The 72089-nt window shown below is 53.9% G+C and overlaps 1 protein-coding gene across 1 annotated transcript; it reads left to right on the top strand.

The window, feature by feature from the left end:
- Positions 1–18651: 18651 nt before the first annotated feature.
- Positions 18652–67653, top strand: CCDC172 (coiled-coil domain containing 172). Its single transcript, XM_073681612.1, has 8 exons — positions 18652–18956; positions 25131–25216; positions 26130–26246; positions 29995–30160; positions 30707–30808; positions 31415–31517; positions 58985–59072; positions 67507–67653. Exons 1-8 carry the CDS (start codon positions 18878–18880, stop codon positions 67651–67653), a joined length of 888 nt encoding a protein of 295 aa, XP_073537713.1. The 5' UTR covers positions 18652–18877.
- The last annotated feature ends 4436 nt before the right edge of the window (positions 67654–72089 follow it).

The raw sequence follows: 72089 nt of genomic DNA, 5'->3' as shown, positions 1-72089 counted from the left end.
ACTCAAGCATTGGGCTTAATAAGTGAATATATTGCTCCTAGGTAAGAATAACACATGTAATATATGTATAAGGGGTTTAATTCAATAATATAAAAGAAGTAGCTTGAAAATTCAAAAAATATGCATTATATTTTGGGCTATTTACTCAGTAATAATTGAGGGCTAATGTGAAATCATTTGTAGCATAGTATTCACATATTGCATTCTTTTAAGAAAAAAATTAGGAAAAAAGAGAGAGGATTATATAAATTGTAGAGGGAGGAGGGAAGGAATCTATGTTGTATCTATGGAGATCCCTATAGAAGATAGGCACATCAATAATGGTCACACATCAGAAATGAACGAGCAATAGAAAAGAAACATAACGGAGCATACCTGGAAGATGGGGATATGTTCTTGACTAATGTAGCGGTGGGACGCCGTGCAGTGTGGCAAGAGTGAGTACCCATCCTTCTTATACCCGGTACTGCGATCAATGCCGTGCAAGTAGTGATGCCGCTAATGAATATCCGGTCATGCGCAGTGCAAATAGGTGGACTTCCGGTGCGCGTGCTGGAACGCAGAAGAGAGCAGTGAAACGCATGGAAGTTCCTGTCTTGCGCAGTGAACATAGGAAAACATGCAAATGATGTATTAAAGGTGTAGCGGTCTCAATGTGCCTCATAATAGGGAAAGAAATATTGACAAGAAAGTACTAATATGTATAATGGGGGGAAAAAAACTGCAAAATTACATATTGGTAGTTCAGCTCTGGATAAACAGTACACTCTAATTAGAGACCTAAAAGATAAATAAAGAAGAGAAAATAAGTGGCATATAATCACATGGTTCCATAAAACATTACATGACAATTAGTAGTGTACCTCATATTCTCTATTAAGTCCCTTTGGAGTCAGGGTCTGTAAAGTGTGTATCCAGTATAGCTCACGTTTTTTGAGTTGGTGGATCCGATTGCCCCCCCGTCGATGTGGAGGAATGTGGTCTATAACCTGGTATCTCAATTGTGAGATACCATGTGACATCGCCAAAAAATGTGCTGGTATAGGAAGCATCCTGCGTTTACATCGGATCGTAGATTTATGTTGTGAGATGCGGTCTCAGATATGTTGGGTGGTTTCACCAACATATCCGAGACCGCAGGGACATTTAGTGAGGTACACTACATAAGAGGAGTCACAAGAGAAATATTCTTTTATAGAAAAACGTTTACCAGAAAGAGGGTGTGTGAATGTGTCTCCCTTGGTAATGTTGGAGCACTGTAAACACCCGAGGCAGGGAAAGGTTCCCTTGCAGGGGGTGGCCAAAGTGCGATGAACGGGACCTACATGTGTAGACCCTACATCCGCCCTGATAAGGTGATCACGGATATTTCGTGGTCTTTTATGGCACAATAATGGAACAACACCAAACTCCTGTATTTTAGGATAAGACTGGCCTAATAAGGGCCAATGTTTCTTAATGCATTCGAATATCGGTCCACCAAAGGGATGATACGTATTTATGAAGGCCAATCGTGGATCATCTTTCCTTTTGATGTCAGTTCGAGTGGATTGATTTAAAATGTGAGATGGATAACCTCTCTGTCGGAATCTAACATTCATCTCCTCATGTCTAATTTTCCTGATGTCTACATTAGAAACTATGCGGTCTACCCTATTGTGTTGTGACTGGGGTAGTGCCCTCTTAACATGACGTGGATGGCAACTGGAATATAACAGTAAACTGGTTTTGTCCGTTGGTTTAATAAATAAATCACTTGTAAGACACGGGGGGGCAATCGGATCCACCAACTCAAAAAACGTGAGCTATACTGGATACACACTTTACAGACCCTGACTCCAAAGGGACTTAATAGAGAATATGAGGTACACTACTAATTGTCATGTAATGTTTTATGGAACCATGTGATTATATGCCACTTATTTTCTCTTCTTTATTTATCTTTTAGGTCTCTAATTAGAGTGTACTGTTTATCCAGAGCTGAACTACCAATATGTAATTTTGCAGTTTTTTTCCCCCCATTATACATATTAGTACTTTCTTGTCAATATTTCTTTCCCTATTATGAGGCACATTGAGACCGCTACACCTTTAATACATCACTTGCCTGCTTTCCTATGTTCACTGCGCAAGACAGGAACTTCGATGCGTTTCACTGCTCTCTTCTGCGTTCCAGCACGCGCACCGGAAGTCCACCTATTTGCATTGCGCATGACCGGATATTCATTAGCGGCATCACTACTTGCACGGCATTGATCGCAGTACCGGGTATAAGAAGGATGGGTACTCACTCTTGCCACACTGCACGGCGTCCCACCGCTACATTAGTCAAGAACATATCCCCATCTTCCAGGTATGCTCCGTTATGTTTCTTTTGTATTGCTCGTTCATTTCTGATGTGTGACCATTATTGATGTGCCTATCTTCTATAGGGATCTCCATAGATACAACATAGATTCCTTCCCTCCTCCCTCTACAATTTATATAATCCGCTCTCTTTTTTCCTTATTTTTTTCTTAAAAGAATGCAATATGTGAATACTATGCTACAAATGATTTCACATTAGCCCTCAATTATTACTGAGTAAATAGCCCACAATATAATGCATATTTTTTTGAATTTTCAAGCTACTTCTTTTATATTATTGAATTAAACCCCTTATACATATATTACATGTGTTATTCTTACCTAGGAGCAATATATTCACTTATTAAGCCCAATGCTTGAGTATAAAGCGAACTTGTTTACGTACTGGTTTGGTACATACAGACTGTGATTATTTTTATTATTTATATTTTTGATTTACAACTGTATTTCTTATGTTTATCATTTTGTTTAGGTTTAAGAAAAGGCCCTGAAAAAGACCATGTAGGTCGAAACGTTGGCCTGTGTATCATCTATGGGGTTTCTGTTTCAACAAAGAATAAATTCTTTTGTATCTACATTGGAGTTCTTTTAATTATTCAGTAACGTATTACTTCAGAGCACCTGAATTATTTCCAGTAGAGCGACCCCTCTTTTTTCTACACTGCCCAGATAGATCAGCAAAGGGAGCAGGTAAGTTTTGATCAGGTTTACCCTTTCCCTTAGGGTCAAAGACCAACCCTTCCATTGGTTCACCTTCTGAGTGGCGACCTCTAGCCTGCTGTCCCAATTTTCTTTGGGGTAATCCCCCTGGTCAAATTCGATGCCAAGAACTTTTGCAGAGACTTTGGGTCCTGGAAGGGTGTCCGGGAGATCAAAACCAGGATCTCCTCCTCCCAACCAGAGACTCTCACACTTATCCCGGTTGATCTTAGACCCGGATGCCCCCGAATAGCGATTTACCTCTGACATCAGCCACTCTGCCTCCCCATCAGAGGAAACAAATACGGTGACGTCATCGGCATACGCCACCACTCTCAGAGTGGCTTCCGGTGCTGCCCGGTCCATCCCGATCCCAGCCAACGATCCACGCTCCACCCTCCTAAGAAGTGGGTCAATCGCAAACACGTACAGTAGCGGGCTCAAGGGACAACCCTGGCGAACACCACACCCAAACCCAAAAGAGCTGCCAATCCAACCGTTCACAAGCGGGAAACTCTCTGCCCCAGCGTACAAGGTCTTAAGCCAATCAACAAACCCCCCCCGGAAGCCATACCTCAGAAGGACAGACCAGAGGTACTCATGATTAACCCGATCAAACGCTTTTGCCTGGTCCAATGGCAGCATGTACCCCATCCAGTGGCCAGCCCTACCCTGCTCCACCGCCTCTCGGACACAGAGTACAGCACTAATTGTACTGCGGCCCGGAACAGAGCAATGCTGGGCCCCCGAAAGGAGCTGGGGTGCAAATTTCACCAGCCGATTAAACAGCACCTTTGCCATAACCTTCCTGTCTGCATTGAGAAGCGCTATGTGACGCCAATTCTCAATGCAAGATGGGTCCTTACCCTTTGACAAGATGATCAGGGCAGACCTCCTCATTGACTTTGGCAGAGTGCTCGAGGAAAGACACTCATTGAATACCTCAGTCAAGAGGGGAACCAAGGCGTCCTTAACCACTTTGCACCTTGTGATGTCTTAGTACGTCACAGGGCACCTCCCCCTGTTCAGTGAGGGCTCCGGCGGTGAGCCCGCACTGAACCGAGCACGTGTCAGCTGATTATTACAGCTGACATGTGCCTGCAACAGCCGCGGGTGGAATCGCGATCCACCCGCGGCTGTTAACGTGCTAAATGCCGCTGTCAATCTCCGACAGCGGCATTTAACACGCGCTTCCTGGAAGCGCGATCTAAGCCCCGCCCATTGGTGACCCCGTCACGTGATCGTGGGTCGCCGATGGGCGGGCATGACAACCCAGGGTCTGCAGCAAACGCCTGCGGTTGTCATGAGCTGGTCGCTATGAGCGCCACCTAGTGGTCGGCGCTCATAGCACAGGACCATTTCTGCTGCATGCAGGGGATCTGCTCGTCCCCTGTATGTAGCAGAGCCGATAGGACAGTTGCTGCTTCTAGTCTCCTATGGAGACTATTGAAGCATGCAAAAAGTGAAAAAAAAAGAGTTTTTAAAAATATAAAAAAAAAGTTTAAATCACCCTCCTTTCACCCCATTGAAAATAAAATAATAATAAAAAAACCCTACATAGACATATTTGGTATCGCCGCGTTCAGAATCGCCCGATCTATCAATATAAAAAAAGAATTAATCCGATCGGTAAACGGCATAACGAGAAAAAAATTCTAAACGCCAGAATTACGTTTTTGGTCGCAGCAAAATTGCAATAAAATGCAATAACGGGCGATCAAAACATCGGATCTACCCCAAAATGGGATCAATAAAAACGTCAGCTCGGCGTGCAAAAAATAAGCCCTCACCCAGCCCCAGATCCCGAAAAATGGAGACGCCACGGGTCTTAGAAAATGGCGCTATTTTTTCTTTTTACCAAATTTTGGAATTTTTTTAACCACTTAAATAAAAAATAACCTATACATGTTTGGTGTCTATGAACTCGTAATGACCCGTAGAATGAGAAGGGCAGGTCAGTTTGAGCATTCAGTGAACGTGGTAAAAAAAATAAATAAAAAACAACTGTGGTATTGCACTTTTTTGGCAATTTCACCGCACTTGGAATTTTTTTCCCCGTTCTACCGTACACGATATGGTAAAACTAGTAACGGCGTTGAAAAGTACAACTCGTCCCGCAAAAAATAAGCCCTCACATGGCCATATTGTCCAAAAAATAAAAACGCTATGGCTCTGGGAACAAGGGGAGCAAAAAAGGAAAATGCAAAAACGAAAAATCCCAAGGTTGCGAAGGGGTCTAAGGTCTTATAGAATTCAGATGTTAAGCCATCTGGACCGGGAGATTTCTTTAGGGCAAGCCCTTCAATCGCCAACTTAACATCCTCTTCCCTGATCATCTCTGTCAAAACGCCAAGAGAGGGGTCTACCCCTGGTTCGGGGACGGCTTCAGCCAGAAAAGCCGACATCTCATCCTAATCCAGATCCTTCTTCTCCAAGAGGTGCGAGTAGAAGGATCTGACGACCTCCAGGATCCCTGATCTGGATCTTTTCAGGGACCCCGCAGTGTCAACCAGTCCTGTAACAACTTTACTATTCACTGACATCTTGCAGTTTCTGTAAGGGTCAGGCGAGCGGTACTTCCCGTAATCCCTCTAAAAAACCAAAGATGCGGGTCTATCATACTGACACCTCATTAGCAAAGATTTCACTCTGGAGATCTCCTCGCGGCTACCTCCAGTTGAGACAAGATGCTCGAGTTTCCTCCTCAGTCCCTGATACAGGCGGTACCTGTCCAGGCTCCTGAGGCTCGAGAGCTGGCGGAAGAATCTCATCACCCTTTTCTTGAACATCTCCCACCACTCTGACTTACTCCGGCTTCCTCCTTTAAATAAAACCTGTCTATCCTGGACCTACAGTTACCTCTATGATAGGTGAACCCCTCGTGGCCTGGGGTGTGCCGGGTGTGGACATCCACCAGGCGAGCCTCACTAGCTATACTATTAAGGGCGACGCTATCATAAGTCAGCTTGTCTCTGGAACTCCTATCCCGGGGCCTCGTGACAGTGTTGAAGTCCCCTCCAAAGACGACCTGCCGACTCGTAAAAAGGTAGGGCTTGATCCTCATAAAGAGACACTTCCGGTCCCACTTACAACCCCTGGCAAAAATTATGGAATCACCGGGCTCGAATGATGTTCATTCAGTTGTTTAATGTTGTTGAAAAAAAGCAGATCACAGACATGGCACAAAACTAAAGTCATTTCAAATGGCAACTTTATGGCTTTAAGAAACACTAAAAGAAATGTAGATAAAAAATGTGGTACTCGGTAAGGATAATTTTTTTCAGACCAAGCAGAGGGAAAAAATTATGTCTGTGATCTGCTTTTTTTCAACTTTAGACCTTGGAGGACATGCATCACTGCCACTGGCATAACTCTGGACAGGCTTTGCCACCACCGGGGGGGCAACCGGACCAGTGACTACATCAGTCCCAGCAGCATCACCATTACCCACCTCCATCTCACCCTCCACCAAACCAGCAACCACACCACTAGACAATGAATTGGCCTCATTCACACCCACCACCACATTCATTCCTGCTGGACCAGTAACAATGGCAGATGACATTTTGACCTCAGCATCATCAGGCACAAGGGGCTTAGTCACCTCCATAGAACTGGAGGCGACCTCACCCCTGGTCTTGTGCGTGCCCTCCACATCATCAGTCGGTAATTTCTGTTTGGCATTCGGTATAATGCGCCGCTGATCTTTAGCTGCTGTGAGGCGCCGCTGATCTCTAGCATCAGGATCCTCCGGACCAGCGACGCCAACAGAATATAGCACTTTTGTGGGAGGACTGAAACTCTCAGCCCCGACAGCCCCCTCACACTGCCGTCGCTCCTCAACTAAGTGATCAGCGGCAACAGCATTCAGAGGTGCCGAGGCTACCGGAGCTGCCCACGACACCGGGCTGCTCCCTCCTCCCACTGAGGAGCGCACCACAGCATCGTGGCCTGACCGAACGCCCGCCGCCGGGCCGCCCTCACTGTCCAGCCTCTCGGCTGATGCACCTCCTACTACGTCCCCGCTACTACAAGCAGAGACGGAGCTCTGCACCTCACTACCTCGCTCTGTAATCTTCCCGCGCCTTTGCACTGGATCCACAGCAGAATCCGGGCTGGGCTGGGCAGCGGGGCTTATGCAGCGAGCTGAGCCTGCCGCCGACTCAGGGGGTACAGGGAGGTGGGCATAGACATAGCTTACCGCTTCCTGCAGCTTTGGCTTGGTCGTCTTAGCCTTTTTGTGGCCCCCAGGTGCCTCTTCTGGTTTTACCATTGATGTGTATTAAGTTTATTTTTTGCGGCGTCTTTTTCAGGCGAATTCTGCCTGAAAAAGGCGTTGTGTGCACATACCCTAAATCACCTGCCTCTATAAGCAGAATGCATGCAAATAGAGCGTTATGGGGGGGTTGGCGTTAGAAAATGTAATATTGTGCTGCTCCCATTTATCTAAAAAAGCGCTTTGCCTATGCGGGGAGTAACACTTTCCTGGTACTGAGAAGACGAGGTGTAGCGAGTCGTCACGCGAATTGGACGTCAGCCAAGGACACAGCGCAGAGGGTACCAGCGAGCGGTATGAGACAGACATGTGTAATCTCCTCTTTACTACACCCATCTGTTCTCCTTCCACCTCCATCTCCCGTTTCTATCTCCGCTCGGTGATTTCATAGACAGAATCAGGAAAGATTCTATGAAGCACGTACAACAATGCTGGCAGCCGACAGCGGTGCAGATAGCCAGCGCTGTGCAGATCGCCAGCGCCGCGCGTCCGGAGTCCACTCCAACATCTGTGCGAGTCCTGTGTTTACATCCACAGCAAAACACAAAAGGCAAAAAAATGTGGTGTTAAATACATCAGGACAACACACAAGAGAGGTGGGGCAGACAAATCTGATCTCTTCCATCTGTTCTGGGGGTTACGACAACAATGTAACATCTAAATCTAAGTAGAAATGGCGCTGCAATCAGACACGGAGGCTCGCCATCATTAACGATCACTCCCTCTAAAATGAAGCCATCAATCAGGACCTCGTCCTCCTCCGTCACACCAATAACTATCAATATAGAAGACAATACGCCATGCACAGGGGTTGTCACCCAGCTTTCCTGGAGTCAAGACTAACAATTCAGTCCAGAATGTAGCTGTACACCCACCATTCCCAAAATGTAAATAATGTCTATGGCATATCAATTAGAGCAACGCTTGATGAGTGAGGGCCCGTCCTCCGGGGCCCACATAATGACAAGTAGACCATGGTATCTTCTGTACAGATACTGAGCCTTGTGTCACTTCAGAAGCCTGGAGACATTTCTGGAGCCACAAAGATCATGGCAAGTTACATAGACCTGGAAAGGTCAATACGCTGGTCCATCAGAGTCATGGCACTTAAAGTTTTGAAGTTATCCGCTATCCCATGGATGAAGTCTAAACTTTTTGTTGGTGGGGATCTGTTGGCCGAGACCCCTCCATCGATTCTCAGTGTAAAACCCTGATGAACTCCATCTGAATGCAGACCGGGCCTCATTCTCTACAGGACTGTCGGAGGTAAGCGAGTACAGTCCTAACCTGTCCACGACACTACCACAAATGATGAATGGAGTGGAGCCATGCATGGTCGACAATCCTAGATTCTCATGGGGTTCTTTAGAGCCTTGATTTCTGGATTGGTATCACTGGCGTTCATTTATTATTTTTTGATATGCAAAACTGGACACAGTCACGTGTAGCCATAGCCAGGTCATGCAGGAGCAATACAGAAATACCACCATATTATGGCTTGGCTAGAACTGGATCTGTAGGCAACTCCTAAACGCCAAACCATCTAACACAAATAGTCACACCAAAATATACTGTGGCAAACTATCTGTAGCACTAGCCGCTGTTTAACAACACTATCTGGCACAGTTGGGTGAAACCCATCAATTGGGGCACCTCATCTAATGGGCCCGGGGCATGTTCGCTTTGGTTCCTCCTAGCGACTATGAAACGATGGTGCCCCGCTCCTCTTCCCAAGCCCCTGCTGTCCACCCTGACTATCCTTCATGGTCGCCCTCGTCCACTGAATTAGGGACCAAACATTATGCTTGTGTCCCACCACAGACAATCATGTGGTTATACTGCCGTGGCCCATAGCTACCACCTCCTCTGAGACGTGCCACAATCCGCCTTACAACAGAGGCCATCACATCATAATGAGAGCTGGGTGGGTGGCATCCCAGCTGTAGGGCTCGCTTGTACTATGGCAATGACACGCCGATCAAACTCCGATGAGAGAATCGTATCACAGGTGAGGAGAAGATGAAGAATGAGATTTCTTAATCTTCTCCATTGTGCGAGTCGATGGAAATCGGACTGCACTCAGATGTCAAGATGTTTTCCACGCAGCCATAGACTTGTCCGGATGCGTGAGATACGATTCTCAGATGCAGTCGCAACACTCTGCCGAATCAGCAAGAGAAAAAAACACGCGGATCACCACGGCCCCATAGAATAACACTTGTTCGAGTGCTATACGATAAAACATCAGCACTCGTCTGATGTATACGCTCCTGTGAGAGAGCCCTTAACCTGTATATAGGACCAAAATTAGCCTCCTATCTCGGACCTGCCTTTCCTTACGGCTGCGTTCACATTCAGCAGTCAAGCAGCAGCTTTTAACTGCACCAGCCCTATGCCGCCGCAGTCTTTCCACTGTTTCCCTCCTCCAGTCATAAGGCCAACTCCATTTTGCACCCATATACCTTTATCCCAAACTTTCCCTGCCTAATTATGTCAGTGTCCCCACTACTATCCATTTCTTTCTGGGGGCCACACGGTCCTTCTTGCTCACGTTGCCCGTTCTCCTCTCTATGTCATTGCTACCATTACAATTCCCAAACACTCAGACACCTAAACAGGGCCGCAGCCCTGGCATGCCCCTGGTGGTATCACTGCCCCGGCCATAACAGCGGGGTGACGGGAGGAAAGAGAGGACGTTACTGGTAAGTGCAGGATCTGCAAGCATCCATCACGCCAAGCCTCACACATCAGACTCAAATAGAAAGCAGAAGGTATAAGGAGATTCCTGCCGTACAATGAACGTCTAATGACCAGCGTCACTTTCATCATCTTCTATGGGGCAAGGGGTCTTCCCTTAATTTGGCCCTTTGAAGCCTAGTCTGCAGTCAGAGTCCCGCAGCGTATGGGGTCTTTGTCGTCTAGGACCCCCATTGCAGATGTGACCTCTCCTCACGGCGCGGACTGCAGAACGTTGATTACACATTCACCATCACGATAAAGCGTCGGCCCCGGGAGTGGAGTTTATAAAGTATGAGGCGATTTCATGGGCAGTTACAGCCCACAAATCCCATCTTAGCCTTCACTCTGAGAGGCAGTGAATCTAAAATAAATAGGTCTGCGCTTAATGTAGAAGTCAATAGTGTATCACAAAGCCATAAATCACCGGCAAAATGAATGAGCGCTTAAATCACATTCCGTCAAATATGTCAATACAGACAATTAGGAATTCTGTATGGAAGATGTGGAGCGATGATTTACTGCGCGGCCCCGTCTGTAACACAGAACGTCATTTATAGAACCAGGACACGGAAAAGGGATCTCCGCTCGCTCCATTTACCACAAGATGGGGTCAGCGTCAGCTTCCACTATGGCGAGTGAACATCGCAATCTCCTCTGCTGCTTCCCCAAAGATCTGCCATATCCACAACAAAATTAAGAACGAGGGCGGCCTGGTGTCCTATAGCAGGGATGGAGCTGTGCAGACCAGGTGCTGTGTGTTACTATTATGGGGGGTCTGTGCAGGATGCACTGCTGTGGGGGCGAGGTATCATTTCATCACTTACCATGGTAGGGGGGATCCAGAGGTGACGCACTATCGTGGGGGGGGGATCCAGAGGTGACGCACTGTCGTGGGGGGGATCCAGAGGTGACGCACTGTCGTGGGGGGGATCCAGAGGTGACGCACTGTCGTGGGGGGGGGGTCCAGAGGTGACGCACTGTCGTGGGGGGAGGGGGATCCAGATGTGACACACTGTCGTGGGGGGGGGGGGGAATCCAGAGGTGACGCACTGTCGTGGGGGGGAACCTGCAGATGATGCACTGTTGTCTCTATTATGGGGTTGCGGTATATGTCACCGTTACGGGGGCACTGGTGAATGTACACACCATATCCACAGCACTTTATGTGGCTGAAGGGGGATGTATGTGATTGACAGTGTGAATGGCCCTCTCCGTTATTCTACATCCATGTCCAGTAACTCTTATGAGCGGTGTTTTGTCTGCATGCTCAGTCAATGTAGCAGTCCCATGTAAAGCAGCAGAACGCTCTTTTTGCAGACAATTCTGGTAAGCAGTGTGCTCTGGTTATAATTATTATCCATAATACCGAGGCCCCGGACATAATGACAGGTATGGATGTGGCGCCAGGTAATCACACGTATAAATATTACATCCGCTGCTGATAACGAAACACAAAGTAATAAACACTTATGGCGCTGGAGTGGCACGCGGCTGTCACCATATTATCTATGTGAAGGCTCCTGACAGACGTCTGCTCCGCTCTCCTCCCTTCCCTCAAGTGGAAGATTGATGGCTCCAGGGCTCCACGGCCGCCGATCAGTCAATAGAACGTATCATGAATATGGATGAGGCACTCACCAGCTGCTGCACATGTATGTGTGTGTATATATTATATTATATATATGGCCCAAGAACTACACATCAACCATCACCTGCAGGATAATTCTCCACACACGGCTGAGGGCACAACCAGCGCCGACCCGAGTCCAGAACAAGATGCAGACGTACACTCCGGACAGTGTTTGCAGGTCAGTTTGCCTCATGCTTGGGAAGCTTCTAGCACAAATGTCAGACACCCACAACCCAATTCACCTGTCAATCAGTGAGAAAGCACTCTATGCACTGACACACTGTAGCAAGGTGGCATGAGGCTTTTGGATCAGGGTGGCCATCAGGGTATTTCCAGTATGACAAAAGAAAAAGAAATGACAAAGCTTACCCTGTACTTTGCAATGTTAACCACGTTCAGCAGACAGACGGCCCGCGGACTGTACTGACGCCATCCGTGCAGCGTGTTTTTAAGATTTGTATTGGACCTTGCTGTCGTTTGTGCTGCGGGTAAAAAACAGACACGTGAACAGCAGCAGAGATAATGGGGATGTGCTGTATCCATGAAAACAAGTCTAGCACACGCACTGGAGACACGACGTGTGAATGAGGCCTTATAGTGAGACGTCTGCCGTGCAGAGTGAAAGAGAGCGGCTGAGCGGCAAAAAAAAGAAGCATGATCATACACAGCGATCGCCATATACAATAATAGAAAGATGCAAAATGTATTAAATACACAACATGGAACAGCACAGAAATTATTGTTAAAACACAAGTAAGAAGCGCAGTAGTCCCCACACTGGGTGAGTGGCCATCCCACAGAAAAGGCCATAGTTAGTGTTGAGCGATACCTTCTGATATCAGGAAATATCGGATCGGACCGATACCCAAAAAGTATCGGATATCGCCGATTCCGATACCGGAAACCAATGCAAGTCAATGGGACACAAATATCAGAATGAAAATAAACCCTTTCTTTCCTTGTAGGTTAATTCTACATGAAGGAAAACAACTAAGAATAATGTAGAATGACATGAAAAGCCGGCCGGCAATTCAGCAGCGGCATACACCGGTACCCGACAATTTAGAACAGAAAGAATAGAGCTTCACACATAGATTAGATAGTTAGAAACATGTCAGTCACATATATAAGAAGTACAGTGATAGTGTTGGTTACTGTACTTGTCATTTAGTGTTAAAATAAAAAATTTATTAAAAAAAAAATTGGCGTGGGGTTCCCCGTAATTTTACTCTCTAGCGGAGGTTAAGCAGACGGCTGGGGCAGATGTTTGAAGTCTGGGAAGGGGGTAATACCCACGGAGCTTCCCAGGCTACTAATATCAGCCCCCAGCTGAATACCTAGCCTTTACTAGCTATTAAAATGGGGGACCCCCAAAAAAATGACGTGGGGTCCCCCCTATTTTAATAGCTAGCAAAGGCTAGGTAGACAGCTGGGGGCTGATATTAATAGCCAAGGAAGGGTGCCATGAATATTGGCCCCCTCCCAGGCCAGAAACACCAGCCGTCAGCCGCCCCAGATTTGGCACATCCTATTTGTGCGCCAAATCTGGCGCTTAGCCTCGCTCTTCCACGCTGCCCTGGTGCGGTGGCAGGGGGTAATAGTGGTGGGGTTCATGTCAGCGCCTGCTGCCATGAAGCCCAGGTTAGTAATGATGGGCGTCTATAAGACACCCCCATTACTAACCTACAAAGTGTTAAAAAGAAAAAACACACTACACCCAGAAAAAAACAAATTTATTTGAAATAAAACACACCATTTTATTTAATTCTTAGTTTATTTTTTTTTAGTAGTTACCTGTCCACATTCCTGCGCTGATCTCCCATGCACAGCTGTCACATCTGGAAATGTGACAGCTGTCATGGCTGCTGTAAGCTGACACTGCCGGGAACACGTCCGCTCCCGGCAGCCTGAGCCCCTGACTGAGGTCACCGGAGTGCATTCAGTCAGCGCAGCTCCGGTGACCTCCTTTACGGCCCTGCTGTACCATGGGAATTTCTCACGGTCAGCGGGGCCGTAAAGGAGGTCACCGGAGCAGCGCTGCCTGAACTCCGGCGAACCCGCTTATGCAATGACGGGGCTGCTTTACGGCACCGTCATTGTAGTGGCGGCAGCGGTTTAGAGCGGTCACATTTTATGTGGCTGCTCTAAACTGGAGATCTTCATGGGACACTCATGTACTACTACGGAGGGGTAAGGATAAGGTTGTGGTTTATTATTTTATATTTTATTACAGGAGATCGATGGCTTCGGGGAATTAGGTGTCTAGGTGAGTATAGGTGTATTTTTTTATTTTTTACTTTATTTTAGGTGGCGATCGGCGGGGACAGGTAATGTATAAACTAATTTATTTTAGGTAACCACTGGCCACCAATGAAATGTATTTAAAATTTATAGGGGACCAAAAACAAAAAAAATAAAAATATGGGGGCCTAAAAAAATAAAACATGTATAGGGTCAAAAATAACATATGGGGCACTTTATATAGCAGGATCAGGCTGATGGGAACTACTGCTCCCATCGAGCTGATCCTGCTGGCACGAGTGGACGGGGGACAGACATAGGCCGATGGGAGTAGTAGTGTCACATCGGCCTATGTCTGCCTTTAAGCAGACACCCGCGCGCACACCAATCATACCACATACATCAGGGAGCGGAGCACAGAACGGGAAAGCCGGCGGTGAAGTCTTTTCACTGCCGGCTTCCCCGCCCGGATCCTTCGCTCCAAACTCCTTGGTGCTGCGCTCCCCGCCCGGTCCTAACTTAGGATCGGGATGGGAGGCTGCGGGGAAGCAGTATGGGGCTGTGTGATTGTTTAAAAGCCTGCGGGCGGTAAAAAGCCGCCGGCTTTTAAACAATCAGGAGAATTCTCCCACGCTGGGATGGCACTCTGATGACAGGCTGGATCGCAGCTGAGCGCTGCCATCCAGCTTGTCATCCTTCAGAGACACTGCAGAGCGCAGGCATTATGGGAACTTCCGATTCCGGTATCCGATATTCTAAAAGTATCGGAACTCAGTATCGGAATGCTCAACACTAGTCATAGTGCAATCAGTGGAAAAAACATCAGAGTTAAGGCAGGACATGAGTATTCCTGATGATCCATGTCCAGTAAGCTCTATATTCCCGCTGTCAGAACACACCACACCCGCTGTCAGCCCAGCACAATATGAGAGCAGATGAAGAAAAACGCAAAGAACATTAATGAGGTAAATCCTGCACAAGGCAGAATAATAAATCAGCACCCAATGGTAAATGCCACAGAAGGAACAAACACCTAGAGGTGAAGGTCAGTGCACCGAGCCTGGAGAGTCCGAACCATGGGGTCAGCCGAGGAGAGAGCAGCTGGTAAGGGTATGTGCACACGATGCAGAAATGAAGCAGAAAATTTCTGCAGCATTTCTGCATCTCCCTGGCAGAAAAAACGCATGCAGATTGAGCATGCATTTTTCCTGCAGAATACATGCGGATTCACATGCGTTTCCGCATGCAGATTGACAAGCGCTTTCCAGGCGATAGCATCACTTGGAAAGTGCTTGACAACTAGGTCACACTGTATAAATCCATGCAACCGGCATGGATTTATACAGTGTGAACCGTAAAAATTAAAACAAATAAAGCTATACTCACCCCCGGTGTATGCTGCAGCGCTCGTTCCTGTCTGGTTCCCGGCTGCCGGCATATCGCGAGACAGAGCGGTGAAGGGCCTGGGGTCACATGACTGTGACGTCACCGCAGGTCCTCAAGAGATGCCGGCATTCAGAGAGAAGCCTTCGGAAAGGTGAATATAACTTTATTTGTTATTTTATTCTTTTTTTTTACAGGTACAATGGTACCCAGGTCTGGATGAGAGTCTCCTCTCCTCCAGAACTGGGTACCATCCGCACATAGAGACACATAGAAGCCGCTTGTACAAATGTACAGTCGCGGTTTCTATGCGTTTCAATGCAAGTCAATGGCGGGAGTTCTGCGGCGCTTCCGCAAAAGTAAATGACATGCTGCGGATTTTTGTACGCAGCATAAACGCTGCGGAAAAATCCGCAGCATGTGCATAGAACATGCGGAATCCCCTTGGGGACCATGGGGTGCGGATTACCTAGCGTTTCACAAGCGTTTACGGTGCGGAAATTCCGCAGCATCAACGCTTGAAAAACGCTATGTGGGCACCCAGCCTAACAGTGAGCCGGAGAGACCCCAAAATAGTCAGTGCACTGAGCCTGGAGAGTCCGAACCACGGGGTCAGCCGAGGAGAGAGCAGCAGGTAACAGTGAGCCGGAGAGACCCCGGGAGAGAACAAGGGGAAGAGGGGAGGGGGCCTCACGCCCCGCACTCAGCCCACCACCGACGCCCGCCTCACGCCCCGCACTCAGCCCACCACACAGGGGCCTCACGCCCCGCACTCAGCCCACCACACAGGGGCCTCACGCCCCACACTCAGCCCACCACCGACGCCCGCCTCACGCCCCGCACTCAGCCGCCCCCGACGCCCGCCTCACGCCCCCGACGCCCGCCTCACGCCCCCCACTCGGCCGCCCGCCTCACGCCCGGCACTCGGCCGCCACCGACGCCCGCCTCACGCCCGGCACTCGGCCGCCACCGACGCCCGCCTCACGCCCGGCACTCGGCCGCCACCGACGCCCGCCTCACGCCCGGCACTCGGCCGCCACCGACGCCCGCCTCACGCCCGGCACTCGGCCGCCACCGACGCCCGCCTCACGCCCGGCACTCGGCCGCCACCGACGCCCGCCTCACGCCCGGCACTCGGCCGCCACCGACGCCCGCCTCACGCCCCGCACTCGGCCGCCACCGACGCCCGCCTCACGCCCCGCACTCGGCCGCCACCGACGCCCGCCTCACGCCCCGCACTCGGCCGCCACCGACGCCCGCCTCACGCCCCGCACTCGGCCGCCACCGACGCCCGCCTCACGCCCCGCACTCGGCCGCCACCGACGCCCCGCACTCGGCCGCCACCGACGCCCGCCTCACGCCCCGCACTCGGCCGCCACCGACGCCCGCCTCACGCCCCGCACTCGGCCGCCACCGACGCCCGCCTCACGCCCCGCACTCGGCCGCCACCGACGCCCGCCTCACGCCCGGCACTCGGCCGCCACCGACGCCCCGCACTCGGCCGCCACCGACGCCCGCCTCACGCCCCGCACTCGGCCGCCACCGACGCCCGCCTCACGCCCCGCACTCGGCCGCCACCGACGCCCGCCTCACGCCCCGCACTCGGCCGCCACCGACGCCCGCCTCACGCCCCGCACTCGGCCGCCACCGACGCCCCGCACTCGGCCGCCACCGACGCCCGCCTCACGCCCCGCACTCGGCCGCCACCGACGCCCGCCTCACGCCCCGCACTCAGCCACCGACGCCCGCCTCACGCCCCGCACTCGGCCACCACCGACGCCCGCCTCACGCCCCGCACTCGGCCACCACCGACGCCCGCCTCACGCCCCGCACTCGGCCACCACCGACGCCCGCCTCACGCCCCGCACTCGGCCACCACCGACGCCCGCCTCACGCCCCGCACTCGGCCACCACCGACGCCCGCCTCACGCCCCGCACTCGGCCACCACCGACGCCCGCCTCACGCCCCGCACTCGGCCACCACCGACGCCCGCCTCACGCCCGGCACTCGGCCACCACCGACGCCCGCCTCACGCCCGGCACTCAGCCACCACCGACGCCCGCCTCACGCCCGGCACTCAGCCACCGACGCCCGCCTCACGCCCCGCACTCAGCCACCACCGACGCCCGCCTCACGCCCCGCACTCAGCCACCACCGACGCCCGCCTCACGCCCCGCACTCAGCCACCACCGACGCCCGCCTCACGCCCCGCACTCAGCCACCACCGACGCCCGCCTCACGCCCCGCACTCAGCCACCACCGACGCCCGCCTCACGCCCCGCACTCAGCCACCACCGACGCCCGCCTCACGCCCCGCACTCAGCCACCACCGACGCCCGCCTCACGCCCCGCACTCAGCCACCACCGACGCCCGCCTCACGCCCCGCACTCAGCCACCACCGACGCCCGCCTCACGCCCCGCACTCAGCCACCACCGACGCCCGCCTCACGCCCCGCACTCAGCCACCACCGATGCCCGCCTCACGCCCCGCACTCAGCCACCGACGCCCGCCTCACGCCCCGCACTCGGCCGCCACCGACGCCCGCCTCACGCCCGGCACTCGGCCACCACCGATGCCCGCCTCACGCCCGGCACTCGGCCACCGACGCCCGCCTCACGCCCGCACTCGGCCACCACCGACGCCCGCCTCACGCCCCGCACTCGGCCACCACCGACGCCCGCCTCACGCCCCGCACTCGGCCACCACCGACGCCCGCCTCACGCCCCGCACTCGGCCACCACCGACGCCCGCCTCACGCCCCGCACTCGGCCACCACCGACGCCCGCCTCACGCCCCGCACTCGGCCACCACCGACGCCCGCCTCACGCCCCGCACTCGGCCACCACCGACGCCCGCCTCACGCCCCGCACTCGGCCACCACCGACGCCCGCCTCACGCCCGGCACTCGGCCACCACCGAAACCCGCCTCACGCCCGGCACTCAGCCACCACCGACGCCCGCCTCACGCCCGGCACTCAGCCACCACCGAAACCCGCCTCACGCCCGGCACTCAGCCACCACCGACGCCCGCCTCACGCCCCGCACTCAGCCACCACCGACGCCCGCCTCACGCCCGGCACTCAGCCACCGACGCCCGCCTCACGCCCGGCACTCAGCCACCACCGACGCCCGCCTCACGCCCGGCACTCAGCCACCACCGACGCCCGCCTCACGCCCGGCACTCAGCCACCACCGACGCCCGCCTCACGCCCGGCACTCAGCCACCACCGACGCCCGCCTCACGCCCGGCACTCAGCCGCCACCGACGCCCGGCACTCGGCCACCGACACCCGCCTCACACCCGGCACTCGGCCACCGACACCCGCCTCACACCCGTCTAGGGCTCCGCACGGGTCGGCACTCACCTCCGGCCTCCCATGGAGAAACAGCGCAGGGGATTCTGGGACGTGGAATCCCGGAAACAGCGGAAATAAAGCGCGGGAAAAGCTCCGGCCACAGAGAGGAGAATCTGAGAGGAAACGGCGGGAACTTGGCGTCACCATAGAGACGGGGCCCCGCATCCTCGGCCACCCCCGGACATGAGTGTGGACGCTCTGTACCAGCACATCATCCTCAGCGAGAAGCGGGCGCAGGAGCAGCGCAAAGTCCTGCAGGAGGGTGAGTGTGACGTCATCTCCTGATAGCGGCCGGTGATGTCATCTCCTGATACCGGCCGGTGACGTCGTCTCCTGATAGCGGCCGGTGATGTCATCTCCTGATAGCGGCCGGTGATGTCGTCTCCTGATAGCGGCCGGTGATGTCATCTCCTGATAGCGGCCGGTGATGTCGTCTCCTGATAGCGGCCGGTGATGTCATCTCCTGATAGCGGCCGGTGATGTCATCTCCTGATAGCGGCCGGTGATGTCATCTCCTGATAGCGGCCGGTGATGTCGTCTCCTGATAGCGGCCGGTGATGTCATCTCCTGATAGCAGCCGGTGACGTCATCTCCTGATAGCGGCCGGCGATGTCGTCTCCTGATAGCGGCCGGTGACATCAGCTCCTGATAGCAGCCGGCGATGTCGTCTCCTGATAGCAGCCGGCGATGTCGTCTCCTGATAGCGGCCTGCGATGTCGTCTCCTGATAGCGGCCGGTGATGTCGTCTCCTGATAGCAGCCGGCGACGTCGTCTCCTGATAGCGGCCTGCGAAGTCGTCTCCTGATAGCGGCCTGCGAAGTCGTCTCCTGATAGCGGCCGGTGATGTCGTCTCCTGATAGCGGCCGGCGATGTCGTCTCCTGATAGCGGCCGGTGATGTCGTCTCCTGATAGCAGCCGGCGACGTCGTCTCCTGATAGCGGCCTGCGAAGTCGTCTCCTGATAGCGGCCTGCGAAGTCGTCTCCTGATAGCGGCCGGTGATGTCGTCTCCTGATAGCAGCCGGCGACGTCGTCTCCTGATAGCAGCCGGTGACGTCATCTCCTGATAGCAGCCGGTGACGTCATCTCCTGATAGCAGCCGGTGACGTCATCTCCTGATAGCAGCCGGTGACGTCATCTCCTGATAGCAGCCGGTGACGTCATCTCCTGATAGCAGCCGGTGACGTCATCTCCTGATAGCAGCCGGTGACGTCATCTCCTGATAGCAGCCGGCGATGTCGTCTCCTGATAGCGGCCGGTGACATCAGCTCCTGATAGCGGCCTGCGATGTCGTCTCCTGATAGCGGCCGGCGATGTCGTCTCCTGATAGCGGCCTGCGATGTCGTCTCCTGATAGCGGCCGGTGACGTCAGCTCCTGATAGCGGCCTGCGACGTCGTCTCCTGATAGCGGCCGGCGATGTCGTCTCCTGATAGCAGCCGGCGACGTTGTCTCCTGATAGCGGCCTGCGAAGTCGTCTCCTGATAGCGGCCGGTGATGTCGTCTCCTGATAGCAGCCGGCGAAGTCGTCTCCTGATAGCGGCCGGTGATGTCGTCTCCTGATAGCAGCCGGCGAAGTCGTCTCCTGATAGCGGCCGGTGATGTCGTCTCCTGATAGCAGCCGGCGACGTCGTCTCCTGATAGCAGCCGGTGACGTCATCTCCTGATAGCAGCCGGTGACGTCATCTCCTGATAGCGGCCGGCGATGTCGTCTCCTGATAGCAGCCGGCGATGTCGTCTCCTGATAGCGGCCGGCGATGTCGTCTCCTGATAGCAGCCGGCGATGTCGTCTCCTGATAGCAGCCGGCGACGTCGTCTCCTGATAGCAGCCGGTGATGTCATCTCCTGATAGCGGCCGGCGATGTCGTCTCCTGATAGCAGCCGGCGATGTCGTCTCCTGATAGCGGCCGGCGATGTCGTCTCCTGATAGCAGCCGGCGATGTCGTCTCCTGATAGCAGCCGGCGACGTCGTCTCCTGATAGCAGCCGGCGACGTCGTCTCCTGATAGCAGCCGGTGATGTCATCTCCTGATAGCATCCGGTGACGTCATCTCCTGATAGCGGCCGGCGATGTCGTCTCCTGATAGCGGCCGGCGATGTCGTCTCCTGATAGCGGCCGGTGATGTCGTCTCCTGATAGCGGCCTGCGATGTCGTCTCCTGATAGCGGCCGGCGATGTCGTCTCCTGATAGCGGCCGGCGATGTCGTCTCCTGATAGCGGCCTGCGAAGTCGTCTCCTGATAGCGGCCTGCGAAGTCGTCTCCTGATAGCGGCCGGTGATGTCGTCTCCTGATAGCGGCCGGTGATGTCGTCTCCTGATAGCGGCCGGTGACGTCAGCTCCTGATAGCGGCCTGCGATGTCGTCTCCTGATAGCGGCCGGCGATGTCGTCTCCTGATAGCGGCCGGCGACGTCGTCTCCTGATAGCGGCCTGCGATGTCGTCTCCTGATAGCGGCCTGCGAAGTCGTCTCCTGATAGCGGCCTGCGAAGTCGTCTCCTGATAGCGGCCTGCGAAGTCGTCTCCTGATAGCGGCCGGTGATGTCGTCTCCTGATAGCGGCCTGCGAAGTCGTCTCCTGATAGCGGCCTGCGAAGTCGTCTCCTGATAGCGGCCTGCGACGTCGTCTTCTGATAGCGGCCTGCGAAGTCGTCTCCTGATAGCGGCCGGTGACGTCAGCTCCTGATAGCGACCGGTGACGTCAGCGCCTGATAGCGACCGGTGACGTCAGCGCCTGATAGCGACCGGTGGTGACGTCAGCGCCTGATAGGGACCGGTGGTGACGTCAGCTCCTGATAGCGGCCGGTGACGTCAGCTCCTGATAGCGGCCGGTGACTTCATCTCCTGATAGCGACCGGTGACGTCTGCTCCTGATAGCGGCCGGCGAAGTCGTCTCCTGATAGCGGCCTGCGATGTCGTCTCCTGATAGCGGCCTGCGACGTCGTCTCCTGATAGCGGCCTGCGACGTCGTCTCCTGATAGCGGCCTGCGATGTCGTCTCCTGATAGCGGCCGGTGATGTTGTCTCCTGATAGCGGCCGGTGACGTCAGCGCCTGATAGGGACCGGTGGTGACGTCAGCTCCTGATAGGGACCGGTGGTGACGTCAGCTCCTGATAGCGGCCGGTGACGTCAGCTCCTGATAGCGGCCGGTGACTTCATCTCCTGATAGCGACCGGTGACGTCTGCTCCTGATAGCGGCCGGTGACGTTAGCTCCTGATAGGGACCGGTGGTGACGTCAGCTCCTGATAGCGGCCGGTGACGTCAGCGCCTGATAGCGGCCGGTGACGTCAGCTCCTGATAGCGGCCGGTGACGTCTGCTCCTGATAGCGGCCGGTGACGTTAGCGCCTAATAGGGACCGGTGGTGACGTCAGCTCCTGATAGCGACCGGTGACGTCAGCTCCTGATAGCAGCCGGTGACGTCAGCTCCTGATAGCAGCCGGTGACGTCATCTCCTGATAGCAGCCGGCGATGTCGTCTCCTGATAGCGGCCGGTGACATCAGCTCCTGATAGCGGCCTGCGATGTCGTCTCCTGATAGCGGCCGGTGACGTCGTCTCCTGATAGCAGCCGGTGACGTCATCTCCTGATAGCAGCCGGCGATGTCGTCTCCTGATAGCGGCCGGTGACATCAGCTCCTGATAGCGGCCTGCGATGTCGTCTCCTGATAGCGGCCGGCGATGTCGTCTCCTGATAGCGGCCGGTGACATCAGCTCCTGATAGCGGCCTGCGATGTCGTCTCCTGATAGCAGCCGGCGATGTCGTCTCCTGATAGCAGCCGGCGATGTCGTCTCCTGATAGCAGCCGGTGACGTCATCTCCTGATAGCAGCCGGTGACGTCATCTCCTGATAGCGGCCGGTGATGTCGTCTCCTGATAGCGGCCGGCGATGTCGTCTCCTGATAGCGGCCGGCGACGTCGTCTCCTGATAGCGGCCTGCGAAGTCGTCTCCTGATAGCGGCCGGTGATGTCGTCTCCTGATAGCGGCCGGTGATGTCGTCTCCTGATAGCGGCCGGTGACGTCAGCTCCTGATAGCGGCCTGCGATGTCGTCTCCTGATAGCGGCCGGCGATGTCGTCTCCTGATAGCGGCCGGCGATGTCGTCTCCTGATAGCAGCCGGCGATGTCGTCTCCTGATAGCGGCCTGCGAAGTCGTCTCCTGATAGCGGCCTGCGAAGTCGTCTCCTGATAGCGGCCTGCGAAGTCGTCTCCTGATAGCGGCCTGCGAAGTCGTCTCCTGATAGCGGCCTGCGAAGTCGTCTCCTGATAGCGGCCGGTGATGTCGTCTCCTGATAGCGGCCGGCGATGTCGTCTCCTGATAGCGGCCGGCGATGTCGTCTCCTGATAGCGGCCTGCGAAGTCGTCTCCTGATAGCGGCCTGCGAAGTCGTCTCCTGATAGCGGCCTGCGACGTCGTCTTCTGATAGCGGCCTGCGAAGTCGTCTCCTGATAGCGGCCGGTGACGTCAGCTCCTGATAGCGACCGGTGACGTCAGCGCCTGATAGCGACCGGTGACGTCAGCGCCTGATAGCGACCGGTGACGTCAGCGCCTGATAGCGACCGGTGGTGACGTCAGCGCCTGATAGGGACCGGTGGTGACGTCAGCTCCTGATAGCGGCCGGTGACGTCAGCTCCTGATAGCGGCCGGTGACTTCATCTCCTGATAGCGACCGGTGACGTCTGCTCCTGATAGCGGCCGGCGAAGTCGTCTCCTGATAGCGGCCTGCGATGTCGTCTCCTGATAGCGGCCTGCGACGTCGTCTCCTGATAGCGGCCTGCGACGTCGTCTCCTGATAGCGGCCTGCGATGTCGTCTCCTGATAGCGGCCTGCGACGTCGTCTCCTGATAGCGGCCGGTGATGTTGTCTCCTGATAGCGGCCGGTGACGTCAGCGCCTGATAGGGACCGGTGGTGACGTCAGCTCCTGATAGGGACCGGTGGTGACGTCAGCTCCTGATAGCGGCCGGTGACGTCAGCTCCTGATAGCGGCCGGTGACTTCATCTCCTGATAGCGACCGGTGACGTCTGCTCCTGATAGCGGCCGGTGACGTTAGCTCCTGATAGGGACCGGTGGTGACGTCAGCTCCTGATAGCGGCCGGTGACGTCAGCGCCTGATAGCGGCCGGTGACGTCTGCTCCTGATAGCGGCCGGTGACGTTAGCGCCTGATAGGGACCGGTGGTGACGTCAGCTCCTGATAGCGACCGGTGACGTCAGCTCCTGATAGCGACCAGTGACGTCAGCGCCTGATAGGGACCGGTGGTGACGTCAGCTCCTGATAGCGGCTGGTGACTTCATCTCCTGATAGTGACCTGTGACGTCAACGCCTGATAGGGACTGGTGGTGACTTCATCTCCTGATAGTGACCTGTGACATCAACGCCTGATAGGGACTGGTGGTGACGTCAGCTCCTGATAGCGGCCGGTGACGTCAGCGCCTGATAGGGAGCGGTGGTGACGTCCGCTCCTGATAGCGACCGGTGACGTCAGCGCCTGATAGGGACCGGTGACGTCAGCGCCTGATGGGGACCGGTGGTGACGTCAGCTCCTGATAGCAGCCGGTGACGTCATCTGATAGCGGCCGGTGACGTCATCTCCTGATAGCGGCCGGTGACGTCATCTCCTGATAGCGACCGGTGACGTCTGCTCCTGATAGCGACCGGTGACGTCTGCTCCTGATAGCGACCGGTGACGTCTGCTCCTGATAGCGACCGGTGACGTCATCTCCTGATAGCGGCCGGTGACGTCTGCTCCTGATAGCGGCCGGTGACGTCTGCTCCTGATAGCGACCGGTGACGTCTGCTCCTGATAGCGACCGGTGACGTCTGTTCCTGATAGCGACCGGTGACGTCTGCTCCTGATAGCGACCGGTGACGTCTGTTCCTGATAGCGACCGGTGACGTCTGCTCCTGATAGCGGCCGGCGACGTCTGCTCCTGATAGCGGCCGGCGACGTCATCTCCTGATAGGGACCGGTGGTGATGTCATCTCCTGATAGGGACCGGTGGTGACGTCATCTCCTGATAGGGACCGGTGGTGATGTCATCTCCTGATAGGGACCGGTGATGTCGTCTCCTGATAGGGACCGGTGACGTCATCTCCTGATAGCGACCGCTGACATCATCTCCTGATAGCGACCGCTGACGTCTGCTGCTGATAGTGGCCGGTGACGTCATCTCCTGATAGCGACTGGTGATGTCATCTCCTGATAGTGACTGTGAGGGGTCCGCGTGTATCAGTAAGGGGTCCGCGTGTATCAGTGAGGGGTCCGCATGTTTCAGTGAGGGTCTGCGAGTAATATTTACGTATATCAGTCGGGGTTGATGGCGCCCCCTGGTTTCCGCACATGTAGGCGGCGTTCACATAGGGCTGTCGTTACACCCGTCTCTGCACGTGGTGCACTCGTTCCCCCGTGTACAGGAGCCGACAACTTGATTCCTCCTCTCCTTATAGTGAAATGTGAAGTCAGCGAATGCCGGGAGAAAATCTTCCAGGTGAGAGGGAATCTGCGATCCGCGAGAGCAGCGCAGGAGATCCGGGTGAGCGGAGTGATCATCGTACAGTATAGAGATATATATATACAGTATATATACTATATATCCATCCAATGCACAGTGCTCAGCATAAATTAGTACACCCCTATAAAAAGTGGCCATTCCCCCAGACGAAGGCACGTAGCCGTGAGGTGCATCACCTATTAGTTTACTGGCTGCGTTGGTGGCGTTATTCTTGAGGAATCTCTGCTCGTCCTATGTTTGTGTGACTTTGTACCTTCTCGCCTGCGTTCTCATTGGTCTTTTCCTCGGGTGTGTTGTGGAGCCATTGTTTTGGATGTCTCACACAGTTTAATCCGCATTTCATTTGTTTTGTATTTTAGTAAAGTTTTGCTTTTACCGCACTCCTCGCTTCGTCTTGCACACTTTTCTTCCCTTTATTCCACATTTGTGGGGTATTCTGTAGTGCAAGATCCCATAGAAAATGTTGATTCTGAAAGTAAACTGAAAGTTTTCTGGTAAATCTGTTGGGGTGTACTTATTTATGCTGAGCACTGTATATGTATGCTTTAGGACATGTGCACATGTTGAATATTTTCAGCAGAAATTTCTGCACCAAAAACGCATCTATATGAAACTGCTCCAAATCTGCAAGGAAAAAATCTGCAGTGTGTGCATGAGATTTCAGAAGTGCCATCGTTTGCTGGTCCTGAGGTGACAGAAGGATCCGCACAAGCCTCATACACAGAGGATCTGGGGCAGGTCTCCCAAGATGTTTGGCACAACCTCCTGCACAGATCATTCCTGGTCAGCAGATAAAAATAAACTATTAACCCTTTTATTTTTGAAGTCTTCTTACTTAGCAGCATTTTTCCCACTTCCGCACATCAGTCTCCTGATAATTCCTCCTCCTGGGTAGTTGATGACTTGATTCTGAACCATTTCTTTACGCTCACAGGTCCCTCTTTTGCTGGAGAAAGGATTTCAGAGAGATCTGATGAAGAAACGTCAGGACGGTCTGGAGATCCAGAAGTGGAGGCTCCTCGGAGAGAATCGGGGTCTCCACTCTGAAGTTGTGGGTATAACCTGTGCGGAGGGTTTGTGTCGTGGCCATGGCTTTAGTGGTGGCAGAGACCATGGTACACGCTGCCGCCATCACAGTGCTGATTGTACGGTAGATCTGTAGTGACGGTGAAGCCCCTCCAGTTCTTGCTGAGTCAAAGCTTTTTCCATCTCTGCGTTCACGTCAGCTGCCGCAGATTGCGTTACCCCCAGCATCAGCGTCCCCTTCACTGTAACATAAGAATAATGCCGCAAAAGTGAAATGCCGCAGGGCCCAAACTGTCAAAAAGTGAGTGTGCGCTGCGTGTCACCAGGACACGACCACATGGTGCGGGCAGATCACTGCTATAAGATGGAGATCTGAACCAGCCTTCCGTCTGCTGAGAAATGTCTGCAGACCCGATCATTAGTGATCATGTGGTGGAGGCTGAAGCCGGCCTGACACAATAGATCAATGTCATATACACCCACCAGACAGCTTTGTACAGGCCTCCCGTATCCCCCAACACATGAACCAGGCCTCCTGTGTCCCCCAACGCATGGACCAGGCCTCCTGTGTCCCCCAACGCATGGTCCAGGCCTCCTGTGTCCCCCAACGCATGGTCCAGGCCCCCTGTGTCCCCCAACGCATGGTCCAGGCCCCCTATGTCCCCCAACGCATGGTCCAGGCCCCCTGTGTCCCCCAACGCATGGTGCAGGCCCCCTGTGTCCCCCAACGCATGGCCCAGGCCCCCTGTGTCCCCCAACGCATGGCCCAGGCCCCCTGTGTCCCCCAACGCATGGTCCAGGCCCCCTGTGTCCCCCAACGCATGGTCCAGGCCCCCTGTGTCCCCCAACGCATGTTCCAGGCCCCCTGTGTCCCCCAACGCATGTTCCAGGCCCCCTGTGTCCCCCAACGCATGGTCCAGGCCCCCTGTGTCCCCCAACGCATGGTCCAGGCCCCCTGTGTCCCCCAACGCATGTTCCAGGCCCCCTGTGTCCCCCAACGCATGGTCCAGGCCCCCTGTGTCCCCCAACGCATGGTCCAGGCCCCCTGTGTCCCCCAACGCATGGTCCAGGCCCCCTGTGTCCCCCGGCGCATGGTCCAGGCCCCCTGTGTCCCCCGGCGCATGGTCCAGGCCCCCTGTGTCCCCCGGCGCATGGTCCAGGCCCCCTGTGTCCCCCGGCGCATGGTCCAGGCCCCCTGTGTCCCCCGGCGCATGGTCCAGGCCCCCTGTGTCCCCCGGCGCATGGTCCAGGCCCCCTGTGTCCCCCGGCGCATGGTCCAGGCCCCCTGTGTCCCCCGGCGCATGGTCCAGGCCTCCTGTGTCCCCCGGCGCATGGTCCAGGCCTCCTGTGTCCCCCGGCGCATGGTCCAGGCCTCCTGTGTCCCCCGGCGCATGGTCCAGGCCTCCTGTGTCCCCCGGCGCATGGTCCAGGCCTCCTGTGTCCCCCGGCGCATGGTCCAGGCCTCCTGTGTCCCCCGGCGCATGGTCCAGGCCTCCTGTGTCCCCCGGCGCATGACTTCAGGGAATGTTTCTCATCTTCGTCTGTTTGTGTGCCAGAGAAGCCGAGCCATCTAGGAGGAGCAGAGAAGCCGAGCCATCTAGGAGGAGCAGAGAAGCCGAGCCATCTAGGAGGAGCAGAGAAGCAGGGCTTTATGGGAAAAGATTTAGTTTTACCTTGAATTTTTTTCATTCAACTATTTGTTCATTCTGGGTTCGGGAGTCCGGTGGGCGGTCCTGTATAACACAGATAGCTGTCAATCACAGATTTGGGCCGCCCCCTGGACTCCCAGAATAAGCAGAGATTTCCTTGGACAGAATATAAGTTCTCCTTATTTTGATGGCACAGGACTCTGTGTCCGTCTGCTCAGCTTCTCTCCTCTGTATTGTGATGCTGGCAGATCATCATGCCGCGTTGAGGCTGCCCGTGGCCTCCTGTGGCCTCAGCCTCCGTCTGTATTATGGCTGCAGTTTACCACTCAGTGCTGTAATTGCTAAAAGACCATAATAGAAATAAATCCGGTGTTTTTGCCGTTCAGCTGCTGAGCCCCAGTGGGGGAGGCTTTGGGTTTAGCTGTAAAATACAGATTTATTTGCACCATTCTTGAAAAGAACAGACTTGTGTGACTGCAGCTTGCAGGACCCCTGACCCCGCTCAGGCTGAGAGCCATTACCGACAGCGGGGAGACGCTTTTAACTCAGCTGGGGGCGATAACTGAATCCTGAGCATCACAAACACCTGCTCCTTCATCCCGGCTCCGAGCGCCGGCCCCAGGACTGAGGCTGGAGGTGAAGCAGGAGAATGGCACTGAGCCGGGGACAGATCGTCCGTGGACACTTCAGCCGGGGACACTTCGGCCACATACATATCGACGGGGACAGATCAGCCGGGGACACTTCGGCCGCAGACAGATCGGCCGCAGACACTTCAGCCGGGGACACTTCGGCCGCATACATATCGACGGGGACAGATCGGCCGCAGACACTTCAGCCGGGGACACTTCGGCCACATACATATCGACGGGGACAGATCAGCCGGGGACAGATCGGCCGCGGACAGATCGGCCGCAGACACTTCAGCCGGGGACACTTCGGCCGCATACATATCGACGGGGACAGATCAGCCGGGGACACTTCGGCCGCGGACAGATCGGCCGCAGACACTTCAGCCGGGGACACTTCGGCCGCATACATATCGACGGGGACAGATCGGCCGGGGACTTACTGGGCTTTTATTTCACCTGTCAGAGATTGTTCTCTTCTGTTTCTCCTCTTCCCATGGAATTCGTAATAATGTAGATAATTACTGGATGGGACTCAGATACCTCTGTGCTCGACTATATGTGCTCCGGGGCCGAGATGTAAGCGCGCTCCGGGCCCCGAGATGTAAGCGCGCTCCGGGCCCCGAGATGTAAGCGCGCCCCGGGCCCCGAGATGTAAGCGCGCTCCGGGGCCGAGATGTAAGCGCGCTCCGGGCCCCGAGATGTAAGCGCGCTCCGGGGCCGAGATGTAAGCGCGCTCCGGGCCCCGAGATGTAAGCGCGCTCCGGGGCCGAGATGTAAGCGCGCTCCGGGCCCCGAGATGTAAGCGCGCTCCGGGCCCCGAGATGTAAGCGCGCTCCGGGCCCCGAGATGTAAGCGCGCTCCGGGCCCCGAGATGTAAGCGCGCTCCGGGCCCCGAGATGTAAGCGCGCTCCGGGCCCCGAGATGTAAGCGCGCTCCAGGGCCCGAGATGTAAGCGCGCTCCGGGCCCCGAGATGTAAGCGCGCTCCGGGGCCCGAGATGTAAGCGCGCTCCGGGGCCCGAGATGTAAGCGCGCTCCGGGGCCCGAGATGTAAGCGCGCTCCGGGGCCCGAGATGTAAGCGCGCTCCGGGGCCCGAGATGTAAGCGCGCTCCGGGGCCCGAGATGTAAGCGCGCTCCGGGGCCCGAGATGTAAGCGCGCTCCGGGGCCCGAGATGTAAGCGCGCTCCAGGGCCCGAGATGTAAGCGCGCTCCAGGGCCCGAGATGTAAGCGCGCTCCGGGCCCCGAGATGTAAGCGCGCTCCGGGCCCTGAGATGTAAGCGCGCTCCGGGCCCCGAGATGTAAGCGCGCTCCGGGCCCCGAGATGTAAGCGCGCTCCGGGCCCCGAGATGTAAGCGCGCTCCGGGCCCCGAGATGTAAGCGCGCTCCGGGCCCCGAGATATAAGTGTGCGCGGGGGAGCAGTTATCCTGCAGTTTACAATAGCTCGTCCGCCCCCAGCACATTCTAGCAGCTGATCTGTTTTATTTTTCTTAGCAAGTGATGAAGGACAAGACGGCATCCGAGGAGGAGATGTTTATGATGGAAGTCATGGATTATAATAGAAATTATGGGCTAACGGTGAATAGAAAGGAGCTTCTTGGAGAACGCGCGGAGGCTGAGAGCCGGAGTCTGGAGGAGGAGGCCGAGGTGCTGGGACAGGGTAAGCGATCCTGGTACCGTGGTTTGGGATCAGCCTAAGCCGCGGAGGCGGACCGGGCCTAAGCCGTGGAGGTGAACCCGGCCTAAGCCGCGGAGGCGGACCGGAACTAAGCCGCGGAGGCAAACCCGGCCTAAGCCGCGGAGGCAAACCCGGGATAAGCCGCGGAGGCGGACCGGGCCTAAGCCGCAGAGGCAAACCAGGCCTAAGCCGCGGAGGGGAACCCGGCCTAAGCCGCGGAGGCGGACCAGGCCTAGAACTTCTGTTTGGGTTCCTGAACATTTATTTCCTGAGTTATATTTTTGAGGTCTCACAGTACATTCTGTATAAGCAGTGTGATGGGCCGGTACATTACTAGGACATTCTGCAGAATTTGTCGGGCCCCGGGGTCCTACCACGAGGCGTCACGTCACCATACACCGGTATCTATTCTTGTGGGTATTTATAAATGCTCTTTCCACTCCGCACATTACTCACCGCTAGTTTCACACATACCGCCTCGGGGGCTTGTCTGTCACTACCATCGTTCTACATTATTTTTCCCCCCAGAAATAGAAACCCTGAGAGGAGAAAACATCCATCTGAACGCTCTTTATCGTCAGAGGAACATGATCCAGAGAGAACTAAGTGACTTCCAGGAGACTCTGAGAGGTAAAGTGGCCCACAATCACTGAGCGCAGCTCTGAAGCTTTCTCCTCTCATACCCGCAATCACTGAGCGCAGCTCTGAAGCTTTCTCCTCTCGTCCCCACAATCACTGAGCGCAGCTCTGAAGCTTTCTCCTCTCATACCCGCAATCACTGAGCGCAGCTCTGAAGCTTTCTTCTCTCGTCCCCACAATCCCTGAGCGCAGCTCTGAAGCTTTCTCCTCTCGTATCCTGCAATCACTGAGCGCAGCTCTAAAGCTTTCTCCTCTCGTCCCCACAATCACTGAGCGCAGCTCTGAAGCTTTCTCCTCTCGTCCCCGCCATCTCTGAGCGCAGCTCTGAAGCTTTCTCCTCTCGTCCCCGCCATCCCTGAGCGCAGCTCTGAAGCTTTCTCCTCTCGTCCCTGCCATCCCTGAGCGCAGCTCTGAAGCTTTCTCCTCTCGTCCCCGCCATCCCTGAGCGCAGCTCTGAAGCTTTCTCCTCTCGTCCCCGCCATCCCTGAGCACAGCTCTGAAGCTTTCTCCTCTCGTCCCCGCCCTGAGCGCAGCTCTGAAGCTTTCCCCTCTCGTCCCCGCCATGCACAGCCTTATTTGCATCTGGTTATATCTCAGGTCTGGACAAGGCGATCAGTGCTGCCGCCGGGGTCACCAGGAAGCTGGAAGCGGAGAAGTTGTCCATCAGTCAGAAGCCGCAGAGCGACGCGGAGTGTCTGAGGTGCGGGATTTGCTCCGGATACGGTTATAGGGAGTGTCTGAGGTGCGGGATCGGCTCCGGATCCGGTTATAGGGAGTGTCTGAGGTGCGGGATCGGCTCCGGATCCGGTTATAGGGAGTGTCTGAGGTGCGGGATCGGCTCCGGATCCGGTTATAGGGAGTGTCTGAGGTGCGGAATTTGCTCCGGATACGGTTATAGGGAGTGTCTGAGGTGCGGGATCGGCTCCGGATACGGTTATAGGGAGTGTCTGAGGTGCGGGATCGGCTCCGGATACGGTTATAGGGAGTGTCTGAGGTGCGGGATCGGCTCCGGATACGGTTATAGGGAGTGTCTGAGGTGCGGGATCGGCTCCGGATACGGTTATAGGGAGTGTCTGAGGTGCGGGATCGGCTCCGGATCCGGTTATAGGGAGTGTCTGAGGTGCGGGATCGGCTCCGGATCCGGTTATAGGGAGTGTCTGAGGTGCGGGATCGGCTCCGGATACGGTTATAGGGAGCGTCTGAGGTGCGGGATCGGCTCCGGATACGGTTATAGGGAGCGTCTGAGGTGCGGGATCGGCTCCGGATACGGTTATAGGGAATGTCTGAGGTGCGGGATCGGCTCCGGATACGGTTATAGGGAGCGTCTGAGGTGCGGGATCGGCTCCGGTTATAGGGAGTGTCTGAGGTGCGGGATCGGCTCCGGATCCGGTTATAGGGAGTGTCTGAGGTGCGGGATCGGCTCCGGATACGGTTATAGGGAGTGTCTGAGGTGCGGGATTTGCTCCGGATACGGTTATAGGGAGTGTCTGAGGTGCGGGATCGGCTCCGGATACGGTTATAGGGAGTGTCTGAGGTGCGGGATCGCCTCCGGATACGGTTATAGGGAGTGTCTGAGGTGCGGGATCGGCTCCGGATACGGTTATAGGGAGCGTCTGAGGTGCGGGATCGCCTCCGGATACGGTTATAGCACAGATGTGCAGGACGAGCGCTGAATGTCATTTATGAGCTCCTAACCTGCCACATGACCCAGATCGAGGGCATCTAACGGCGGAGAAGAGAGGTCTTTACTGCGAAAATAGTGTAGAAAACGCTGAAAGGTAAAGTCCCGGAATCAGGCAAAAATGCCTGAGCCATCACCGCCTCCCGTGGGTTTGTTACCCAGCTTTCCCGGGCTCCTACACTCATTCAGGAGTCCTAGAAAGATGTGTTGAAAGGGAAGAAAAAATGGCCCAAGTGCGTCTGCTTCCACCCGTTATCCTGCAGTAATGTCCCTGGTAACAGCACTAGCGCTGAGCGTCGCTCTGCCCCCCGGGGTCCAGTCCCCGTCTTCAGTATCGCGCCCTCCGTCCAGGCTCACACAGCCCGGCCCGGCTCATTGTGGGCTCAGGTTTTGGGGACACCTAACACTGGCACGGACATTGTGAGCACCGGCCATAGCGCTGACGCCTCGGTATAGGGCACCGCTCATCCATTAGTGCTGGAGGGCGTCCATTCTGAAATGGAGAATACTCGTTCCCTATTGATTGGGAGCTCGGCCCTAAAGGCAGTGATGTAATGGGTCTGATCCTCGCGCCGTCCCCTGTGTATTCCCCGGCACTGTATAGACTCCACATCTGTAATAACAGTAATTGTGTTACCGCATTTCTCTCCCGATATCTCCGCTATCAGAGCCAATCGAAGACACAAATGTGCGGCTAAGTGACTTCTCCATTCTTCAATTACCGAGCTCATATACAAAGCAGACGATCGGGAGGTGCGAGATTAAGTGTCAGATATTGAATTAGAAGTTTATAGAAAGCTGCAATTTATATGGAGGCCGAGGAAAGAGCCGACTGGGAGCAAAGTGCTCAGAAGTGGCCGCTCGGCTTCCGGTCAGATGAGGGGTGAGGGCAGCAAGTTACAGGTTATAGCTGGATGTCGTCTGCAGATAAAGCCCCGGCACCGGGTACGTTCTCCACAACATCCCTACTTACATTCTAGCTCTACTGCAGTCACACCCAGAGCTGCCGTCACACCCAGAGCTGCCGTCACACCCAGAACTGCAGTCACACCCAGAGCTGCAGTCACATCCAGAGCTGCAGTCACACCCAGGCATCGGGTACGTTCGCCACAACATCCCTACTTACATTCTAGCTCTACTGCAGTCACACCCAGAGCTGCAGTCACACCCAGAGCTGCCGTCACACCCAGAGCTGCCGTCACACCCAGAGCTGCCGTCACACCCAGAGCTGCCGTCACACCCAGAGCTGCCGTCACACCCAGAGCTGCAGTCACATCCAGAGCTGCAGTCACACCCAGGCATCGGGTACGTTCGCCACAACATCCCTACTTACATTCTAGCTCTACTGCAGTCACGCCCAGAGCTGCAGTCACGCCCAGAGCTGCAGTCACACCCAGAGCTGCAGTCACACTCAGAGCTGCAGTCACACCCAGAGCTACAGTCACATCCAGAGCTGCAGTCACACCCAGGCATCGGGTACGTTCGCCACAACATCCCTACTTACATTCTAGCTCTACTGCAGTCACGCCCAGAGCTGCAGTCACACCCAGAGCTGCAGTCACACCCAGAGCTGCAGTCACACCCAGAGCTGCAGTCACACCCAGAGCTGCAGTCACATCCAGAGCTGCAGTCACACCCAGGCATCGGGTACGTTCGCCACAACATCCCTACTTACATTCTAGCTCTACTGCAGTCACGCCCAGAGCTGCAGTCACGCCCAGAGCTGCAGTCACGCCCAGAGCTGCAGTCACGCCCAGAGCTGCAGGCACGCCCAGAGTTGCAGGCACGCCCAGAGCTGCAGGCACACCCAGAGCTGCAGTCACACCCAGGCATCGGGTACGTTCTCCACAACATCCCTACTTGCATTCTAGCTCTACTGCAGTCACACCCAGAGCTGCAGGCACACCCAGAGCTGCAGGCACACCCAGAGCTGCAGGCACACCCAGAGCTGCAGGCACACCCAGAGCTGCAGTCACATCCAGAGCTGCAGTCACACCCAGGCATCGGGTATGTTCTCCACAACATCCCTACTTACATTCTAGCTCTACTGCAGTCACACCCAGAGCTGCAGTCACACCCAGAGCTGCAGTCACACCCAGAGCTGCAGTCACACCCAGAGCTGCAGTCACATCCAGAGCTGCAGTCACACCCAGGCATCGGGTACGTTCTCCACAACATCCCTACTTACATTCTAGCTCTACTGCAGTCACACCCAGAGCTGCAGTCACACCCAGGCACCGGGTACGTTCTCCACAACATCCCTACTTACATTCTAGCTCTACTGCAGGCACATCCAGAGCTGCAGTCACACACAGAGCTGCACTCACGTCCAGAGCTGCACTCACGTCCAGAGCTGCACTCACGTCCAGAGCTGCAGTCACATCCAGGCATCGAGTACGTTCTCCACAACATCCCTACTTACATTCTAGCTCTACTGCAGTCACGTCCAGAGCTGCAGTCACACCCAGAGCTGCAGTTACGTCCAGAGCTGCAGTCACGTCCAGAGCTGCAGTCACGTCCAGAGCTGCAGCCACGTCCAGAGCTGCAGTCACACCCAGAGCTGCAGTCACACCCCGGCACCGGGTACCTTCTCCACAATATCCCTACTTACATTCTAGCTCTACTGCAGGCACACCCAGAGCTGCAGTCACACCCAGAGCTGCAGTCACACCCGGAGCTGCCGTCACACCCGGAGCTGCCGTCACACCCGGAGCTGCCGTGACACCCAGAGCTGCCGTGACACCCAGAGCTGCCGTGACACCCAGAGCTGCCGTCACAGCCAGAGCTGCAATCACATCTAGAGCTGCAGTCACATCCAGAGCTGCAGTCACATCCAGAGCTGCAGTCACATCCAGAGCTGCAGTCACATTTCTGTAGCTATTATCACATCCAGAGCTGCAGTCACATCCAGAGCTGCAGTCACACCCAGAGCTGCAGTCACACCCAGAGCTGCAGTCACACCCAGAGCTGCAGTCACATTTCTGTAGCTATTGTGTCTTTAGACGCCCTTCACGTTAGAGGACGTCATCTGAACCTGACTATATTGGTGTAACTATAAGTCATGTCTGATGTGTTTTGTGTCGGACTCTTCTGGAAGATGACGAGTTGCTCTCCCAGCCCCTTTGCTTTCTGTACAGAGGGGTCTGCCAGCCACTCTCTCCCCTCTCCTTATTGAACACACTAAACCTGTTGCCAATTTCAGATTTTAGCAGGACCATCAGCCTCAGACATTGCTGGTGGATAGTGCAGGTTATACTTGGGAAATACAGCAACAAAAAGGAGCTAAAGAGCTCAAACAACACAAGCGCATCGGCCGTCCGCTAAGGATAGTCCCTTCCATAGCATAAGCCTGTAGCTGCTCTACCCTCCAACAACCCTTCCCTATAGCTCAGGCTCAGTCCATTAGGCCCGGCCTTCAGCCCAAAACATCTCTCTGCAGTCAGTGACTTTGCAAAAAGAGCCCTCATGACTTGTCTAAGTTCTCCCGTCGTCTTCAGCATTTCCTTTCCTATGATCCGAAACACTTTGTCTCAAGACCTTGTTCTCTTCATGCCTCTTGCTGTCCATCCACCAAGCTTCATCTCAGCTGTTTTATCTGTTCCCTCAGAAGTTTCATCCTCCTATAGTTCGCCCACCTGATTTTCCATTTTTATCCATTTTTTGGCTTCCCCTTCTGAGAGGTGAGATCCGTCTTCCCCAGATGTGGGCTCATATACACAGACTGTGCCTTGTATGAGGGACGTACAGGAGGTCTACCTTTGTTTTCTCTGGCTGGATGCCTCGGTTCTGTATCTAGGACCGGTTGTATCTGATCACTTGTTATTATGCCCGTCTGTGCAGAATTTCGCCTGTTCCTTCACTGTATTGAGAAGATATAAATGCTTAAGTCTTTTGGCATTATCTTCTATTTTTCAACTAGGATTGTACAGTTTTTGGCCGAGAATTATACAGTCAGTCCTATAGCTGTCATATGCTTTACTGATAACAGCCCTCCTTCTAGAGTGGGAATTTACAACACGTCCTTTACTGGTATGGTTGCATTCTGTGCTTTATTACTGGGGCACATGAGGACTCCATGTCTGAACCTTCTGTCTTTATTCTACTTCCATTAGTAAGATATATTGTGTCCTTGTTATATAAAGGGGTTGTCCGAAACGTGACCGCTCACCACACGCTGTCACGATTCCACAGGATTCCCGGTGCGAGCAGGCGGTCATGTGTACAAATGCAAGAGATTTGCTTAGTTGCAGTTACGTGCCCGACTAGATACGTTTGGCTTCTCTCTATGGAACCCAATTGAAAGAAGCAGATGAGTCAAGCCGGCACGTTACTGCTCACACATGAATAGTGACTGCAGCTCTGGAGGTGACTGGAGGATAAGACCTGATGTGACAGGATAGTGATTGCAGCTCTGGAAGATAAGACCTGATGTAGCGACAGGATAGTGACTGCAGCTCTGGAGGATAAAGCATGATGTAACAGCAGAATAGTGACTGTAGCTCTGGAGCTGACTGGAGGATAAGACCGGATGTAAGGATAGGATAGTGATTGCAGCTCTGGAGGATAAGACCTGATGTAACAACAGGATAGTGACTGCAGTTCTTGAAAATAAGACCTTATGTAACGACAGGATAGTGAGTGCAGCTCTGGAGGATAAAGCACGATGTAACAGCAGAATACTGACTGCAGCTCTGGAGGTGACTGGAGGATAAAGCATGATGCAACAGTTGAATACTGACTGCAGCTCTGGAGGTGACTGTAGGATAAAGCATGATGTAACAGTTGAATACTGACTGCAGCTCTGGAGGATAAGACCTGATGTAACGGCAGGATATAGTGACTGCAGCTCTGGAGGTGACTGGAGGATAAGACATGATGTAACAGCAGAATAGTGACTGCAGCTCTGGAGGATAAAGCACGATGTAACAGCAGAATACTGACTGCAGCTCTGGAGGTGACTGGAGGATAAGACATGATGTAACAGCAGAATAGTGACTGCAGCTCTGGAGGTGACTGGAGGATAAGACATGATGTAACGTCAGGATAGTGACTGCAGCATGAGACCTGATGTAACGGCAGATGTGTGTGCAGCTCTGGAGGTGACTGGAGGATAAGACCTGATGTAACGGCAGAATAGTGACTGCAGCATGAGACCTGATGTAACGGCAGATGTGTGTGCAGCTCTGGAGGTGACTGGAGGATAAGACCTGATGTAACGGCAGATGTGTGTGCAGCTTTTGCTGTGGCTCTTATAACTGCAGCTTTGGCTGTGAGCGGTCTCCCTCGGCATTATTTTATGCTTTGTGTAGGTCGCTCGGTCTCGGCGCAGTTTGTGGCTGCAGATAGTTTATTATCTTAAAATCAATTTCCGTTATAGGAGGACGGTCCCGTACAGGATGGCCGTTTTGTGGCCTCTGTCGGGCTCCTCGCCGCTGTCTTTAGTGCCTCACATTTTACAGGAGATTCGATTTGTCAGCGGATCTCCTCTGTGTCAGCAGCTTGATTTCAGCTCCGAGCGCTCACCCTGTCAGCTCATTATTATCTCCCGGGCTCCGGCTCTGACAAGTCCCATTTGCCGTTAACTCTCCAGAAATGAGTTTGTCTGGTGTGCGCAGGAGAAGGAGCACATTTCCATTCTGTGCTATATTTAATTGTAATATTTACATTTTAATCAAAGTGAGTATATTTAAGAATGAGCTCCCGCGCCGCTGACATTTACTTAAATCATTTTGTCTTCCTGTCGGGGAGAGAATGACTCGCGGCTGCAGGAGATGAAGTGCGCGGTGTGTGAAGGTTACAGCCGCTTACAGGGAGAGGAAAGGGGCCCTGATCGTGTGTCTGGTCATATCCAGGGGCAGGGGTCAGCCGAGGCAGGGGGGCATCTATAGGGGGGCATCCGGGGCCCGTCTGTAGGGAAACAGGGTCACCCGGGGCTCATCTATAGGGGGGCATCCGGGGCCCGTCTGTAGGGAAACAGGGTCACCCGGGGCTCATCTATAGGGGAGCATCCGGGGCCTGTCTGTAGGGAAACAGGGTCACCCGGGGCTCATCTATAGGGGGGCATCCCGGGCCCGTATATAGGGAAACAGGGTCACCCGGGGCTCATCTATAGGGGGGCATCCGGGGGTCCATCTATAGGGGACCAGGGGGGTCAGGTGAGGCCCAGCTATAGGGGAGCAGGGGGGGGTCAGGTGAGGCCCAGCTATAGAGGACCAGGGGGGTCAGGTGAGGCCCATCTATAGGGGAGCTGGGTGGTCGGGTGAGGCCCATCTATAGGGGAGCAGGGGGGGTCAGCTGAAGCCCATCTATAGGGGAGCAGGGGGGTCAGCTGAGGCCCATCGATAGGGGAACAGGAGGTCAGCCAGGGCACATCTATAGGGGAGCAGGGGGGGTCAGCTGAGGCCCATCGATAGGGGAACAGGAGGTCAGCTGGTGCCCATCTATAGGGGAGTCAGCTGGGGCCCATCTATAGGGGAGCAGGGGGGTCAGGTGAGGCCCATCTATAGGGGAGCAGGGGGTCAGCCAGGGCTCATCTATAGGGGAGCAGGGCATCAGCCAGGGCCCATCTACAGGGGAGCAGGTGGTCTGCTGGGGCCCATCTATAGGAAAACGGGGTCAGTCGGGGCCCATCTATAGGGAAACGGGGTCAGTCGGGCCCATCTATAGGGAAACAGGGTCAGCCGGGGCCCATCTATAGGGGAGCAGGGGGTCAGCCGGGTCCCATCTATAGAGGAGCAGTGGATCACTAGGGGCCCATCTACAGAGGAGCAGGGGATCAGCCAGGGCCCATCTACAGAGGAGCAGGGGGTCAGCCGGGGCCCATCTCCAGAGGAGCAGGGAGTCAGAAAGGGCCCAGCTGCAGGGGGTCTATCGGGGCCCATCTACATAGGAGCAGGGAGTCAGAAAGGGCCCAGCTGCAGGGGGTCTATCGGGGCCCATCTACATAGGAGCAGGGAGTCAGAAAGGGCCCAGCTGCAGGGGGTCTATCGGGGCCCATCTACATAGGAGCAGGGAGTCAGAAAGGGCCCAGCTGCAGGGGGTCTATCGGGGCCCATCTACATAGGAGCAGGGAGTCAGAAAGGGCCCAGCTGCAGGGGGTCTATCGGGGCCCATCTACATAGGAGCAGGGAGTCAGAAAGGGCCCAGCTGCAGGGGGTCTATCGGGGCCCATCTACATAGGAGCAGGGGGTCAGCCGGGGCCTAGCTACAGGGGATCAGCTGGAGTCCATTTGCAGGGGGCTGTCAGCCCTATCCTTCATGCCATATGGTTGAGCCCAGCTAGAGATATTACTCCGGGGTCTTAGGCTCAGATGAGACGTCAGGACCCCAGTGCTGTAAAGACAAGAGCTGACCATTTCATGTTTCACTAGGCAGAATGGGAAGACCCGACCCATTAAAGGCCGCAGCCCCACAACCGCTTTACTTTATTGTCCCAGTGACTCTAAAATTCAAAGAAAGCAACTCTGCAAATAGTATTGATTTAAAAAAAGTCTGCAGCTTCTATGCAGACCTATGTGTCTCCATGGCTCCTGTAGCCATCCTTACTTCCACCTGTACAATCATGGAAAACGTCCCATTAGGTGTTGAATATTGTAGTTGACAGGTATCACTGATTTTCAGCAGGTTTGCTGACTCCTGGACTCCAATTTTTGGACAAGTTGGTATTTTGTGATTTCAAAGTGTTTTTCATTTTTTAAAGGGAACCTGTCACTAGGCATGCTGCCAGAGCCTGACTGCACTATAGCAACCATGTATATGTTTTATTATGAAACAGAGAAAGCATAGATTAAAAAGTCAGAGATTGTACGGAGAGACCTGTCAATCACCTGGAGCAGGGATGGGAGAAGTTGCCCAGGGACTGTATGGAGAAACCTGTTAATTACCCTGAGTGGGGAGGGGACGAGCCGGCTGGGAACTGTATGGACAGACCTGTTTTATCACCTGAGTGGGATGGTGAGAAGCCGGCCGGGGACTGTAGGAAGAGACTTGTTAATTACCCTAAGTAGGGAGGGGAAGAGCTGGTCGGGGACTGTAGAAAGAGACCTGTCAATTACCCTAAGCGGGGAGGGGAGGAGCTGGCCGGGGACTGTAGGAAGAGACCTGTCAATTACGCTAAGTGGGGAGGGGAGAAGTTGGCCGGGGACTTTAGAGAGAGACCTGTCAATCACCTGGAGCAGGATGTGGAAAAGCCAGCCGTGGACTGTAGGGAGAGACCTGTTAATCACCTGGAGTAGGGAGGAGAGGAGTCGGCTGGGGACTGTAGGGAGAGACCTGTCAATCACCTGGATCGGGGAAGAGTTGGCTGGGAACTGTAGGGAGAGGCCTGTCAATCACCTGGATCGGGGAGGAGTCGGTTGGGGACTGTAGGAAGAGACCTTACAATCACCTGGATGGGGGAGGGGAGGAGTCGGCTGGGGACTGTAGGGAGAGACCTGTCAATCACCTGGATCGGGGAGAGGAGGAGTCGGCTGGGGACTGTAGGGAGAGACCTGTCAATCACCTGGATCGGGGAGGAGTTGGCTGGGGACTGTAGGGAGAGACCTGTCAATCACCTGGAGTAGGGAGGAGAGGAGTCGGCTGGGGACTGTAGGGAGAGACCTGTCAATCACCTGGATCGGGAAGGAGTCGGCTGGGGACTGTAGGGAGAGACCTTTCAATCACCTGGATGGGGGAGGGGAGGAGTCGGCTGGGGACTGTAGGGAGAGACCTGTCAATCACTTGGATCGAGGAGGAGTCGGCTGGGGACTGTAGGGAGAGACCTGTGAATCACCTGGAACGGGGAGGAGTCGGCTGGGGACTGTAGGGAGAGACCTTTCAATCACCTGGATGGGGGAGGGGAGGAGTCGGCTGGGGACTGTAGGGAGAGACCTGTCAATCACCTGGATCGGGGAGAGGAGGAGTCGGCTGGGGACTGTAGGGAGAGACATGTCAATCACCTGGATCGGGGAGGGTAGAAGTTGGCTGGGGACTGTAGGGAGAGACCTATCGATCACCTAACGCAAGAAGGGGAGAAGCTGGCCGGGGACTGTAGGGAGAGACCTGTAAGTTACCCTGAGCTGGGAGGGGAGAAGCCGGCTGGGATCTATAAGGAAAAATATTACATTCTGGTGATAGATATGGTTTGCTTCTTTTATAAGCCACCCTACCTTCAGTAGACCTCAAAAAACAAGCGGAAAAACCCAACTAAGCTTGTATAGAGGCAATAATTTGACTTTTTCAAGAATATCGGCCTCTGAGCCGCACATTTCCCGGGGTTTTGGGGGCCCCGCTTGACATTCCAACGTGACCGAAGCAGCCACAAAAAACAAACAGACTCATGAGTGAAAGCCGAGAATGAAATGAATGCGCTCTCCTTATAAATCATATCTGGAAGCCGGGCCACCAGACCTGAACCAATGCTTTATATCTGTGATGGATTGCCGTGGGGCCACAGTTCTAGCACTTTTGAGGAATATTTGCAATTTAATTTTATGTTAAGTTTCATAAGCCGAAAATATCAATCTTCAGAGCCGTATATTTCATGGCAAATGAGTTTCTGTAATGGCAATCTGTTTACTGTTCCCTCTAACTGTGAAAGTGATCCTGCTCCTCCTGGAGGACGGCGGACACAGCCCTGGTCTCCGCAGGTTCATGGCCTGACGTCGAAAGGATCAATGATCCCGGACACATATAGAGACCGCCACCTCTGTAAGGAGACCTCATCAGGTCCTGACACCAGAAGCCGCCAGAGATACAGATAAAACCGCAGAATGGATCTGTCATACATGGTGCTGCCAGACGCCGTCTCCGCATGGGCTGAGCCCGAACTGTCCCGTGATTTACCGACCTCACCGAATGCCGATCTTATCTCATATGTGACCTCACATAATAGCTCTCCTCATACCGGACCTCACATAATAGCTCTCCTCATACCGGACCTCACATAATAGCTCCCCTCATACCGGACCTCACATAACAGCTCTCCTCATACCGGACCTCACATAACGGCTCCCCTCATACCGGACCTCACATAATAGCTCTCCTCATACCGGACCTCACATAATGGCTCCCCTCATACTGGACCTCACATAATAGCTCTCCTCATACCGGACCTCACATAATGGCTCCCCTCATACCGGACCTCACATAATGGCTCTCCTCATACCGGACCTCACATAATGGCTCCCCTCATACCGGACCTCACATAATGGCTCTCCTCATACCGGACCTCACATAATGGCTCCCCTCATACTGGACCTCACATAATAGCTCCCCTCATACCGGACCTCACATAATAGCTCTCCTCATACCGGACCTCACATAATGGCTCCCCTCATACCGGACCTCACATAATGGCTCTCCTCATACCGGACCTCACATAATGGCTCCCCTCATACCGGACCTCACATAATGGCTCTCCTCATACCGGACCTCACATAATGGCTCCCCTCATACCGGACCTCACATAATAGCTCCCCTCATACCGGACCTCACATAACAGCTCCCCTCATACCGGACCTCACATAATAGCTCCCCTCATACCGGACCTCACATAATAGCTCCCCTCATACCGAACCTCACATAATAGCTCCCCTCATACCGGACCTCACATAATAGCTCTCCTCATACCGGACCTCACATAATGGCTCCCCTCATACCGGACCTCACATAATAGCTCCCCTCATACCGGACCTCACATAATGGCTCCCCTCATACCGGACCTCACATAATGGCTCCCCTCATACCGGACCTCACATAATGGCTCCCCTCATACCGGACCTCACATAATAGCTCCCCTCATACCGGACCTCACATAATAGCTCCCCTCATACCGGACCTCACATAATGGCTCCCCTCATACCGGACCTCACATAATAGCTCCCCTCATACCGGACCTCACATAATAGCTCCCCTCATACCGGACCTCACATAATGGCTCCCCTCATACCGGACCTCACATAATAGCTCCCCTCATACCGGACCTCACATAATGGCTCCCCTCATACCGGACCTCACATAATAGCTCTCCTCATACCGGACCTCACATAATAGCTCCCCTCATACCGGACCTCACATAATGGCTCCCCTCATACCGGACCTCACATAATAGCTCTCCTCATACCGGACCTCACATAATAGCTCCCCTCATACCGGACCTCACATAATGGCTCCCCTCATACCGGACCTCACATAATAGCTCCCCTCATACCGGACCTCACATAATAGCTCCCCTCATACCGGACCTCACATAATAGCTCCCCTCATACCGGACCTCACATAATAGCTCCCCTCATACCGGACCTCACATAATGGCTCCCCTCATACCGGACCTCACATAATAGCTCTCCTCATACCGGACCTCACATAACAGCTCTCCTCATACCGGACCTCACATAATAGCTCTCCTCATACCGGACCTCACATAACAGCTCTCCTCATACCGGACCTCACATAATAGCTCTCCTCATACTGGACCTCACATAATAGCTCTCCTCATACCGGACCTCACATAATGGCTCCCCTCATACCAGACCTCACATAATAGCTCCCCTCATACCGGACCTCACATAATAGCTCCCCTCATACCGGACCTCACATAATGGCTCTCCTCATACCGGACCTCACATAATAGCTCTCCTCATACCGGACCTCACATAATAGCTCCCCTCATACCGGACCTCACATAATAGCTCTCCTCATACCGGACCTCACATAATAGCTCCCCTCATACCGGACCTCACATAATGGCTCCCCTCATACCGGACCTCACATAATAGCTCCCCTCATACCGGACCTCACATAATAGCTCCCCTCATACCGGACCTCACATAATAGCTCCCCTCATACCGGACCTCACATAATGGCTCCCCTCATACCGGACCTCACATAATAGCTCTCCTCATACTGGACCTCACATAATAGCTCTCCTCATACCGGACCTCACATAATGGCTCTCCTCATACCGGACCTCACATAATGGCTCTCCTCATACCGGACCTCACATAATAGCTCTCCTCATACCGGACCTCACATAATAGCTCCCCTCATACCGGACCTCACATAATAGCTCTCCTCATACCGGACCTCACATAATAGCTCCCCTCATACCGGACCTCACATAATGGCTCCCCTCATACCGGACCTCACATAATAGCTCCCCTCATACCGGACCTCACATAATAGCTCCCCTCATACCGGACCTCACATAATAGCTCTCCTCATACTGGACCTCACATAATAGCTCCCCTCATACCGGACCTCACATAATGGCTCTCCTCATACCGGGCCTCACATAATGGCTCTCCTCATACCGGACCTCACATAATGGCTCTCCTCATACCGGACCTCACATAATGGCTCTCCTCATACCGGACCTCACATAATAGCTCCCCTCATACCGGACCTCACATAATAGCTCCCCTCATACCGGACCTCACATAATAGCTCCCCTCATACCGGACCTCACATAATGGCTCTCCTCATACCGGGCCTCACATAATGGCTCTCCTCATACCGGACCTCACATAATGGCTCTCCTCATACCGGACCTCACATAATAGCTCCCCTCATACCGGACCTCACATAATAGCTCCCCTCATACCGGACCTCACATAATAGCTCCCCTCATACCGGACCTCACATAATAGCTCCCCTCATACCGGACCTCACATAATGGCTCCCCTCATACCGGACCTCACATAATGGCTCTCCTCATACCGGACCTCACATAATAGCTCTCCTCATACCGGACCTCACATAACAGCTCTCCTCATACCGGACCTCACATAATGGCTCTCCTCATACCGGACCTCACATAATAGCTCCCCTCATACCGGACCTCACATAATAGCTCCCCTCATACCGGACCTCACATAATGGCTCCCCTCATACCGGACCTCACATAATAGCTCCCCTCATACCGGACCTCACATAATAGCTCCCCTCATACCGGACCTCACATAATGGCTCCCCTCATATCGGACCTCACATAATAGCTCTCCTCATACCGGACCTCACATAATAGCTCCCCTCATACCGGACCTCACATAATGGCTCCCCTCATACCGGACCTCACATAATGGCTCCCCTCATACCGGACCTCACATAATGGCTCTCCTCATACCGGACCTCACATAATAGCTCCCCTCATACCGGACCTCACATAACAGCTCTCCTCATACCGGACCTCACATAATAGCTCCCCTCATACCGGACCTCACATAATAGCTCCCCTCATACCGGACCTCACATAATGGCTCTCCTCATACCGGACCTCACATAATAGCTCCCCTCATACCGGACCTCACATAATAGCTCCCCTCATACCGGACCTCACATAATAGCTCCCCTCATACCGGACCTCACATAATAGCTCCCCTCATACCGGACCTCACATAATGGCTCCCCTCATACCGGACCTCACATAATGGCTCCCCTCATACCGGACCTCACATAATGGCTCCCCTCATACCGGACCTCACATAATAGCTCCCCTCATACCGGACCTCACATAATAGCTCCCCTCATACCGGACCTCACATAATAGCTCCCCTCATACCGGACCTCACATAATAGCTCCCCTCATACCGGACCTCACATAATAGCTCCCCTCATACCGGACCTCACATAATAGCTCCCCTCATACCGGACCTCACATAATAGCTCCCCTCATACCGGACCTCACATAATAGCTCCCCTCATACCGAACCTCACATAATAGCTCCCCTCATACCGGACCTCACATAATAGCTCTCCTCATACCGGACCTCACATAATGGCTCCCCTCATACCGGACCTCACATAATAGCTCCCCTCATACCGGACCTCACATAATGGCTCCCCTCATACCGGACCTCACATAATAGCTCCCCTCATACCGGACCTCACATAATAGCTCTCCTCATACCGGACCTCACATAATGGCTCCCCTCATACCGGACCTCACATAATAGCTCCCCTCATACCGGACCTCACATAATGGCTCTCCTCATACCGGACCTCACATAATAGCTCCCCTCATACCGGACCTCACATAATAGCTCTCCTCATACCGGACCTCACATAATAGCTCTCCTCATACCGGACCTCACATAATAGCTCCCCTCATACCGGACCTCACATAATAGCTCTCCTCATACCGGACCTCACATAATAGCTCCCCTCATACCGGACCTCACATAATAGCTCTCCTCATACCGGACCTCACATAATAGCTCTCCTCATACCGGACCTCACATAATAGCTCCCCTCATACCGGACCTCACATAATGGCTCTCCTCATACCGGACCTCACATAACGGCTCTCCTCATACCGGACCTCACATAACGGCTCTCCTCATACCGGACCTCACATAATAGCTCTCCTCATACCGGACCTCACATAATGGCTCCCCTCATACCGGACCTCACATAATAGCTCTCCTCATACCGGACCTCACATAATAGCTCTCCTCATACCGGACCTCACATAATAGCTCCCCTCATACCGGACCTCACATAATAGCTCCCCTCATACCGGACCTCACATAATGGCTCTCCTCATACCGGACCTCACATAATAGCTCTCCTCATACCGGACCTCACATAATAGCTCCCCTCATACCGGACCTCACATAATGGCTCTCCTCATACCGGACCTCACATAATGGCTCCCCTCATACCGGACCTCACATAATGGCTCTCCTCATACCGGACCTCACATACAGTTATATGAAAAAGTTTGGGCACCCCTATTAATCTTAAGCTTAATGTTTTCTTATAATTGGTGTTTTTGCAGCAGCTATTTCAGTTTGATCTATGTAATAACTGTTGGACACAGTAATGTTTCTGCCTTGAAATGAGGTTTATTGTACTAACAGAAAATGTGCAATATGCATTTAAACAAAATTTGACAGGTGCATAAGTATGGGCACCCTTATCATTTTCTTGTTTTAAATACTCCTACCTACTTTTTACTGACTTACTAAAGCACTTTTTTTGGTTTTGTAACCTCATTGAGCTTTGAACTTCATAGCCAGGTGTATGAAATCATGAGAAAAGTTACTTAAAGTGGCCACTTGCAAGTTGTTCTCCTGTTTGAATCTCCTCTGAAGAGTGGCATCATGGGCTCCTCAAAACAACTGTCAAATGATCTGAAAACAAAGATTATTCAACATAGTTGTTCAGGGGAAGGATACAAAAGCTGTCTCAGAGATTTAACCTGTCAGTTTCCACTGTGAGGAACATAGCAAGGAAATGGAAGAACACAGGGACAGTTCTTGTTAAGGCCAGAAGTGGCAGGCCAAGAAAAACATCAGAAAGGCAGAGAAGAAGAATGGTGAGATCAGTCAAGGACAATCCTCAGACCACCTCCAGAGAGCTGCAGCATCAACTTGCTGCAGATGGTGTCACTGTGCATCGGTCAACTATACAACGCACTTTGCACAAGGAGAAGCTGTATGGGAGAGTGATGCGAAAGAAGTCGTTTCTGCAAGCACGCCACAAACCGAGTCGGCTGAGGTATGCAAAAGCACATTTGCAGAAGCCAACTTATTTTTGGAAGAAGGTCCTGTGGACTGATGAAACCAGGATTGAGTTGTTTGGTCATACAAAAAGGCGTTATGCATGGCGGCAAAAAAACACAGCATTCCAAGAAAAACACTTGCTACCCACAGTAAAATTTGGTGGAGGTTCCATCATTCTTTGGGGCTGTGTGGCCAATGCCGGCACCGGGAATCTTGTTAAAGTTGAGGGACGCATGGATTCCACTCAGTATCAGCAGATTCTTGACAATAATGTTCAAGAATCAGTGATAAAGTTGAAGTTACGCAGGGGATGGATCTTTCAGCAAGACAATGATCCAAAACACCGCTCCAAATCTACTCAGGCATTCATGCAGAGGAACAATTACAATGTTCTGGAATGGCCATCCCAGTCCCCAGACCTGAATATCATTGAACATCTGTGGGATCATTTGAAGAGGGCTGTCCATGCTCGGGGGCGACCATCAAACTTAACTGAACTGGAATTGTTTTGTAAAGAGGAATGGTCAAAAATACCTTCATCCAGGATCCAGGAACTCATTAAAAGCTACAGGAAGCGACTAGAGGCAAAAGGAGGATCTACTAAATATTAATGTCACTTTTCTGGTGAGGTGCCCATACTTATGCACCTGTCAAATGTTGTTTGAATGCAGATTGCACATTTTCTGTTAGTACAATAAACCTAATTTCAAGGCAGAAACATTACTGTGTCCAACAGTTATTACATAGATCAAACTGAAAGAGCTGCTGCAAAAACACCAATTACAAGAAAACATTAAGCTTAAGATTAATAGGGGTGCCCAAACTTTTTCATATAACTGTAATAGCTCTCCTCATACCTCTCCTCATACCGGACCTCACATAATGGCTCCCCTCATACCGGACCTCACATAATAGCTCCCCTCATACCGGACCTCACATAATAGCTCTCCTCATACCGGACCTCACATAATAGCTCCCCTCATACCGGACCTCACATAATAGCTCCCCTCATACCGGACCTCACATAATAGCTCCCCTCATACCGGACCTCACATAATGGCTCCCCTCATACCGGACCTCACATAATAGCTCCCCTCATACCGGACCTCACATAATAGCTCCCCTCATACCGGACCTCACATAATAGCTCTCCTCATACCGGACCTCACATAATAGCTCCCCTCATACCGGACCTCACATAATAGCTCTCCTCATACCGGACCTCACATAATAGCTCTCCTCATACCGGACCTCACATAATGGCTCCCCTCATACCGGACCTCACATAATGGCTCTCCTCATACCGGACCTCACATAACGGCTCTCCTCATACCGGACCTCACATAATGGCTCCCCTCATACCGGACCTCACATAATAGCTCTCCTCATACCGGACCTCACATAATAGCTCTCCTCATACCGGACCTCACATAATAGCTCTCCTCATACCGGGCCTCACATAATGGCTCCCCTCATACCGGACCTCACATAATAGCTCCCCTCATACCGAACCTCACATAATAGCTCCCCTCATACCGGACCTCACATAATAGCTCCCCTCATACCGGACCTCACATAATAGCTCCCCTCATACCGGGCCTCACATAATAGCTCCCCTCATACCGGACCTCACATAATAGCTCCCCTCATACCGGACCTCACATAATAGCTCCCCTCATACCGAACCTCACATAATAGCTCCCCTCATACCGGACCTCACATAATAGCTCCCCTCATACCGGACCTCACATAATAGCTCCCCTCATACCGGGCCTCACATAATGGCTCCCCTCATACCGGACCTCACATAATAGCTCCCCTCATACCGGACCTCACATAATAGCTCCCCTCATACCGGACCTCACATAATAGCTCCCCTCATACCGGACCTCACATAATAGCTCCCCTCATACCGGACCTCACATAATAGCTCCCCTCTTACCGGACCTCACATAATAGCTCCCCTCATACCGGACCTCACATAATAGCTCCCCTCATACCGGACCTCACATAATGGCTCCCCTCATACCGGACCTCACATAATAGCTCCCCTCATACCGGACCTCACATAATAGCTCCCCTCATACCGGACCTCACATAATAGCTCTCCTCATACCGGACCTCACATAATAGCTCCCCTCATACCGGACCTCACATAATAGCTCCCCTCATACCGGACCTCACATAATAGCTCCCCTCATACCGGACCTCACATAATAGCTCCCCTCATACCGGACCTCACATAATAGCTCCCCTCATACCGGACCTCACATAACAGCTCTCCTCATACCGGACCTCACAAATAGCTCTCCTCATACCGGACCTCACATAATGGCTCCCCTCATACCGGACCTCACATAATAGCTCCCCTCATACCGGACCTCACATAATAGCTCCCCTCATACCGGACCTCACATAATAGCTCTCCTCATACCGGACCTCACATAATAGCTCCCCTCATACCGGACCTCACATAATGGCTCCCCTCATACCGGACCTCACATAATAGCTCCCCTCATACCGGACCTCACATAATAGCTCCCCTCATACCGGACCTCACATAATAGCTCCCCTCATACCGGACCTCACATAATAGCTCCCCTCATACCGGACCTCACATAATAGCTCCCCTCATACCGGACCTCACATAATAGCTCCCCTCATACCGGACCTCACATAATAGCTCCCCTCATACCGGACCTCACATAATAGCTCCCCTCATACCGGACCTCACATAATAGCTCCCCTCATACCGGACCTCACATAATAGCTCTCCTCATACCGGACCTCACATAATAGCTCCCCTCATACCGGACCTCACATAATAGCTCTCCTCATACCGGACCTCACATAATGGCTCCCCTCATACCGGACCTCACATAATGGCTCCCCTCATACCGGACCTCACATAATGGCTCCCCTCATACCGGACCTCACATAATAGCTCCCCTCATACCGGACCTCACATAATAGCTCTCCTCATACCGGACCTCACATAATAGCTCCCCTCATACCGGACCTCACATAATAGCTCTCCTCATACCGGACCTCACATAATGGCTCCCCTCATACCGGACCTCACATAATGGCTCCCCTCATACCGGACCTCACATAATGGCTCCCCTCATACCGGACCTCACATAATGGCTCCCCTCATACCGGACCTCACATAATAGCTCCCCTCATACCGGACCTCACATAATGGCTCTCCTCATACCGGACCTCACATAATAGCTCCCCTCATACCGGACCTCACATAATAGCTCCCCTCATACCGGACCTCACATAATAGCTCCCCTCATACCGGACCTCACATAATAGCTCCCCTCATACCGGACCTCACATAATGGCTCTCCTCATACCGGACCTCACATAATAGCTCCCCTCATACCGGACCTCACATAATAGCTCCCCTCATACCGGACCTCACATAATAGCTCCCCTCATACCGGACCTCACATAATAGCTCCCCTCATACCGGACCTCACATAACGGCTCTCCTCATACCGGACCTCACATAACGGCTCCCCTCATACCGGACCTCACATAACGGCTCCCCTCATACCGGACCTCACATAATAGCTCCCCTCATGCCGGACCTCACATAATGGCTCCCCTCATGCCGGACCTCACATAATAGCTCCCCTCATACCGGACCTCACATAATAGCTCTCCTCATACCGGACCTCACATAATGGCTCCCCTCATACCGGACCTCACATAATAGCTCTCCTCATACCGGACCTCACATAATGGCTCCCCTCATACCGGACCTCACATAATGGCTCCCCTCATACCGGACCTCACATAATAGCTCCCCTCATACCGGACCTCACATAATAGCTCCCCTCATACCGGACCTCACATAATGGCTCCCCTCATACCGGACCTCACATAATGGCTCCCCTCATACCGGACCTCACATAATGGCTCCCCTCATACCGGACCTCACATAATAGCTCCCCTCATACCGGACCTCACATAATAGCTCCCCTCATACCGGACCTCACATAATAGCTCCCCTCATACCGGACCTCACATAATAGCTCCCCTCATACCGGACCTCACATAATAGCTCCCCTCATACCGGACCTCACATAATAGCTCCCCTCATACCGGACCTCACATAATAGCTCCCCTCATACCGGACCTCACATAATAGCTCCCCTCATACCTCCCCTAGCACCAGGCTCCGTTTGTACTGGACCTCCTTTCGTATTGGTCCTTTGCTTATAGCAGACCTCCCCTAGCACCGGACCTTCCCTCACACCTGACCTTCCCTCACACCGGACCTCCCCTAGCACCGGACCTCCCCTCACACCTGACCTTCCCTCACACCGGACCTCCCCTCACACCGGACCTTCACTCACACCGGACCTCCCCTAGCACCGGACCTCCCCTCACACCTGACCTCCCCTCACACCTGACCTCCCCTCACACCTGACCTTCCCTCACACCGGACCTTCCCTCACACGGACCTTCCCTCACACCGGACCTTCCCTCACACCTGACCTTGCCTCACACCGGACCTCCCCTAGCACCAGACCTCCCCTCACACCTGACCTCCCCTCACACCTGACCTCCCCTCACACCGGACCTCCCCTCACACCGGACCTTCCCTCACACCGGACCTTCCCTCACACTGGACCTTCCCTCACACCTGACCTTGCCTCACACCGGACCTCCCCTAGCACCAGACCTCCCCTCACACCTGACCTCCCCTCACACCTGACCTCCCCTCACACCGGACCTACCCTAGCACCGGACCTCCCCTCACACCTGACCTTCCCTCACACCGGACCTCCCCTAGCACCGGACCTCCCCTAGCACCGGACCTCCCCTCACACCTGACCTTCCCTCACACCGACCTCCCCTAGCACCGGACCTCCCCTCACGCCGGACCTCCCCTCACACCGACCTCCCCTAGCTCCGGACCTCCCCTCGCACCGGACCTCCCCTAGCACCGGACCTCCCCTCGCACCTGACCTCCCCTCGCACCTGACCTCCCCTCGCACCTGACCTCCCCTCGCACCTGACCTCCCCTCGCACCGGACCTCCCCTAGCACCGGACCTCCCCTAGCACCGGACCTCCCCTAGCACCGGACCTCCCCTAGCACCGGACCTCCCCTCACACCGACCTCCCCTAGCACCGGACCTTCCCTCACACCTGACCTTGCCTCACACCGGACCTCCCCTCACACCGGACCTCCCCTAGCACCGGACCTCCCCTCACACCTGACCTCGCCTCACACCGGACCTCCCCTCTCACCGGACCTCCCCTCACACCTGACCTCGCCTCACACCGGACCTCCCCTAGCACCGGACCTCCCCTCACACCTGACCTTGCCTCACACCGGACCTCCCCTAGCACCGGACCTCCCCTCACACCTGACCTCCCCTCACACCTGACCTTGCCTCACACCGGACCTCCCCTAGCACCGGACCTCCCCTCACACCTGACCTTGCCTCACACCGGACCTCCCCTAGCACCGGACCTCCCCTCACACCTGACCTTGCCTCACACCGGACCTCCCCTAGCACCGGACCTCCCCTCACACCTGACCTCCCCTCACACCTGACCTTGCCTCACACCGGACCTCCCCTAGCACCGGACCTCCCCTCACACCTGACCTTGCCTCACACCGGACCTCCCCTAGCACCGGACCTCCCCTCACACCTGACCTTGCCTCACACCGGACCTCCCTTCACTAGGCAGTGCTATTGCTGCTCCACTCTTGATGTCTCTTTCCTACTGTGTTACCTGAATATTCAGCTACAAGAAACGTCTCCAATGGAAGATTTAAGGCTGCTCTTCCTTGAGCATGTTACCTGAAGCAGATCAGACATCTGTCCTGTGTATAGTGACCATTCCTGTGGGGGCGCTATGTGTTATTATGCCCCCACCTGTGAGCTGATCCAGGGGTCCTGCCGCTCGCTCAGCGGATGTTCTTGGGATGCGCCTCAGTGTTACATGCTGCAATTCAGACTGGACGAGCCACACTTTACGATGGCGGCGTAGTGGGACGGTGTCGGCCGTGTGTCGGGTCTGTCACCGCGTCACATTCTCAATGCTGAACGCAGCCTCATGTACCGCCCTGTTCCTTCCGCCGGCGCCTTTTGCCCACGCTAATAACTTTATGATACCAGTCTCCATAGCTGAAGCCCTTGCAGACCCCCATACAATCCCCACCCGCTGGTTCAGATACTCTGCAGATACTCCGATACTCTGCAGAGCTATTCCATAAAGCCGCAGAGATTAGAGAGAAAAGCAATTGTGAGATGATTAGATCTTAAGGTAAAACACGACATTACAGGAATCATTCTATATGTAAAACTGCGGAATTATGCAAGAACATCACATCAGCCTCCATAATATCATCCACAGCCGGTCTCCTGACATCTGATTCCTGTATCGGGGCCCGCCCCAGGGAATGTGGACCCCTGAGACGATGACGTCAGCTGTCACCCACCATCTGCACCCCTCCTATCCAGCCTCTAGATGCTCTCATTACATTGTCAGCCACAGCAACCTCCTGGCAATATCAGCCTCCGTGCCCCTTACATTGTCAGCCTCCATGTCCCCCAGCAGTGCCCCTTACGTTGTCAGCCTCCATGTCCCCCCGCATCGCCCCTTACATTGTCAGCCTCCTTGCCCCCATCAGTGCACCTTACATTGTCAGCCTCTGTGCCCCTTATATTTTCATCCTCCATATCCCCCAGCATTGCCCCTTACATTGTCAGCCTCCTTGCCCCCTAGCAGCTCCCCTTACATGGTCAGTCTCCATGCCCCCAAGCATCGCCCCTCACAATGTCAGCCTCCGTGCCCTCTAGCAGCTACTCTTACATGGTCAGTCTCCATGCCACCTTGCATTGCCCCTCACAATGTCAGCCTCCGTGCCCCCTAGCAGCGCCCCTCACATTGTCAGCCTCCATGCCCCCTAGCATCGCCCTTTACATTGTCAGCCTCCGTGCCCCTTACAATGTCAGCCTCCATTCCCCCTAGCATCGCTCCTTAAATTGTTAGCCTCTGTGCCCCGTAACGTCACCCCTTACATTGTCGGCCTCCGTTCCCCCTAGCATCGCCCCTTACATTGTTAGCTTCTGTGCCTCCCAGCATCGCCGTTTACAATGTCAGCCTCCGTTCCCCCAGCATCGCCCCTTACAGTGTCAGCCTCTGTGCCCCTAGCATTTCCCCTTACAATGTCAGCCTCCGTGCCCCCTAGCATCACCCCTTACATTGTTAGCTTCTGTGCCTCCCAGCATCGCCCCTTACAATGTCAGCCTCCGTTCCCCCAGCATCGCCTCTTACAGTGTCAGCCTCTGTGCCCCTGGCATCGCCCCTTACAGTGTCAGCCTCTGTGCCCCTAGCATCGCCCCTTACAATGTCAGCTTCCGTGCCCCCTAGCATCACCCCTTATATTATCAGCCTCTGTGCCCCATAACATCGCCCCTTAAAATGTCAGCCTCCGTGCCTCCTAACATCGCCACTTACAATGTCAGCCTCTGTTCCCCCTAGCATCGCCCCTTAGATTATCAGCCCCCTAACATCGCCCCTTACATTGTCAGCCTCCTTGCCCCCCCATCAGTGCACCTTACATTGTCAGCCTCTGTGCCCCTTATATTTTCATTCTCCATGTCCCCCAGCATTGCCCCTTACATTGTCAGCCTCCATGCCCCCTAGCAGCTCCCCTTACATGGTCAGTCTCCATGCCCCCTCGCATCGCCCCTCACAATGTCAGCCTCCGTGCCCCCTAGCAGCGCCCCTCACATTGTCAGCCTCCATACCCCCTAACATCGCCCCTTACATTGTCAGTCTCCATGCCCCCTAGCATCGCCCTTTACATTGTCAGTCTCCATGCCCCCTAGCATCGCCCTTTACATTGTCAGCCTCCGTGCCCCTTACAACGTCAGCGTCCATTCCCCTTAGCATTGTTCCTTAAAACGTCAGCCTCCATTCCCCCTAGCATCGCTCCTTAAATTGTCAGCCTCTGTGCCCCTAGCATCGCCCCTTACAATGTCAGCCTCTGTGCCCCTAGCATCGCCCCTTACAATGTCAGCCTCCGTGCCCCCTAGCATCGCCCCTTATATTATCAGCCTCCGTGCCCCATAACATCGCCCCTTAAAATGTCAGCCTCCGTGCCCCCTAACATCGCCACTTACAATGTCCGCCTCCGTGCCCCCTAGCATCACCCCTTACATTGTCAGCCTCCGTGCCCCCTACCATCGCCCCTTACATTGTCAGCCCCCGTGCCCCCTAGCATCGCCCCTTACAATGTCAGCCTTCGTGCCCCCTACCATCGACCCTTACATTGTCAGCCCCCGTGCCTCCTAACATCGCCCCTTACATTGTCAGCGTTCGTGCCCCCTACCATAGCCCCTTACATTATCAGTCTCCGTGCCCCTAGCATCGCTCCTTAAATTGTCAGTCTCTGTGCCCCTAGCATCGCCCCTTACAATGTCAGCCTCTGTGCCCCTAGCATCGCCCCTTACAATGTCAGCCTCCGTGCCCCCTAGCATCGCCCCTTATATTATCAGCCTCCGTGCCCCATAACATCGCCCCTTAAAATGTCAGCCTCCGTGCCCCCTAACATCGCCACTTACAATGTCCGCCTCCGTGCCCCCTAGCATCACCCCTTACATTGTCAGCCTCCGTGCCCCCTACCATCGCCCCTTACATTGTCAGCCCCCGTGCCCCCTAGCATCGCCCCTTACATTGTCAGCCTTCGTGCCCCCTACCATCGACCCTTACATTGTCAGCCCCCGTGCCTCCTAACATCGCCCCTTACATTGTCGGCGTTCGTGCCCCCTACCATAGCCCCTTACATTATCAGTCTCCGTGCCCCTAGCATCGCCCCTTACATTGTCAGCCCCCGTGCCCCCTAACATCGCCCCTTACATTGTCAGCCTTTGTGCCCCCCTACCATCGCCCCTTACATTATCAGCCTCCGTGCCCCTAGCATCGCCCCTTACAATGTCATCCTCCGTGCCCCCTAACATCGCTCCTCACAATGTCAGCCTCCATGCCCCCTAGCATCGCCCCTTACATTATCAGCCCCCGTGCCCCCTAACATCGCCCCTTACATTGTCAGCCTCGGTGCCCCTAGCATCGCCCCTTACATTATCAGCCTCCGTGCCCCTAGCATCGCCCCTTACAATGTCATCCTCCGTGCACCCTAACATCGCTCCTCACAATGTCAGCCTCCATGCCCCCTAGCATCGCCCCTTACATTATCAGCCCCCGTGCCCCCTAACATCGCCCCTTACATTGTCAGCCTCGGTGCCCCTAGCATCGCCCCTTACATTGTCAGCCCACGTGCCCCCTAACATTGCCCCTTACATTGTCAGCCTTCGTGCCCCCTACCATCGCCCCTTACATTGTCAGCCTCCGTGCCCCCTAGCATCGCCCCTTACATTGTCAGCCCCCGTGCCCCCTAACATCGCCCCTTACATTGTCAGCCTTCGTGCCCCCTACCATCGCCCCTTACATTGTAAGCCTCCGTGCCCCTAGCATCGCCCCTTACAATGTCAGCCTCCGTGCCCCCTAACATCGCCCCTTACAATGTCAGCCTCCGTGCCCCCTAGCATCGCCCCTTACATTGTCAGCCCCCGTGCCCCCTAACATCGCCCCTTACATTGTCAGCCTTCGTGCCCCCTACCATCGCCCCTTACATTGTGAGCCTCCGTGCCCTTAGCATCGCCCCTTACAATGTCAGCCTCCGTGCCCCTTAACATCGTCCCTTACATTGTCAGCCTCCATGTCCCCTACCATCGCCCCTTACATTATCAGGCTCCGTGGCCCCTAGCATCGCCCCTTACATTGTCAGCCTCCGTGCCCCCTAGCATCGCTCCTTACAATGTCAGCCTCCATGTCCCCTACCATCGCCCCTTACATTATCAGACTCCGTGGCCCCTAGCATCGCCCCTTACATTATCAGGCTCCGTGGCCCCTAGCATCGCCCCTTACATTATCAGGCTCCATTCCCCCTAGCATCGCCCCTTACAATGTCAGCCTCCGTGCCCCGTAGCATCGCCCCTTACAATGTCATCCTCTGTGCCCCCTAACATCGCCCCTTACAATGTCTTCCTCTGTGCCCCAGAGCATCGCTCCTTACATTATCAGCCTCCGTGCCCCCTAACATCCCCCCTTACAATGTCAACCTCCATGTCCCCTATCATCGCCCCTTACATTGTCAGCCTCCGTGCCCCCTTGCATCGCCCCTTACAATGTCTTCCTCTGTGCCCCCTCGCATTGCCCATTACATTATCAGCCTTTGTGCCCCCTAGCCCCCTAGCATCGCCCCTTACAATGTCAGCCTCCATGTCCCCTAACATCGCTCCTTACATTTTCAGCCTCCATGTCCCCTTACCATTGGCACTTACAATGTCAGTCTCTGTGCCCCCTAACATTTCCCATTATATTGTCAGCCTCTGTCCAAAAACTCAGATTCTGTGGGGCATTAGCCCGGTTATGTGAGTGGCACAATGTTACGACCCTGTAGGATCGGCCCCTTCCTGCTGTTACATCTGTCCGAAGGGAGAAAGCGAAGAAACGTTCACCCTCCAAATAAACCCTCAGAAAACAGGAGGAAATGACTAAGCTGAGAGGTAACCTGCACCATACTTGTGTGTGCGCCGGGGTGTGTGTGCGCCGGGGTGTGTGTGCGCCGGGGTGTGTGTGTGCGCCGTGGTGGGTGTGCGCCGGGGTGTGTGTGCGCCGGGGTGTGTGTGCCGGGGTGTGTGTGCGCCGGGGTGTGTGTGCCGTGGTGTGTGCGCCGGGGTGTGTGCGCCGGGGTGTGTGTGCGCCGGGGTGTGTGTGCGCCGGTCATTAGGCGGTGTGACTGTGGACAGCAGGTTACCTGTATACTTTGATGCCATTTTGGTGTCATTTGTGCAGCATCTCCCCCTGTATGTGTGTAATCCTGAGCGGCAGTGTGCGAGTAGCGCCGTCCCCGCCCGTTGCGCGGTACAACACGGTCTCATCAAACTTTATTTGTTTGCCCTCAGGCTGAAGAAAGAGCTGGAGTCCTACAGAGAGGAGAAGGTGTGGAGCGCGTCGGCGGCGCTGCGCTCAGAGATCCAGGTGCTGCAGCAGGTCCGTCCCCCATTCTTCTGCACAGTCAGGCCCCCGGCTCCGTGGAACCTGCATCTTTTCTTGCATTATGCTGTAGATTGATTTCTGCTTCACAATATAATTGTAAGTGATCCGAGCAGCGGACAAAGGCTGCTATTATATGCCAAAGGGACAAGACGAGCGCTGCCGTGAGAGGAGCCGCCACCTAGTCACCGAGCCTGATGTAGCGGAGCTGGAGAAAGACCCTAACCGTGTACTGTCGCCTTCCTCTAATCTGACATCAGTGGGAGAGATGGATTATCAGATAGTCTGGATTATGGGTCAGTTATATGAGAGGAGCGAGGCGCCCTGGCTTTCCTGGCCTGGAGAGCTGCTGTTGTCTTCTTGTAGCCTCATGACAACACTCCCTGCCTCGTCATAGGAAATAAAATCACAATCCATATCAATGTCCTCTCTAACCAGCTTCAGTAGAGGCTGTGGAGGCTGTCCGGTAATGGGGATGATGGCTTGGATCAACACATTGCCGACACAATCTCCTCGTCCCCGTGTATAACCTCCGGCCCCTCGCCCCCGGTGTATAACCACCAGCCCCTCACTCCCTGGTGCATAACCTCTGGCCCCCCCGGTATATAACCTCCGGCCCCTCGCCCCCGGTGTATAACCACCAGCCCCTCACTCCCTGGTGCATAACCTATGGCCCCCCTGGTATATAACCGCCAGCCTCTCGCCCCCAGTGTATAACCTCCGGCCCCTTGCCCCCCAGTGTATAACCTCCGGCCCCCGGTGTATAACCTTCGGCCCCTCGCCCCCCGGTGTATAATCTCCAATCCAACTCCCTCGATGTATAACCTCCAGCCCCTCACTCCCTGTTGTATAACCTCTGGCCGCTCGCCCCCGGTGTATTACCTCAAGCCCCTCACTCCCCGGTGTATTACCACCAGCCCCTCACTCCCGGTGTATAACCTCCAGCCCCTCACTCCCTGTGTATAACCTCGGGCCCATCGCCCCCAGTGTATAACTTCCAGCCCCTTGCCCCCCCCGGTGTATAACCTCCGGCCCCTCACTCCCTGTTGTATAACCTCTGGCCCCTCACTCCCTGTTGTATAAGCTCCGGCCCCTCGACCCTGGTGTATAACCTCCGGCCCCTCACTCCCTGTTGTATAACCTCCGGCCCCTCACTCCCTGTTGTATAAGCTCCGGCCACTCGACCCTGGTGTATAACCTCCGGCCCCTCACTCCCTGTTGTATAACCTCCGGCCCCTCACTCCCTGTTGTATAAGCTCTGGCCCCTCGACCCCGGTGTATAACCTCCGGCACCTCGCCCCCGGTGTATAACCTCCGGCTCCTCCCTCCCTGTTGTATAACCTCCGGCCCCTCACTCCCTGTTGTATAAGCTCTGGCCCCTCGACCCCGGTGTATAACCTCCGGCACCTCGCCCCCGGTGTATAAACTTCGACTCCTCCCTCCCTGTTGTATAACCTCCGGCCCCTCACTCCCTGTTGTATAAGCTCTGGCCCCTCGACCCCGGTGTATAACCTCCGGCACCTCGCCCCCGGTGTATAAACTCCGACTCCTCCCTCCCTGTTGTATAACCTCCGGCTCCTCACTCCCCGGTGTATAACCTCTGGCCCCTCGCACCCGGTGTATTACCTCCGGCCCCTCACTCCCTGGTGTGTAACCACCGGCCCCTCACCCCCTGGTGTATAACCACCGGCCCCTCGCCCCCGGTGTATAACCACCGGCCCCTCGCCCCCAGTGTATAACCTCCGGCCCCTCGCCCCCGGTGTATAACCTCCGACCCCTCGCCCCCGGTGTATAACCTCCGACCCCTCGCCCCCGGTGTATAACCTCCGACCCCTCGCCCCTGGTGTATAACCTCCGGCCTCTCACTCCCTGTTGTATAAGCTCTGGCCCCTCAACCCCGGTGTATAACCTCCGGCACCTCGCCCCCGGTGTATAACCTCCAGCTCCTCACTCCCTGGTGTGTAACCACGAGCCCCTCGCCCCCAGTGTACAGCCCCTCGCCCCGGTGTATAACCTCCGGCCCCTCGCCCCCGGTGTATAACCTCCGGCCCCTCGCCCCCTTTGTATTACCTCCAGCCTCTCACTCCCTTGTGTGTAACCACCAGCTCCTCGCCCCCGGTGTATAACTTCCGGGCCCTCGCCCCCGGTGTATAACCTCCGGCCCCTCGCCCTCTGTGTATTAGAGCGGGGGGCCGAGTTCTGAGGAGCAGAAGGCAGAAAAGTCACCAACACTCTGCTGACCCCATAACTGTGCTGATACCAGAGAAGGCCTGGACTGTGCAAACACTGCGCCCCCGCCAGGAGCTTCATGGCCGAGCAGCTGCATGCAGCCGTACATCGCCAAGCACAATGACAAATGTCGGATGTAATGGTGTAAAGCTGCCACCACTGGACTTTGGAGGAGATGTGTCCTGTGCAGTTCATCATCTTCTTCATCCTGGTAGAGGGCAGCAGATTTTTATTAGGAATGTCGGCACATTTGTCCTTTCATCCTTCCCTCAATTATAGGAAGGTTGCCAGTGCTGTATTCTTAAGAACAGCCCGACACCATGATGTTCCCACCTCAATACTTCACTGTTGGTATGGTGTTTTTGGGGTGACATCCAGTTGCCTTTTGGCCTCCAAACATGGCGTGTATTATGGCGTCCAAAGAGTTCAATTTTGGTCTCATCTGACCAGTCTAGATTCTCCCAGTATTTCACAGGCTTGTCTAAATGTTGTTGAGCAAACTGTAAATGCGCTTTTTTGTTCATCAAGGAGCTTGTGTGGTGAGCGTGCATACAGGTCATGGAGGTTGTGTGGTGAGCGTGCATACAGGTCATGGAGGTTGTGTGGTGAGCGTGCATACAGGTTATGGAGGTTGTGTGGTGAGCGTGCATACAGGTCATGAGGGTTGTGTGGTGAGCGTGCATACAGTCCATGGAGGTTGTGTAGTGAGCGTCCATACATGCCATGGAGGTTGTGTGGTGAGCGTGCATTCAGGTCATGGAGGTTGTGTGGTGAGCGTGCATATAGACCGTGGAGGTTGTGTGGTGAGCGTGCATACAGGTCATGGAGGTTGTGTGGTGAGCGTGCATACAGGTCATGGAGGTTGGGTGGTGAGCGTGCATACAGACCGTGGAGGTTGTGTGGTGAGTGTGCATACAGGTCATGGAGGTTGTGTGGTGAGCGTGCATACAGGTCATGGAGGTTGTGTGGTGAGCGTGCATACAGGTCATGGAGGTTGTGTGGTGAGCGTGCATACAGGCCATGGAGGTTGTGTGGTGAGCGTGCATACAGGCCATGGAGGTTGTGTGGTGAGCGTGCATACAGGCCATGGAGGTTGTGTGGTGAGCGTGCATACAGGTCATGGAGGTTGCGCGGTGAGCGTGCATACAGGTCATGGAGGTTGTGTGGTGATTGTGCATATAGGCCATGGAGGTTGTATGGTGAGCGTGCATACAGACCGTGAAGGTTGTGTGGTGAGCGTGCATACAGGCCAAGGAGGTTGTGTGGTGAGCGTGCATACAGGTCATGAAGGTTGTGAGGTGAGCGTGCATACAGTCCATGGAGGTTGTGTGGTGAGCGTGCATACAGGTCATGGAGGTTGTGAGGTGAGCGTGCATACAGTCCATGGAGGTTGTGTGGTGAGTGTGCTTACAGTCCATGGAGGTTGTGTGCAACCTCCATGGACTGGTCGTGGCCGGTTTATGGTGAAATCTTGTGGTGAGCACCTGGTCGTGGCCGGTTTATGGTGAAATCGTGCGGGGAGCACCTGGTCGTGGCCGGTTTATGGTGAAATCGTGCGGGGAACACCTGGTCGTGGCCGGTTTAGGGTGAAATCTTGCAGGGAGCACCTTGTCGTGGCCGGTTTATGGTGAAATTTTTCGGGGAGCACCTGGTCGTGGCCGGTTTAGGGTGAAATCTTGCAGGGAGCACCTGGTCGTGGCCGGTTTAGGGTGAAATCTTGGAGGGAGCACCTGGTCGTGGCCGGTTTAGGGTGAAATCTTGCGAGGAGCACCTGGTTGTGGCAGTTTATGGTGAAATCTTGCTGGGAGCACCTGGTCGTGGCCGGTTTATGGTGAAATCTTGCGGGGAGCACCTGGTCGTGGCCGGTTTATGGTGAAATCTTGCGGGGAGCACCTGGTCGTGTCCGGTTTATGGTGAAATCTTGCAGGGAGCACCTGGTCGTGGCCGGTTTATGGTGAAATCTTGCGGGGAGCACCTGGTCGTGGCCGGTTTATGGTGAAATCTTGCGGGGAGCACCTGGTCATGGCCGGTTTATGGTGAAATCTTGCGGGGAGCACCTGGTCATGTCCGGTTTATGGTGAAATCTTGCGGGGAGCACCTGGTCGTGGCCGGTTTATGGTGAAATCTTGCAGGGAGCACCTGGTCGTGGCCGGTTTAGGGTGAAATCTTGGAGGGAGCACCTGGTTGTGGCAATTTATAGTGAATTCTTGCTGGGAGCACCTGGTCGTGGCCGGTTTATGGTGAAATCTTGCGGGGAGCACCTGGTCGTGGCCGGTTTATGGTGAAATCTTGCGGGGAGCACCTGGTCGTGTCCGGTTTATGGTGAAATCTTGCAGGGAGCACCTGGTCGTGGCCGGTTTATGGTGAAATCTTGCGGGGAGCACCTGGTCGTGGCCGGTTTATGGTGAAATCTTGTGGGGAGCACCTGGTCATGGCCGGTTTATGGTGAAATCTTGCGGGGAGCACCTGGTCGTGGCCGGTTTAGGGTGAAATCTTGCAGGGAGCACCTGGTCGTGGCCGGTTTATGGTGAAATCTTGCGGGGAGCACCTGGTCGTGGCCGGTTTATGGTGAAATCTTGCGTTGAGCACCTGGTCGTGGCTGGTTTATGGTGAAATCTTGTGGGGAGCACCTGGTCGTGGCCGGTTTATGGTGAAATCTTGCGGGGAGCACCTGGTCGTGGCCGGTTTATGGTGAAATCTTGCGTTGAGCACCTGGTCGTGGCCGGTTTATGGTGAAATCTTGCGTTGAGCACCTGTTCATGTCCGGTTTATGGTGAATTCTTGCGTTGAGCACCTGGTCGTGGCCGGTTTATGGTGAAATCTTGCGGGGAGCACCTGGTCATGGCAATTTATAGTGAATTCTTGCTGGGAGTTCCTAGTCGTGGCCGGTTTTTGGTGAAATCTTGCGTTGAGCACCTGGTCGTGGCCGGTTTATGGTGAAATCTTGCGGGGAGCACCTGGTCGTGGCCGGTTTATGGTGAAATCTTGCGGGGAGCACCTGGTCGTGGCCGGTTTATGGTGAAATCTTGCGTTGAGCACCTGTTCATGTCCGGTTTATGGTGAAATCTTGCGTTGAGCACCTGTTCATGTCCGGTTTATGGTGAAATCTTGTGGGGAGCACCTGGTCTTGCCCGGTTTATGGTGAAATCTTGCGGTGAGCACCTGGTCTTGCCCGGTTTATGGTGAAATCTTGCGGTGAGCACCTGGTCGTGGCCGGTTTATGGTGAAATCTTGTGGGGAGCACCTGGTTGTGGCCGGTTTATGGTGAAATCTTGCGGGGAGCACCCGGTGGTGGCTGGTTTATGGTGAAATCTTGTGGGGAGCACCTGGTCGTGGCCGGTTTATGGTGAAATCTTGTGGGGAGCACCTGGTCGTGGCATTTTTTGGTGAAATCTTGCGGGGAGCACATGGTCATGGCAGTTTATGGTGAAATCTTGTGGGAAGCACCTGGTCGTGGCCGGTTTATGGTGAAATCTTGTGGGGAGCACCTGGTCGTGGCCGGTTTATGGTGAAATCTTGTGGGGAGCACCTGGTCGTGGCAGTTTATGGTGAAATCTTGCTGGGAGCCCCTGGTGATGGCAGTTTATGGTGAAATCTTGTGGGGAGCACCTGGTCGTGGCAGTTTATGGTGAAAACTTGTGGGGAGCACCTGGTCGTGGCCGGTTTATGGTAAAATTATATTCTTTCCACTTAAGGATTATGGCCTCAGCAGTGATCATTGGAACCTCCAGTAGTTTAGAAAGTGTTCTGTAACCAATGCCATCAGAATGTTTGCAACAATAAGGTTGTGAAGGTCTTGAGACTGGTCACTGGTTTTCTTCAACATGAGATGTTTCTTGTGTGGCATCTTGGTAATGAGACTTTCCAGGGCTTTTTGCTCCTCTCTTTCTTCATGTAATCAATACTTTCCCGGTGTCATTTCTCATTATTACACATAACTTATGGACATCTATGGTGATTTCTTTGTCTGTGTGGATTAAATAGGTTGTTGGTGACATCTGGGAGAATTTCATGTCAATAGCACCTTTACCAATAGAAAGGTGACATCTTCAATACTTATTGCACTGCTGTATATAACATTTACTTTTATATTTCTTCCACCTGCAGAATCTCTGTGATGGTGATTTTGATAGGACGATGCCGAACATTTCACCGCAGTAAAACCGACTGATAAGTGATTACAGTGCGGAGACAATCTCCCCTGCAGTTACAGCAGCAGTCTCCCCGGTGGTTACAGCAGCAGTCTCCCCGGTGGTTACAGCAGCAGTCTCCCCGGTGGTTACAGCAGCAGTCTGTAGAGGTTACAGCGGCAATCTGTGGAGGTTACAGCAGCGGCAGTCTGTGGAGGTTACAGCAGCAGTCTCTCTGGAGGTTACAGCGGCAGTCTCTCTAGAGGTTACAGCGGCAGTCTCTCTGGAGGTTACAGCGGCAGTCTCTCTGGAGGTTACAGCGGCAGTCTCTCTGGAGGTTACAGCGGCAGTCTCTCTGGAGGTTACAGCAGCAGTCTCTCTGGAGGTTACAGCGGCAGTCTCTCTGGAGGTTACAGCGGCAGTCTCTCTGGAGGTTACAGCGGCAGTCTCTCTGGAGGTTACAGCGGCAGTCTCTGGAGGTTACAGCGGCTGTCTCCCTGGAGGTTACAGCGGCAGTCTCTGGAGGTTACCGCGGCAGTCTCTCTGGAGGTTACAGCGGCAGTCTCTGGAGGTTACAGCCGCAGTCTCTGGAGGTTACAGCGGCAGTCTCTCTGAAGGCTACAGCGGCAGTCTCTGGAGGTTACCGCGGCAGTCTCTCTGGAGGTTACAGCAGCAGTCTCTGGAGGTTACAGCCGCAGTCTCTGGAGGTTACAGCGGCAGTCTCTCTGAAGGCTACAGCGGCAGTCTCTGGAGGTTACCGCGGCAGTCTCTGGAGGTTACCGCGGCAGTCTTTGGAGGTTACCGCGGCAGTCTCTGGAGGTTACCGCGGCAGTCTCTGGAGGTTACCGCGGCAGTCTCTGGAGGTTACAGCCGCAGTCTCTGGAGGTTACAGCGGCAGTCTCTGGAGGTTACCGCGGCAGTCTTTGGAGGTTACAGCGGCAGTCTCTCTGGAGGTTACAGCGGCAGTCTCTCTGGAGGTTACAGCGGCAGTCTCTGGAGGTTACAGTGGCAGTCTCTCTGGAGGTTACAGCGGCAGTCTCTCTGGAGGTTACAGCGGCAGTCTCTGGAGGTTACAGTGGCAGTCTCTCTGGAGGTTACAGCGGCAGTCTCTCTGGAGGTTACAGCGGCAGTCTCTCTGGAGGTTACAGCGGCAGTCTCTCTGGAGGTTACAGCGGCAGTCTCTCTGGAGGTTACAGCGGCAGCCTCTGGAGGTTACAGCGGCAGTCTCTGGAGGTTACAGTGGCAGTCTCTCTGGAGGTTACAGTGGCAGTCTCTGGAGGTTACAGCGGCAGTCTCTCCGGAGGTTACAGCGGCAGTCTCTGGAGGTTACAGCGGCAGTCTCTCTGGAGGTTACAGCGGCAGTCTCTCTGGAGGTTACAGTGGCAGTCTCTGGAGGTTACAGCGGCAGTCTCTCTGGAGGTTACAGCGGCAGTCTCTGGAGGTTACAGTGGCAGTCTCTCTGGAGGTTACAGCGGCAGTCTCTCTGGAGGTTACTGCGGCAGTCTCTGGAGGTTACCGCGGCAGTCTCTGGAGGTTACAGCGGCAGTCTCTCTGGAGGTTACAGCGGCAGTCTCTGGAGGTTACAGCGGCAGTCTCTGGAGGTTACAGTGGCAGTCTCTCTGGAGGTTACAGCGGCAGTCTCTGGAGGTTACAGCGGCAGTCTCTGGAGGTTACAGTGGCAGTCTCTCTGGAGGTTACATCAGCAGTCTCCCAGGTGGTCTCCGTTCTGACCGCTCGCCGTCTCCTCACCGCAGTTTATTTCATCGCTCACTTCGATTAAATTGAATTATTAATAATTGTCCTGGCCGTACATTAGGAGTTATAGGCAGCGGCGATGGGTTTTGGCGTTGATGCCGTTTATCGGCAGCACAAATGTTCACTTTGCACTAAATGGTTATTACTTTGCTGGATGCTGGCGGTATTAATAAACGCTCGCCGGCTGCCGGTTATTGATGCGCCTCTCGCTAATGTTTCATGGCACCGATCGCAGGGAAAATAATTGTCACAAAAACTTCAGCTCCATTGTAACCCGGCCACGAGGCAACGCTGCTCAGTAACTCTCCTCCCCGCAGACGGGTAACGTGGTTATCACAGGAGAGTTCTGCTCCGGCAGTGACACCGCCCGTCCCAGCGACGTCACACACGTGCCGCACTACGGCCGCTCTGCCCTCCGCCATACTTGTATCGCTATTCTGTTTCTAGATAGAAAATACCTCTGATTAGACAGAAGTTGGGCGTCTATGACAGACTATTAGACAATGCAGCTTAGAGTTAGAGCTGTGTCCTTGTGAAGCAGAGCTGCAGTGTAAAGCATAGTGCACAGGCTGAGCATTAGTCTGAGCTGATGATGAGACACTGGTTTAAGCCAATATAACATTCTTATAGATACCGCAGCTCAGATAGTCACTGATTATAGTTGTGCCCCTAAGGAAGCAGAGCTGCAGTGCAAAGCATGAGGAAGAAGTGTACAGCCCGAGCATCTGGTGGAGAATTCAACCTTCCAAATACAGTGGAGCGGCAGGCCCTGTCCTGAGGAGGCAGCTGTCGGTGTGGAGGAAGGGGATATGGCTGGAGATTTGGGCTCTTTTGTGCGCAGGTTGATACCTCCTTCTGTCAGTCTGCTCCGTCAATGAGCAACCAGCGGCATGGAAGGAGTTAACCCTCAATTAAAGTGTTTGTGTTTAACGATGTTATCGACATCCCTGTGCCGGGTACATTGTACAGGATCCGCGGCCGCTCAATACCAGCCCCGTCAATTAGCTGCAAATTAATGAGCTGTGGCGCTCACTCCGCGGTATAAACACACACAACAATCAAATCTGACAATCACACTCAACAATCACACTCAACAATCACACTCAACAATCACACTCAACAATCACACTCGCCAATCACACTCGCCAATCACACTCAACAATCACACTCGCCAATCACACTCAACAAACACTCTCACCAATCACACTCGCCAATCACACTCAACAATCACACTCAACAATCACACTCAACAATCACACTCGCCAATCACACTCAACAATCACACTCGCCAATCATACTCAACAATCACACTCAACAATCACACTCAACAATCACACTCAACAATCACACTCAACAATCACACTCGCCAATCACACTTGCCAATCACACTCAACAAACACTCTCGCCAATCACACTCGCCAATCACACTCCACAATCACTCTCACCAATCACACTAAACAATCACACGCAACGATCATACTCAATGATCACACTCAACAATCACACTCAACAATCACACTCAACAATCACACTCAACAATCACACTCGCCAATCATACTCAACAAACACTCTCGCCAATCACACTCGCCAATCACACTCGCCAATCACACTCGCCAATCACACTCGCCAATCACACTCAACAATCACACTCAACAATCACAATCACACTCAACAATCATACTCAATGATCACACCCAATGATCACACCTAAAAATCACACTCGCCAATCACACTCAACAATCACTCACCAATAACACTAAACAATAATACTCAACAATCACACTAAACATTCATAATGAACAAACACACTTGCCAATCACTCAACAATCACACTAAATAATTACACCTGACAATCACACATAACAATCACACTCACTAATCACCGCGTTGTCGGATCTGACATTATTTGATTGGAGTACTGCTCTATATAGCTTGATCCTCCTGTGCGTTTGCTATAAGGACCAGAAACATATTAAGATTTGTCAACAGCAAGAACTTTGACAAGAAAGCATCTGCTGGACATTGACAGGTCACATGTTTCAGGCAACATTCTTAAAGGGTTTTTCCAGTTTTCATCATTGGGGATTGTCAGACAGCGCTTGTAAATACAAGCAATTTTGTAATTTACGGCTTATTAAAATTTTCACCCATACTTCATATATTAACATGTTTCTTTTGGCTGGAGCTCGTTGCCTTGCAGACCGACTATCGCTGCTAGGCAGCAGAACATGAGCAGTGCTTACAAAGTCTTTTCTATTGAGCTTGTAAGCACTGATTGTGGTTACCTCCTAATCTTGGCCAGCCTAAGTGCAGCGCTTACTAGCTACACAGCAGCGGTGGTCGGTCACCTAGGCAAAGAGCTATAAACAGAAGAAAAGTGTTAATATCTCAGGAACAGCAACAAGTTTTAAAAAGCAGTAAATTGCAAAAGTGCTGATATTTACAGGCGCTATCCGACAATATCCATCTATAAAGATGGCGATACCACTCAATAGCCCCATGCACAGCGCAGCAGAGATCCATCAATCTGTATTAATTCACAGTCTGTCGTCCTATTCTCCACCTGAGCAGTGAGTGCAGCGCTCGATTCCCACCTTCCAGGAGTGTAAAGTGAACTCCTTTTCTTTAAGCTGAAAAGAATGCAGGTGACCATCAGTACCTTTACATGGCTGGTCCATTCCTCCATTACTGAGAAATCAATGTTTGAATTGATATGCAAATAAGGCTAAAGGGCTATATTAGATCTGAAGCAGCTGCCACTCCAGCTCTATTCCCTGCCTAGTGCCGGCTCCCTCTGCTTAACTGACAGCTTGTACAATGTGACTTCAGGCAAAAGAGTTTTCAGTCGAGGAGGAGGCGGCACCAGGCGGGGGATAAAGCTGGAGTGACAGCTGCTCCAGATCTACCATAGCCCTTTAGCCTCATTTGCATATCAATTCAAGCGCTGATTTCTCAGTAACGGAGGAACAGATTGGCCATGTAAAGGTTTTGAGGACTTGTCTTTGAAAGAGCTACATGCACATATGAATTGTTTGGAGGATAAAATGTTGCTGACAGATTCCCTTCGAAGAGGACCGGTCAGTTGCATTATCCAGCAATACTGAGCAGTACAGCTGTGAATCAAGCACGGGAATGAGATAAGACTCTTTACTAGGAAACAGCAGCATTGAAAGCAAAGAAACACTGAGCAGTGTAGCTGCGAATTCAGCACAAGGGTAAGATACTAGGAAGAAGCAGCATGGAAGGCATAATACAGCAGTACTGTGCAGTGTAGCTGTGAATCCAGCACTGGGGTAACATAAAACAGTTTATTAGATTAGCACTACTGGTCTGTATGTGCCCTTTGCCTTTCTAGACATCAAAAAGGGAGCTGTAATCTGATCCCTTTGTTTACGTGAACAGATAATTGTTTGAACGCTGCGATAATCGACCAAACATGTCAGACGAGACTGAAATGATTGACTAGCGATCGTTACATTGTGCGCTGTTCACACTGATAATCTGAAGGGTATTTGTTTATTTTCCCATAAGTGATACTAATTATTCCCAGCACATGAAGCATTGTGCAGACATTGCCGTTCATCTTGTACAAAGAGACTGTAATCGAATGAATGAAGCGGAATGTTTTTTTCGATAATCGTCATGAATTTGTTCTGGCTTCTCCTGAACTATTCACTGCCGATCACTGGGAGCCGGACCTCTGCAGGACTCGCACGTCCCCTCCTATCGATCCTGTCTAACAATCTCCATTTACATTTCACAGTTATTTGAAAGTTACTTTTTTAAGTTCGTGGAGCTTTTGTGGAAACATCGTTCAGCCGGTCACCCCAGACACGTGACACAATGTTACCTTAGAGTCTGACGGATGATCGGCCGGTGTGAACGCGGCTTTACTGAGCTGGTAATGCATCTTTTGCTGTAAATGATGAGATCAGGAGGCCGGGGAAGAAATGAAAAGGCTCACAAGTGGAGAAGGCAGCACTCCATTGTACCCAGCCTAGACAATAGCATTAGTATGCAGCCGCAGACGATGAGGGATTGTTACATCAGATACTTTTACATCTGTTATTTTACTTTTTTTTTTTAGAAACTTTGCGTTTTTAGTCGTTTGTCCTCTTCTTGATTTCCGGATGGTGGTGCTTATACTGCGACATTTTCTGTGTCTATGGTGGGTTTATAGCCTCTATTATAATAAGCCTTGTACAGTGCGGTTGCTCCATCTAGTGTTATTACAGGAGTGTGTAATAATCTCCATCCACTCATAGCGCTGCTGCCAATGATCCCGAGCTTTCTGCCCCAGTGTAAATCACAGACCCCAGTACTACCTGCAGCTCTGCCTGGATGAACACGGACACAAAGGGTTAAGACTCCGGGTTACGTTGTATCAGCAGAGCGGCCATATTTCATTTTTATGAAAGTCATTCAATCTGCAATGTGCCTTCTCTGATATACTCGGCTGTTATGGCGTGCACATTAGAAGACATCTTTTATTACCACACGTTTCTGATTTTTTCGTCACTGTGTAAGTGATATATCTCTAGTGTACTGGTGGCGCAGATACCTCGAGTCATGTCGCCAATATTACAGACCGCAGCAGCCACATGTAACGGCTGCTTCATATGAAGCCTTGCTCTCTGCAGGCTATTGTATGCATGGTACAAAAGATAGCACCAGCAGTCTGCCCCCTGATAATAGCACCAGCAGTCTGCCCCCTGATAATAGTACCAACAGTCTGCCCCCTGATAATAGCACAAGCAGTCTGACCCCTGATAATAGTACCAGCAGTCTGCCCCCTGATAATAGCATCAGCAGTCTGCCCCCTGATAATAGTACCAGCACTCTGCCCCCTGATAATAGCATCAGCAGTCTGTCCCTAATAATAGTATCAGCAGTCTGCCCC

Source organism: Phyllobates terribilis, unplaced genomic scaffold (genome assembly GCF_046119375.1).
Source record: "Phyllobates terribilis strain yellow unplaced genomic scaffold, ASM4611937v1 Scaffold_5__5_contigs__length_657084704, whole genome shotgun sequence".
Taxonomy (NCBI): domain Eukaryota; kingdom Metazoa; phylum Chordata; class Amphibia; order Anura; family Dendrobatidae; genus Phyllobates; species Phyllobates terribilis.
This window is presented reverse-complemented; position numbering and strand designations above follow the sequence as displayed.

Excerpts from the sequence above, each read along its gene's own strand:
- CCDC172 (XM_073681612.1), top strand. The coding sequence starts at position 18,878 with ATGAGTGTGGACGCTCTGTACCAGCACATCATCCTCAGCGAGAAGCGG. Across the intron at positions 31,518-58,984 it reads AGCGACGCGGAGTGTCTGAG|GCTGAAGAAAGAGCTGGAGT; the intron begins GTGCGGGATTTG and ends GTTTGCCCTCAG. Across the intron at positions 59,073-67,506 it reads AGATCCAGGTGCTGCAGCAG|ACGGGTAACGTGGTTATCAC; the intron begins GTCCGTCCCCCA and ends TCCTCCCCGCAG.